We start from the raw sequence: 70,354 nt of genomic DNA on the forward strand, positions 1-70,354 counted from the left end.
GACCTGAACAGAGAAGTTAGTGTGTTTGCTTTTGCCTCTGAGCTGAAATTTGAGGTTTGAAATACACAAGACTTGTGGAATTTTAGAGGTTTTAATTATCATTTTTATTCAGAGGGATTAAGTCTCTTTCTCCAAAATAGATGGTGTAACGTGATTCACTGTAGTATGTGTAGTGTTTATGGGAGAATATAATGGCATCTTTAAAACAGAGAGAGGCTGGCTAGGATCTCCTGTCCTTTTTGTACATGGAGGAAGGGATGCCCCAGAAAGCAAAGGGGATGGTGGTTTCTGTAACATGACTTGGCTGCACTTCTTGTTTCTGACTTCTTCCAGTGGAACTGCGCTATTGGTGGATGTGTACTTTTCACGCTGCGGTCCTGAAGAAGCAGCAGGTCATTTCCTTTGGAATAGGCATTTTGGTAAAATTGAAGAGCTTAAAGCTCTAGAGTGGAACATTACAGGCGTGCCTGAAATTTGCAGTGGGTTGTGTATGAGTTCAGCTCCTAAACTATCTGCTGTCTGTGATCGTCCCCAGTCCAGGCTTTACACCTTATGAGCCCTCTGGGATTCGAGCTTATCCCTTAATCCCTTGCTGTGATTATGGAGACTACTGATATTTTCCCCTCAACTCAGTGTTTGTGTTTTTTCACTCCCAGATCTCATGGAAAGACATCAGACTCCTTATTTGAGGTACAAGCTTTAAAGCAGCCTGGCCTGCAGCTGTTTGCAGGTTGAAGGAGGGGGAGAAGATTAAACAAACTTGTTAGATCTACCTGTTGAAACTGGTTGGGATGGAGAGAAAAAGGGGCTTAGGCATTTCCTCTCTGTAACAGCCAACTTGTTGGAGTAGGACTGTTTACTTAGGAACAAGGAAGCTACGGGAGAACTCTAAGGTTACAAGTGCAGCTACACAACTGATCCAACAGACTCTGTCATTGTGGGGCAGCTCAGCAGAGAACAGTTTCCAACTTGCAGCAAGTCAATATTGGGTTCAGACTTGCTGTCATGCTTTCACAGCCCCTAGGATGATGGTTGTAGAGCTGTTTTAATTCAGCATTTGAGCTGCAGAGCTTGATTGGTATGGGAATAAGCACAGCTGATGTATCTGTACAACATCAGGCTGTCTCACTGCAGGAGATTTCCATCACATGCTTCCAAACATCACATAAATACCCTTGTTTTACAAAGGGGCATACGAGCTGTGCCTGATATGGGTCAGGCAGTAGTTTTGGCATTTCCCTGCTTGCAGGGTTTCATATATTCTTGCTATGCTGCTGCATTGGCTGTAGGCTAGGTTGTCTTCAGGAGAGGATTTAAGCTATAGTTTGTTTGCTTCATGTGTAACAGAATACTACTGGTAGAGGTTTTTTCAGTAGAAGTGTTCAGGAGGAGATGAACCATAACCTACCCCTCGTTTCATGCTCCATATTGAATAGCTCATTGTAGGTGGTGGCCTGTATGGAAAGGATTGAACAACTGGTTTGGTATCCAAAAGCAAGTATTCTCCACTTTGTGCAATTAAAATTAAAGTGCTGGTCACTTGGCATGGGACATGATCTGTGGAACACAGCCTGAACTTGGAGGCTGCTGGACTCTGCTTAAGCAGACATTTGTGTTTCCCAATTAGTTATTCAACATTCCTTTTTTTATCTCTTTGCGTGTACATACTGAATAGATTTTCTAAGAAACAAACGATTACTGTGGAACTGGGTTCATAAGAACATTGTTCCTAATCTATAGATTCTCTTCTATTTTCCCACATCTATTAAAAACAAGGTGCATAGTGTGGTTTTCTCTCAAGAGTAGATCTGGCATTGCTTTGATCTTAATGTTTCAACTCTGTTCCTCTTTTCACACATGATGTTGTGTATATTGGGCCAGTGCCTTTGATGAATTGGGAATGTCACAGGCAAAGGCGAACACGAAGACTGCTTTATTATTTTTTTAGGACTTTTTCTTTACAGACTCTACATCAATATTTTTAGCAACTACCCTGGCTGGTTTTGATGGCTGCTGCATGTCTTTCACCATGTGAACAAGATACTTAATCTCTGGTAAGAGCCTGTGAAGGTAAGGGAAGTAAAAAATTGTTAGTCTTTGGTTAATTAACATGGTTCTAGCACAACAACTGTTGTCCAATTTTTCTCATAGTAGCTACCAAGATAACATTGATATGGATAGCTGATCTAAATAAAATGATGTTCCTTGTGTAGCTGAACTGTATGTTGCCATTCTTGATAACGGGGCCATAAATTTAGATCAGCTCGTGCTATGTGAAGGAACTGAGCAGAATGTTGCTGGGTGAAGAGGAGACTGAGTTGAGATGTCCCAATCCTTTGTTTAATACTTGCCTGTGTGACACAGCATGACTGTCTCAGAGTGACATCTGCATTTGTGTTACAGTGGTACATTCTGCTGAGCAGCCTTTTTGGGAGAAAAGCACTTCCTTATGTGCTGCAGTCTGTTTCAAACACTTGCCTGCTTGCCCAGTTAATGAGATTGGAATAACTAGGACCATGGCATCTTTCTGCTATGTTCTTCTGAAAGGTTGCCTATGGTAGTCCATAGTATGTGCTTCAAAAACCTGCAGTGGCAGGGCAAAAAAAAAAATATTTTAGTACAGGACACATCTAATGAAAGTGGAACATATGGAAACCTGTTCCATAATAAGCAAGCGTGTGGTTTTGTTCTGTTGAAAATTCTTAGTGAGAAAGTAAGTACAAACTGTAAAGTAATGTTTTTAAATTTCTTTCGCTCAGACTGGTTCTCAAGGAACACATGAAGGACAGAAATGTCCTCTTCTCTGGGCTTGAGCAGGTGCAGATCAATTAGTGTGGACTTTTATAAGGAGCATCTTCTTAAATACGTTGTTGGCGCTTGATTGGGAAATGTCTTGAGATCCTCAATCTACTTAATATTTGTACACACAGCCAGCTTTAGGAGACTGAGGTGGAGCAATGTATAGCAGTGTTTGGCAGTCAGCAAGCCTAGACTCTGGCAATGGTTTCTTTGCTAGTGTAGAATCAGAGTTGGCTCCCTGAAAGCTGTTTTTGCTCTGCAGCACAATTACAGAAGCAGTAGGGAGTTTTCAGAAGAATTTTGAGAGGTCCTTGTATGCTTAGGGAGAGGTACCTGAAAACTTCAGGGAATCGAGTGGTTCAGTGCTGCATTTCAGCACCTTTGAGTTACAGCGAATTGCTGGCTTGATGCTGTGGCACCTGAGCCAAAAGTAAAGGTGTGGATTATTTGCCTGCCAAGCATCTTGACCTGCCCTGAGTTACGCTCTGAGGAAAATCAACAACTTGGGAAGTTCAGGCTGAACTTAGGTTGAAATGAGGAAGTAGGAAGAATTTCTGCATGCAGCATGGGTATTACTGTCAGTGCTTCAGCACACCTGTGTAATGCCAGGCCAGAGCAAGATTGCTGGATGCTAAGTCAACCAAAATCTGTAGGTAGGGCCTTAGGCAGAAGTTCAAAGTACGCTGTTCATCAGAAGTCGGAACACTTCTGGGGCTGACTGCCTCCTTAGGAGATCCTGATTCATCAGTGATGGTGCAGCCATTTCTTTGTGATGCCTGATGTGTTGTCCTCCTTTATTCATTCTTCTGTTACTGGGGCAAGCACCAGCTCAGCAGCCACCTCTGTGACCCACTCCTTTCACCTTCTCTGCTCACTGCTCTAGCAAGGAACTGTTTGATTCTGATATAAATACTAAATACAGGAAAAGTTAATAGGGAGTGAACGGTGAAACTCCCTGCCACTAAGCTTGAAAACTAATGAAGAAAGTAAGAGAATTATGTGGAGAAGGTAAGAGGCCCACTGGCTTCCAGGTTTCAGAAACATGGGAGACAGACCAAAGCTGTGCCAGGGTAGTGTGATGAATGTAGCTTACAGTCTTTATTCCAGTATAGCAGAATCAGTACAGGCTGTGAAAATACTTGCTTCTGGCCAATCTCCCTTTCCTGAAGGGTGTACTGCTTTCCTTAGTCATAGACAGGAGCATCAAGAGAAGGTTGTGAGAGAAAGAGTGTCTCAGATTTTATCATTTGTGACAGACACAGGATGAGCCCCAAACCTCCTGCGTTGGTGGAACAAGGAGGAGCTGGAGAGTAGGTCAGAGCGTACTTTGGATTCAGGAGGGTTACTGATGTATAAACAGCTCTCCTAGATGCTGCTGAGTGTTGTACCTGGCTTTTAGGTGCTTTTATTTCCTAAACTACCCTGTCTTTATGTTACAGAGCCTTAAAATGCTTTCAGGTGCTTAACGCAGCTACTAAGGTGTCAGCAGGACAGTTAAGTGTGATGCCTTTGAATTAATGCTGCCTTTCACTTGTCTGGTGTAGCTGTTCAGAGCTGTCTAAGCAGTGAAATAATAGCATGTCTTGTTTTAACAAAGTTTGAGATTAAAATCTGAAAAGATTACCTGCAGTAGCGTCGTCACGTTGAAGAGCTGTGTCTGGATTTTTTTGTTACTTTCCCACTGCTTTTCTGGTGCAACAAATGACATCCAAAGAGGATTTGGCTTTTCACTGTGCCCTCTTACTTTCTGACTAATACCATTAATGAGATGGCTGGAGAAAGTATCCTTTCCATGGACAAACAGCTATCTGATCTTGCACAGAAGAGACCAAGTTCTTCCCCCTTTCAAGATGGGGTAACACAATATCCCCAATTTCAAAACAAAAACAAGCCCCAAAAAAGCAGTGTGCCAAATCTCTATCACTCTCTGTTCCCTCTCTGAAAGTTTTAACATGTCTATTTTGGGTCAGAAACTGTACGGAACCCTTGGGTTTTGGTAGTTGTCCAAGTTGTTAGCCTACAAAAAGTTACTGCCTGCTGTCTGTGGGGGTGTAAATGCAACTGAACCAGCATGTTGCATTTCCCTGAAATGCTGAATTAAAGAAAAAAAGTTGCTGGATTTGAATACACGGGGGTGTTGCTCTCTGACCTAGTGTAATCCAGTACGTATCAGTCACCCCTTTAATAACAGGAAGGAAATAAGATCTGTATCTTGTGGGAACATGCTCCTAAAACCAACTTTCAGTTGCATTCCTCCATCTCCTTTTAGTCCTTTTGATTAGTAAAGATTCACATTCTCACTTCTAGTCAGCAGCCTGGATATTTAGATCACTTGAGGATGTTGTTTTTCTGCCACAGCCTCATTAACATCTTAGCTTGGGTTTTGGTGCTCCTCTCCCATGTTCAGATGCCTAATAAGGATTCTTATCGCCCCAAAACAGTTACTTTGGATCCCAGCCCAGCATGCGTGGGCATTGGCAGCATTTGGATATTTATAGGGTTTTCTACTTCCTTCTTTTCTTTGGGCCACTTTCTTACTACAAGAATTCCTTGTTCCTTCCATGCTCCAATGAATTCGACACTCCCAGGGTGGTGCCTGGGCATTAGATGTTGTGTATGTACCTTCCCAGCTGCTGGAGCCAGTGCAAGCAGGTATAACAGCAGTGGCCTGCAAAGACACATGAAAAAAAAAAAGGGGGGGGGGGAAGGTGAGCACTGCCTTTTTCCATCTTCCCATCTAGTTTGGGGAGATTATTTAGCCTTGTTGATTTATTGTGGCATTGTTAAACTCTTGGTATCTTGACATCTTGAGCATTGTTATGATGTGATTAGAGAGGGTCAGATGCCCTCTGGGGCATTTGAAATTGTCCTCTGGGTCTATACAGGGTGGCAGAAGGGCAGGCAGCACGAATTGCATCTTTAACACAGTACAGTACTGTTTTTGCTTTGATTCATTCTTTGAAAGGTGAATCAGTAAAGTCTGATTCTTACAGAGGTCTTTACCACTTAAACTTTCCTCTCTTACTTTCTAGGTACTCATGGTAGAGAAGGACAGCAGCACTAGTAGTTACTTGACAGCTCCATGTGTGCAGAGTAGCTCGAAGCACTTGCTGGCTGACCAGCAGCTGACAACAGGAATGCAGAGCAGCAGATTCTGCTTTGCTTTCCCTTAGTGGAGGTGCTGCCTGGGTTTTTCTGTTCCACCCAGCTGCCCTTTCCCTCAAACTTGTCGGAATCTGGTGACTTTGAGACTCTGCCTCACTCTGAAATTCAGTTGGAATTGGTTAGTGTGTCTCTGTTGGGACCTCAGCACCAGTAAGTGTGATTTAAAAAACTTTGGTTTGTTCAGAAGCCAGAGCAGTAACGTGAATGTTGTAGCTGAGCTGCTGTATTCAAGACTTGGAAGGACTGTGGGGAACAGAATAACATCTTGAATGCAAAGCTGGAGAAGGATAACCTGCAGGGGACATATTTGGAGCATTTCTTATCAAGAGGCACTAAGAGACTAGATGAGGACTCATTACTTGAAAGAGTCCATAGCATGTTCTACCTCTTATTAACAGATGGTTCTAGGAGGCAACCGTGGAAATGCAAACTCATGCGTGTTTGTGCTTGCTCTGCCTGTGCCTGGTGCCTCCCCTGGCAGCACTTACTGGCATAATCTGTTAGAAATTTAACCTTTTGCTTGAGGTATTGTTACAGAGGCTGGTATACTTCATCCCATTGCCTGTGAAAAATATTTGTTTCCCACCCCCCACCCCGCCCAATGCTCTTCCCAAGAAGAAGGAATTCTGTCAGAATGGTAGGGAAGCACTGGGTGTAGGATCTCACACTTGTGACAGGCAAACTTTCTTCTGTTCTAAGTTTTTCTGTGCTTTCATTGCCGGGATTGTCCACACAATCCTCTACCCCAATTACCCATTGATTAGGGCTTCTCTGGTAATCTGCCAGATGCAGGTTTGTTACCAACAGATGGTAGAAAGCATTTGAGGTAATGAGAGAAAGGATAACGATTGCTGATCTGCATAATAATCAGCTTGTGAACAGGTTTCATGTTTTTTTCTGTTTCCACTGGCTCAAAGATTGCACTGTCGGACAACCAGGCACCTTCTCTTGAGTTAAAGAAATAGTAATGGAGGAACCCATTTCTTCCAGTTACTGTTAAGGTTTCTGAAGATACAGGTACTCTCCACCACTGACAGATTAAGATTTTATCCGGAGAGTCAGAGATTGTGCCCGGAGTGCTGGGAATGAACATTCAATCTTGTGATCAAGACCTCTAAGCAGTGTGGTCAGAAATATTTTCCCTTCTCTTTTTTTCTGAGACAATTTTTCCCAGCTCTATCACAAGGCAGGGGGATCTTTGACCCCCTTGGGACCAGCGTCACCTTTTCACTGTCCAATGCCTAGTGTGAAAAAATTCCACTTTCCAGTGCTACGTGTTTTGGAGTTCTTCAACTCATTTCTCCTGCTTTGCACAATGAGACAACCACGCTGTTGCCATATGCAAGTCTACACCCAAACTGTTCCGGAGCCCTTGCAGGAAGAATCTTCTCTGACATACTCTAGAGCAGTGTTACTGCAGTTACATACCTCATAACTCACTGGTTTCCTATGCTATACAAGACTTGTAATATGGATGTTTACTGTTTGACATCTATATACATCTAGACTGTTCTTATCAGTAATTGTCCCTATATGAAATGAGCCATGTAACACCCAAAAGTCAGCTTGGTGCCATTCACTGTGAATTTTGGTAAAGGATTTGGGTTGAAGAACTTTCTCAAAAAGTAGCCTTACACATATGCAGTAGGTGCTAATGCTGGGCTGTTCTCCATTTATTACCCCAGCGGGGCTGGTAGACACAGTGGACAGATTTCCATCGACCCCTTTTAGTTTGGAATCCCTCTCCTTGTTCGAAATCTAGATGGAGTTTTTTGAAATCTGGACTTGATTCCACGGAATAGTAACTGCAGGTGACTTCCTTGAGGATCCTTTCTTTCTACCGTGGGTGCTGATAATGCAGCAGCCCCCTGCCAGTTCTCTGGAATGTTGTTTATCACAATCTCATCTGTATCATACACAGCCATGCACTTGCAATTTTAGTGTCTGAATCTTACAAGGCAATCTTGTAAGACACTCTACCCCTGTCACTGTGTTGCAGCTGTATAACATGAAGGAAAGGGAGGATTTCTATTTATTGAGCTTACACTCTCAAGCACAAGGCTTTGCTATTAAATCGTGATGCTCTGCTGCAGATACTGATGTTGGTTACAGGATTTTCCTGTCCTGGTTTCTAGGGAAACGACGCCTGGGTGTCTGAGCTCCTGCACATTTGTTATATCCTTTATTCCCCGGCCCCCCATATCAGTGTGTTCCCTCTACGATTTATGAATCTGTTTGCCAGGTGCAATTTTATTGGACACATACATTGTAAAGTAGCTGGCTTCCTGCAAGTTCCCTGAAAACAGGTGATGGGGAGTGACTCTTATTTGTGGCTCCATAGACAACACCCATGGTTTATGCTCCGAGTTTGAGGTACTAGAGAATCCATGTGCAAGAAAAATTGGGAGGCTGTGGCCAGAGGAAGAACTTCCTCTAAACTGGGATTTCCTAGACACATGCAAGTCCAAGTGCTAAATCATGCAACAGCCGCCTTCTCTAATTGACTTCTGCAACTGTGTGTGAGAATTAGTCACTGTAGTACTGCAGGGGAAGAAAACCCAGGTCTTTGTATTTTTTGGAGACTACCTGTGACTGTCCCAGTTTAATGCCACTACATTACAGGCTATCCTTGTAGGTGAGATACTTTATTAATACTTTCTGCTTATTTTCTGGGGAGGGAATGGCTGAACGATTTCCTGTGCTAGAGACCAATGTTTTTAAAGAGAGATGGGAGCTTTTAGCCGTTCTGCTGAACAGGTGACCCCTGATTTGAGTCTTGCCCAGAAGCCTTACAGGGAGGGAGAAAAGCCTGAGGCAGAGATTTCATGTGCATCTGACCTGGTGTTCATTTCTTTTGGCTTGTGGATAACACCAGCGGGCAATAAGACCCAACAAGGAACGTGTAGGGAGGGAAGAGGTGGGAAAAGAGAGAAGGACTGTCATCTCTTGGTGATGGTGAGCTCTTTAGTTTACTGTATCTCAGGCTGCTGAGAGTTTGGATATGTAAAGATAATGTGTATTCCTAAGGCAGGATCTCTCTGGATGGAAACAATAATCATGACAAATGGGAGTTGATTGCGAGAGTGTGTGTATCCTGACAGCAGCATACTGGGTGAAAAACAGACTTCTTGGAACTGCTCAGTGTAAGTAAAAACAAGTGTGTGTGGTGGGGGTGTTTTGGTTTTTTTTTTACGTTTCTCCCAAAGAGCACTGTCTGTTAATACTACTTCTTGCTTTGCTGGTACCCAGAGACCTGCCTGGTGTTAACTGATTCCAGGGCAGTCAGCGGACTTCAAGGTGCAGCATTGCTGCAGGGTTTCCTGCCACGGGAAATCGGGGCACACTGGGGCAGGATGGCTTCTTTGAGTCTGCACGGGTCACTTGGAAGATGGTGGCAGTGCAGGGTGCTGGTAAAGGGCAGAGCTCTTTGTCAGGCAGCAGGGACTGGGGTGAGGTGCCCCTGGTTCTCAGATGCAGCTTCTTTAGCTGGGTTAGGGGTCGGGGGGAAAGGGAGGCTTTCCAGGAGAAGAGCTGGAGTCTGGACGGTGTCCGTCTCCCCCCACCCCGTTAATCTTCCCAAAAGGCAGTTACATTTGTTAGCTGGTAGAGCTGAGTTACTTGACTGCTGGCTGAGGGTGATGCTGCTGAGCTTGGTGCCTCCTGAGGGAGGTTGAGCCTGCTCCTGCCATTGAATTCCCAGGGACCATGTGTGGGTTGCAGCTGTCACGCTAGTTACAATACTTCACAAGATGTACTGGAGCTTCTGCACCAACCTTTTAAATTAGGGAATGGAGAGTGTTTATTTAGGGGACAAATAGAAGTGCCCCTAGAGTACAAAAACAAAAGCAGAGGAGCTTTAATGTTTTTAAGAGCATCTCTCTTTGTAAGTTACCTTGAAAGTGTTCTCAAGGCTGCTCTGCAGTGTAATGTTGCTTCAAGCCCATACAAGAGCAAAAATGCTGCTCTTTAGCAGGTAAAACAGATGCTCCAATGAATGAGGCTGCATTGCTTAAGGCAGCATGTTCAATGAAGCAGTATCCAGAACCTTTCCTGCTGGCAAAAGTGAAGCTAAGCTTAGAAGCCACTGAGCTGCTGTTAATAGCTTATCACGGATATTTTCTCTCTGCTGTTATCCTGGCTTTGGTCCACCTGGTAGTACTGTGCAGCTCCTGTGAACGATGTCCTGTGCAGTCTTTTTATTAGACAGCAGAGCGGTGCAGGGGGTTATGTTCAAAAGCAGTTGTTTTGTTATTGGTTACAGTACATCTAAATGTTTCTCTGACCTTCGTGCCTTGGAAATGACCGTAACCAAAAGGAGAAAAAGGGATTAGAGAACAGGTAACTCATTTCTGTGTGTCTGTGTCTGATCCGTGTTTGCATGTGCTTACCCAGAGTGCTGCTGAGCACTTGGGTTTGCTGCTGCTGAAACTGGTGCTCAGCACTTTTCAGAAATAAATTGTAGGGGGTTTATTCTTTACCCAGTACACCTGCTCCCACTTTCTCCTTTTCCTCCTTCTATGGAAACCCTCAGCAACGCCAGTTCTAAGGCTTCAGAGAGTCAAACTACAGCAGAAGCATTGCCAGTGACTTCACAGAAAATAGTGGCTGGCACATGGCATCTCTTAATTCCTTGTAGTGCTTAACTAGTCTGAGAATGCTGAGCTATTCATTAGCACACATAAAAACAGTACTGTGTGGTACTTCAAAGAGGGAATTTAAACTCCAGCAGTCCTACTGAGGTATTTTATTGCCTTCGGCTTGAGGCCCTTTCTTCCTAGTGAAGATGTCTGGATTCAGAGGTGCAGGTTGCTTTATTTACAGATGGCACATTTTTAATTTATCTTTAAAAGGACTCTTTCATAGCAGCACCAGCTTTAGAGTGAATCTGAGTGTGTTTTGTGTGTGATGCGGTGGGTGATTATGAGATAGGACTGGATACTTGTAGAGGCTAATCTTTCTCTTTAGTAAGGGCTAGGAAGCAACCACAAATGGTTTTCCAAAAAATGGAAAGTTTTTGCATCCCCCACAAAGCATCCGCTCTGTACATGCCGAGTCCTGGACAGGCTGTGGTGAGGCAGGACATTCACAAGCCTCTCTGGCCTCGGAAGCTCTAGATGAGTGTTAAGAGTTGCGGGGTAGGGGTGATGCAACTAGTATACAGCCAGCAGATGAAGCTGAGATAGCTGAACTGATTAGGATCCTCAGCTCTTCTGTCCCTCCCCAAAGCTGTTCCCTTGCAGTGGTGTTGGTCAGGGAGGACCTGAGTAGATGAGAGAAATCAGTGCTTAAACTCTTAGAGAACAACTTTTAATCTCTTCTTGAGCCAGCCTGAACAGCTCTGGAGAGAGGATTTGGTGGTAAGGAGCATCTTGCCTCTTGATACTTTACAAGACATACCGAAAAACACACCATGAAGTTAACTTTGATACATGATGGTGGTAGAGGAGCTGCTGTGCCTCTTTAACAGCTGATCCTGCAATGGGGATGCTGCTCCCCACTTGGAGACATGGTGGATGGTTGCGGGAGGGGGATTGCTTCCTAACTATCACAGTTTAATCTGCCGGCACATACGAGAAACGCCACAATTCTAGTTTCTGTCCAGCAGGGCTTTGTTTCCTGCTCTGTTACCGGGCTGACCAAAGGAAAGGTTGGGAGTCTGTTCTTAACTGAGTATTGATGGATTTTTCCCTCCCCTTCTGTTTTTAGTATAATACAGGTTGAAGGACTCTTCATGCAGTCAATACCTTTTTCTTAAAACTGATGCAAACCAGAACCCAATAAAATAGCCCACGGTAAGTTGTTGTTTGCTTAATGCTTTTGTTCTTTGAAGGTGTAAACAACTCAGTGCATCTTCCTGGTTCTGATACTTGCCTAATGTGTGGCCTTTGAGTCATGTGATGATAAGATAAAATAGGAAGAATGGTACCCGCAGCAGATGGCTGTGTGGCTGTTTCAGACTCGTATAGAAAATGGGAATATAAGACGGGCTTATTTCTGAGTCAGGAAAAGCTCTGTCACCGTGTCTATGAAGGGGATGGGAAGGGGAAGGCTCCCAAAGAAAGTGTGTTGGAGGTTTTCTGTCCTCTGCCTGGATTTCTGCCAGAGCTGGTGATGGAGTGAGCGCTGTGACAGATTAAAATTACACTAATCCAGATCATCCAGAAATGTGAGACCCCCAATCACGCATGGGCAGGCCAGGAACTTGGACTGTTTCTGTTCTACAAAAGAAAATACTTTTCCCTAATGTTCCAGTGGGACTATCTTATTGCAGCCCAGTGACCTCACTGTGAGCACCTAGTAAGTCCCTGGTGGTTTCTTGCTGCTCTTGCTTCACATCTTCATTCCTCAGGAACTGGGAAGTACTTTAAAGGCTGCGATCTAGGGGCAACTCACCTATTCAGTGTTTCATAGATGAATGCTTCTGGTCCCTTAGATGTATGGCATGTTTGCACCTTGATCAAGATGTGCTTAAGTCTTTGAAAATTGTTATTTATAAAAGCAGCACCTGCAGTGATTGTCTGACTGCCCTAAGCCCAGGCTTGGGAGTTCAAGGTGGAGATATTTTGCTTGAGCGTTATCAGACAGTTCCTGTCGTACAGTCTCAGCAGGGCCTGGACCACACAGTGCTTCTGAGGAAGGCAGCGCTTCCATGGGCTGCTTTGGTTCATCATTCAGTGTGTTAGGGTTGAAATAACATGTGTCTGTACTGCACCAACACAGCAGCTGAGCTTTCCTTGCCTGCCCAAAACACGAGCTTGTGGTCATTTTTTTCTGCTTTTCTTTTCAGTTTAGCTTGTGCTTATCCTTTTCTTGGGGTGTTTTCCTGTATTACATCAGGGCATCATCTTGTCTATTCTGAGACATCTCATGACTGCCTTTTTTTGTCTTTTTTTAATCTGTCTAGTAGGACTAATTCTCTCTGGCACATGGAATAGTTTGGGCTTCAGTCTGGCACTACAGGTGAAATGCAGTTGTAGTATGTCAAAATAGAGGGGAGAGGGGTTTCTGCTCTGAGGACTGGGCGTGCTGGAACTGAACAGCTTTGTGCATGTACAGGAACTAGCACTGAGTGCTTCACCTGCAGTCATGCCAGTTCCTCTGTCAGTCTGCTCCTGGTTTCCCTTGTTATAAAAAACAGCAAATGCACTTTCACCAAACATCTATGCACAATTCTTTTACAATGACAGGGTATCACACAGCCCCTTCCCCGCTGACCTTTTTGACTCTTTGGGCACAAAGAACGTCATCATCACTGTGGGCATACCTTACAGATAATTTTTTTTTTCCCCCTGGGTTAAAAAGACAGCCTTCTTAGAGAGGTAGACTATGCATCTCTTGTCAGCTTTCGTAAAATAGGAATAAGAGCAAAAACTGCAGGAAAGCAATGAAAGAACATGGTGTTCCTGTGGTGTTCCTGCACGTGTTTAGATGTTGCAGTTCAGTCGTGAAAGGCAAGGTGCTGAGACAGAAGGTGTCAAGGGCTTTCACACAGTCTTGCTACTCAGAGAGCAGGCCTCTGATGCCATGAGACCAAGAAGTCTTGATACTTCAAAAATTAGGTTCTTTTGCTGCTTTTTTGGGTCTCCAGCATTTGTTACACTTCCCTTTATAGTAGAGAAGGACAGAAGCTAACTTTGAAAATAAAAGTGTTTCATCATGATCTGTTTTCAGGGTTTGGGTTTAAAAAAAAAAAAGAAAAGGTGAAAAGAAAGATGTGAGGGATGGTGACAATGACTGTTCATCTTGCTTTATCAAGCTTTTCTGTACCAATGATCATGTGAGGAAGACGCAGCTGTGATCTAAATGTGGAGCCATACTGCACAGCCACAACTTTGACATGAGCTGTGACTGTATGTGCAACACGCGGTGATGCCACATGGGTCTCGGAGTCCCCCGGGCTTGCCTGGGGGGGCCCCAGCCCCATAACTGCATGCCCCTTTCTGTGTAACTGATACCCTCGGCCTTGTGCAAGAAGAAAAGTTAATGCCATTCCTTGACTAAAGCGGTGCCATTTTTTCCCCCTAACGAGCCCCTGCCAAATGCTGTATCTGAAAAGAATCTTTATTGTGTGCAAATTTTCCTCTGCAGATTACAGGCTGATTTATCCCCTGTGGGTCAAGGGGAGAGTGCCAGGAAAGGGAAGAATTAGTTTCTGCCTTTTCAAGACTAATCCTGAAACGCAAGTGATCGCATGCTAGAAGGTGTTTCTGTACTTTTTTTGAGAATTATTAATATAATCCCATACAGCTGTTGTGCTAGCATGTTCCTTCTCTCTTCTGGCGCCAGATCGGGTCCCTGGATTTTGAAGGCCTGTATAGGAAACCTCTACACCTGGCTGTACAAAATGTTTCTGCTTGCAATGAAACTCAGCAAATCCCAATACCCTGCGTTAGCATTACTGCCTCTGTGCTACAGAGGGTCTTGTTAAAGCTTTGGCCATGTGTAGGGTGCTCAGGTTGGCTTCCCCTGAACCGCAGCAAAGTAGGAGGTATTTAGATAGAGGAGCTTCACCTTTGCTTTGTTGGGGGCACTGGAGCTCCCGAGTCCTCATCTGGCATCAGGATAGCACTAGAATCGAGTGGTGGTCTGTCTGCTGTAGACTTTGTCCTGAACGAGATTGATTTGCAAAAACCAATGAGGGTGGGGGAAGAGAGGGGAGGGAAAAAATAATCTGGTGCAAACACAAATAATCTGTGTGTGCTATTGCACCAGGATGTATTTGCCACATTTCTGTGGGAATTTATTTTTCCTTTCCTAAAAGAGAGGAAAGGGGAGAAATAGCCACCATTTTCCTTTAATTTAGGCATGTTTTTTAAATTGAGAGAGATCTGGAAATTTGAACTGCTTTTGCAACCCCCACTGTAACAATTCAGGCTGCTCACAAAGCTTACAGGCTCCTCTACCTCTCCAGCGCTGTTTTTCCAGTGATGGAGAAATCTATAGTTCTGGCCCTGTGGCATTTTTTAGAGGCGGTAGGGATGTTAATGCCAGAATCTTGGCGACTTTCCAACCAGAGTAATTACATTCTGCCGACCTGAAATTCTTCCTGCTTCTACACAAGGTCACTTTAGGCACTGACAGAGCCAGGGCTACAACCCGATGCCCTGCTTTGCCCTCCCCTCCATCCCCTTGGTGTACCCTCCAGTCACCTTCCCCTCAAAGGAACAGAGGGCTCCTTGCTCGCTCTAAGGTACCCATTGCCCCGTAAAAATTGAGCTGAGGAAGCGGGTCTAAGCAAATCCCCTGAACTGCTGTCATTAGGTTTTGAAGTGTGACCCGATATCCCGCTTCCTTTGATAAGTCAGGGGCTGGTATTTGTAACAGACAGTGGCTCTTTTCTTGTTCTCCCTTCAGCTCTTTTTGGAGCCAGTGTGGCACAGCTAATTTGTGGAGGAAATTACATTTATTACTTTTCCTAGCAAATGCTCCCTCTCTGCAATGCCGTTTCGTGCAGTGTAAGGCAGATGCAAGTCAGCCGGCCCATTTTCCTAATTTCATTTGGAAGGATCAAGAGACACCATGCTGGTCTCGCAGGCTGGGGGCTCAGTCTAGAAAGAAAAGGCGCAGCAGGCTCCTGCATTGATGGAATCTATGGCATCGCCCCAAATGTTGGTTGTCCAAAAAAAAAAAAAAAAAAAAAAATATCTCAAGGACAAAGTATATCCTTCCAAAAACAGAACAAACTGCCCCAACAAAACCAAACCAGCCTTTGTGGCAGCCCTGACTGAGAGAAAGGGATCTGGTGTAGGGGCAGTAACTCGGCCGTTGTTCCAGTGTAGATCTGCTTTTGCTGCCTTTGCCTTCCTGTTCTGCAAGGTAGAGCTGGCAAAACCCTTGACCAGGGAACTCTGATATTCAAGGCAAATCTTTTTGCATGCCATGTCTGCACTGTCTCCTCTGTGACTGTGTGCAGACCTAATTCTCCAGCCACTAATCCCACAGGTCTTTGTGTATTAATTCTTTACAGTGCCTCTGTGCTTGCTTTCCTCCTATGCCTCGCCTCTCTTTGATGTCCCATGCTTGCAGGTTTTTAAAATGACACAACCTAAGAAGATTTGGGAGGGGGTAAAACATGTGGGAGAGACATGCGGGCCGGCTTGGGTACTGTTTTTGTTGTAAGAATGCTCTTACTTGAAATTGCAGAGTTATCCTCATCTACGCTCTCTGTTTTCCTCTTACCTCCCTTTGCCTCTCACTTTTGTCCGATTGTTTCTCGTAGGGAGGAGGTGCTAGAAAGAGGCACGCTAATCATACCTGCTATATTTATACAGGGGTGGTTTGGACAGGCAGACGTCGGGATAGTCTTTCAAGCTTTGTGAGTTCAGCAGTGCTGTTAAAGAAAATGTTACAGGACTTGGACTCAAATTTGTCATTCTTGTTAGAAAGTGGTAAAAAGTGAACAGCCATTCAGAACAAACACCCGCACCACCTCCACCCCAGACTGAATTTAACATTTGTGTGGGTTTAAAAAAGTTATGTGAAGAGTCAGGAAGAAGTAATTGCTTTTCTACTTTAATCAGACCTAAGCCGGTCCTCTGTGAAGGCTTAATTTGCAGTGGATGAGGCTAGATTTGATGCTGTCTTTTGAAACACCTAAGACAGAAGTGCTGGGACAAAGTCAGGGCTGCAAATAATGTGAAATCGCATGAATAGCATGCAGCTAACTAGCAGAACTAAAGGTGTAAAAGACTCATCTAATAGGGAAAGCAGATGACAACCTAATATTAAAGCTGGTTTTGAAAACATATTAACCCAATTTTTAACCTTGCAGTCAGTTGCCTCAAAATACCACTGACTTTGGCTTAGAGCCAAAGCATTGCTATCCTACACGGAATTACAATAACCTATAAATAGACAAACTTAGAAAACAAAAGAAAAATAGAAATCAGCACATTTGACACCCTTGTTTTGTGATCTCTTGCATTTGTGTTCGTATCATCAGCATGCAGCGCAGTCCGCAAGCCGAGGCGCATGGTGTGTGCTGGGGGTGCGTGGTTGTGGGGCCTTCAGGTGTGCCCAGTGGTGCCACTGGGGTGTCACTTGGAGGCGGGACGTGGACGGGCTTTGGCACGTCGTGCTGTCTAGTCAATGCAACGTTTGGTCCTTCCAGGTCTTCTTCCCCTGCTGGCGCCAGGCTTCGGCAGAGAATCTGCTTGATTAAAAAGCACCCGTTTAGGAAGTGGTGGGGAGGCTGCAAGACTGACTAGGTGAAGAGAGGGCATGTTTGCTGGCAGGCAAGAACGCAAGGCAAGGGAAAGGGTGAAGTCTGCAGATGGGAGAATTAGTGCCTGCTGTTTGTGGGGCAAGGGCAGAAGGAGCTGCCTGCCAGAAATCTGGTGCTGGCAGAGGGACACGTACGCACATGCGTGCACACGGAAGGAAGTGTGTGCGTATTCATGGGTGCATATGGCTAAGCCCATGTGCTTAGACATGTGGCATGTTTATGCAGATTCACTATATGTATAACAACATATCCGGAAGAGGTCTGCCTTTTCAGGAGTGATTCACAGTTTGGGGTAAGCTAACACGTTGCTTCCATGCGGCTTGCTTTGTCAGGAAGGCTTGGGTTCCTTCTGCCCTGCAATTGAACCCTCTGAGGAGCAAACAGCAGTTACCTTGGAAAAATGTTTGGTCTGATGGCCCCGCGTATGGGAGCAGGGCGCGCAGGCAGCAGCCCGGCTCAGCGCGTGGGGGGGAAGCCAGGTTCCTGAGACATGCGATGCTAACGCTGACACTGTCACTGCATCCACGCTGAATTTTAAGAGCAGCCTCAAGGCTGGGCCTGAGGCCAAATTTGCTGACTGTCCACACACGGGACCGGGTTGAGGGTGAACCAACGAGCGTATTCAGGGAAAGCGCCTTGAATGAGCTCTGTGTATTTACTTGCCGCACAGGCAGGTCCCTGTGTGCCGTGCCTGCCCCATCTGCTCTTGTGGCGATGGCACATGACTGACAAGCACACAAAATACCCCAGGCTCTGCCTCACTTGTCACCTGCCACCGGGCAGCTGGGATTATAGCTCCGCTGCAGCTCAGGACTAGGCCAGCTTCAGTCCGCTCCCTGCTCTGCTCCGCTCAGGTGCATGTTTTTGCAGCCGTGTCGTGTCAGGAAAGGCCTTTGCCCCTTTTGTAGTTCACTTGCCTCTCCTGAGCCACGTTCCTGCTAACTGCCCGCCCCAGCCAGGACCACTGAGGTTCCCAGGTTGAGGACCCGCCTGGGACACAGCCTTGTGGCTGGTACCGTTGTACCGAGCTGTATCCAGACATGTGTGATGCAGTACTTGAAAGGCAGCATGCACTGTGTGTACAGAAAATCATTGTTCAGACATGGTATAAAGTTTTTCAGTGACCCAGCAGAAAAGTTTCTTGTATTGAACTAAGCATAGAAGCATAAATAAAAGATAATTTACCCATAAGATGCATGAACTGGAAAATCTGCATGTCAGCCAACTCTCCTCTGGCATAAGCTTGATGTACTGCATCAGCAAATTGTGAAATGAGGGGTTTTTTCCTCTAAAATTCAGTTTACTTTGAAGAAATAGGCAACATACATCTGGCTACAATTACGTTATTAAGGAAGCAACAAAACAGAGACTTGGATTTTTTGTTTTAGCTTAGGCTCAGGCATGATTACTCATTTAGGTTCCCCACTTCCCCCCTCTAATCTTTGAAGCTCGAAATGCCGTGGAAGCAGGCAGAACCCACGTGGCTATCAGTGTTCGTATTAAACTGGCACAGCGCGGTGCTGCGCTGGACAAGGATCTATCCAGAAGCAGTTTACTGTACTGGGATTTATGGCCCCACTTCAACGCAAGCACTGGAAGTACTTTGGTGAACTGGGGCTGAGTTCAGTTTCAAGCCCTTGTCCTACAGATGTCTCCAGGCTTTTCTTGTTGACGGATTTGCCATGAGAAAGGGGAAACCTTGGAGCTAAACGCAGAACACTGGCAGTGAGGGCAGGTTAGAAACAGACCTGAGCAGCAGGGAGCTTCAAAGAACTACGCCGGTGGTTGAGCACCTGTAAGGCACATAGCGATAGGCAAGGGTGGTGTAAGAGTTCCTGAAGTGTCCCTTTCCAGCCCTGGGATCCACCCTCATCCTTTTCTCATGCCTAACCTGAAGTTTTGTGGCTTGTCAAGGAACCGAGGAATTTCTGCCGGCTGCAGATGGCTGTCTTGACCCAGCACCAGGACAGCGTGCAGCTTTCCTCTTGCTGCTGCGTAGACCTCAGATCTGAGTGCTCATTTAAAACCACCGCCGCTGGAGTTCGTCGGCCCTGGGGTTTGTGAGCAGGGCTTGAGACCGCGGACTCTGCTTGCCTGTCGACATGGAGAACGCAGCAGCGTTGTCCTGGGGCTGAAGGGGTGCTGGATGAGCTGGGCAGCCCTGAGCTGCCTTAGCACGCACGTTGGGCGGTTGCTGGCTGGGGATATCCCATTCCTAAAGAGTGACCCAACAGCCAGCTGACACTAGTGAAGGGCTTGTCAGCTAGTGAGTGTAGGATCTGGTACTGCCTGACACACGCAATGCAGAAGGATCATCCTTCGGCTTTTCCTCTTATGCACGTTGCGTAAGCCTGTGCTCCCCAGCATCTGAGAAGACAGTGGCCCCATCTTCCTCTGAGAAGAAAAGCCACAGAGGGTCACAGGCTGGGGGAGCAGCACCAGGCTGTTCCTGTGGTGTTAGAAAGGCTCAAGGAATTCTGTCTGTCCTTGTTTTGGGGAGAACCCGCTTTGTTGCATGAGTCTTGGTTAGAAATTAATGCAGCTGGTTTTGGTATGAATGGGTTCAGCCACAGCAGGACTTGGCCGTATTTGTTGTTCTGGGCACAGATTTTCTGAAAGACTGCAAATGAGGGGGTGCAACAGAAAGAATTAAAGGTGTTGGAATACATCCATCTCCTTTAACCCTATGTGAAGTCTATAGTGTCACTTGAAAATCTAGAATTAAGGCCCTTGTGTTTTCTGTGCCAAACCTCGGTTAAATTTACCAGCAAGACCCTCTGCTTTCTGAATCACTCTGGTGCAAAGGACTAGTGATGTTAAAGCAGCGTCAGAGTGATTTGCAGCATCATCTGGGTGATACAGCAGACTTGGAGGAAATTCTGCAGAATTGGGAACTGGAAATACTGTAGAAACTGAAGGGAATATACCACCCACCAGAGAGTGCATGGGGCGCGGTTGCTGTGTTCCTGGAACCTGGCAAACGTGACAGATGCTCTTTGGACAAGCCAGGTCCTTCTCTCCAAACTTTTCTCAGGCTGCCTGCAGACTCCAGCAGAGAGCTCTGCAGACTCGGTGCGTTTCTTGGCAGGCCTGCTCCCCAGCAAAGAACAGGTTAGGTGATCAGGGGTCAGGAGGTGCACCAAACAGTGCCACTGCGGCTTGGGCACCTTCTTCCCTTGAATACAGCGGCATTAAAACCAGATCTGTGCTAAGAAGTGGGGAGGGTGGAAGGACAGGAGAAATCTTAGCAAACTGTTACAAAACAACAACCAGAAAAACATCTTGCCTGTATTTAAACAGGGAGAAGAGGCCAGACGCTAGCCTGGCAGAGGAAGATGCCACACGTGCAGGAAGCAGTGGGAGGCTCAGCAAACCGAAAGGGCCGGTGGGCTGGAGACAGCGGCGAGCTGAGGGGCTCCTGCCAGCTTCCCCGGGGGAAAGGGGCTTTCAGAGGGCAGCACAGCCTTCCCTGCGAGGGTACCACAGGCTGAATTCAGGAGAGAGGGAGCAGAGTGGAACGTGGTGGCATTGTTTGATCCTGCCTTTGAGCATGTCAGAGGAAAGCCATCTGCATCAGTCCCCTGCTCACTGATCACCTTCAGGTCCGGGCTGCAGCAAGGTGCTTTGGCACCCACGGTGTGTGTCACATTCATTCTCCCGTCAGTTCTCCCTCCTCTTTTGCTCGGCTCTTTCCAGCTGCTGCCACTTACTTCTAGTCCCCCTGTGCAAATCTACTCCGGGCCCAGCAGGTACGCCGAGAGCAGCAGATGCGTTCGAGCGTGTGTGCTCGCCGGCAGTCCTGGCTTGAACTGGCCCCAGTGGAGGGTGGGATGCAGAGCTGAGAACTTCCACATCAGCAAAAAATTAGACGCTTCCATTCCGTGTAATTCACCTTATGCCAAACCACAGGAATGAAGGGAAATTTTAACACGTATGCCAAACACAGTAAATCCTGAAGTCCCTGCATGACACCCTCCCTCCTGCCACAACATACATGCGAACTGTTTCTAGATTGCAAATACAGCTGTGTCACTGTATTCATCATTTCTTTGGCTCAAGTAAAGAGTTAGGTGTCTGAACAGGGAGTTAACAGAATTCAGGAAGCTGAGTTCGCGTTGCGAACCCAGAAATTCCCACTTTCCTCTCCCACTTAGCTGAAATCTACTGCCTTCCCCTGCCTTTAAAAAGAAGGCCGTGCCCAGAAAAAGCTGTTTGTTTGTGCTGAACAATTTAGTGCCTGCCTCACCCAGAGCTCACCTAACCCACTCCCAGGTAAAATCCTGGAGAAGAAACACAGGGTGCTGGGGGGTAGTTTTGATGGCTCCTGTTCACTGTGTGGGAAAGAACCCGGTACCCGCTGAGCCGGAAGATGAGCGCAGGAAGGATCTTGACTCCATGTCCCCTTGGGAACCAAGACCACCTGCTCTGCTGAGCTGCCTTCCTTGGTGGGAAGGGCACGCTCCCCCTCTCACCAGTCCGGGGGATCTCGTTTATGTCTGCAAGGTGGAGCAGCCTTGAGAGGAGACTCAGTGCCTCCCCAGCCCATGGTCTGGGCTCCCTTCTGGATGCAGGTCATCAGGGCGTCAGATGTGGTGGTGCTGCAGAGCCCCTTAGCCCCATTCACGCCTGGTGCTGAGTATACCCTGGTAGCATCTCAGCTCTGTTTTCAATAGCACACAGGTAATAATGCAGTCCAAATATTCCCTAGTCCATCTTTTCCTAAACTCCTGGTACACGGGACCCCTCACTTTTCTTTTGTCTTTGTCAGCTTTTCTGCTCCCTCTCTAATCAAACCCTTCTCCCCTTTGCAGCCCCTTGTAATGAGAGTTACTTGGCTCTCCCAAACTCTTTCCTCAGAGTCTTGCAAGAGTATTGCCAGTGTTTGTAGGTACTTTCTCATTTTGGGATGCCTCTTGCTGGAGCCACCAGGCCCCTCTCCTATCCCAAAGTAGTCTAGCCCTCAATATTTCATCTCGTCTTAAATGAGGTATCCAACTCCATCAGATGAAATTGTACGTTATAAATGTAAGTTCGTGGCATTTGCCCATTGTGGAGCCAAGCAGGGGCAGCTCAGCCACTGGCCACATCTGGAGCAGGCTGAATCTGCCCCAGAGTGCTGTGCTGCAAGGAGAGCCCAGGTCCAGCTTTTCACTTTCCCCAGGGGAATCTGCCTCATCTTGTCCCTCGTGTCCAGAGTCATTTTGCTGGAGCCTTGTTTTATGCTTACCTGGTCTATAGTGTGCCGGTGTGGGGCACAGCAGCATGGCTGTGTGCACAGCTGGGGGGTCTGGGGCTGCCACTGCGTTTGAGCGTGCAGACCAGCATTTCAGAGCAATGGGAGCTCATCAGGACCACTCTGGCTAAAGTGATGCAGGCTTCCAGAGCGAGGCTCCAGAGACTGGTGCTGCTGGCTTTCATGGGAACCAGTGTGTCCAAATGCAGAAAAACACTGAGGAGAAAAATATATGGATGATCCTAAGGCCAGAAGGATGTAGCTCAATCCAAGGTAAAACCTGGAGAAGGAAATACAGTACTGGTGGAATACGAGAAGTGATTTTAAATTCTTGCAAACAAAGGTACTTTTTGTGACCATGGCCCTTCCTTCTGCTATATCAGCACTTTGGCGGTAACAGCTTGGGAGTCTGAAATCAGTTTCTAAACCCTTGACCTCTTAGTGTGAAAAAGCAGCAGCAGGAGGAGGTGGATTTGCTGGGGATAAAGCTCTTATCCACAAACTGTTTATCATTTAATATCAATCTAGGGACAAAGATAGCCATAAATCCATGGGAAGCACCTACATTCCGTGTCCATTCTAATACCGAATGGGATGAGTGCCAGGCAAGTGCACCGTGGAGTGGCTGCGCTCTTACTCTGTGAAAAGAAGTTTGCCAGAAAATTGGGTAAATTACAATTAGGCAAAAATTAGATTATTCAAGCAGGTGCTATTACATCTGTGTTTATCTGGATCAACACTGCTCCTTCCTAAATCTAAAATATTTCATTAGTTGTTTTAAATTATATTCTTTTGTCCAAAATTGGTACAGAAAAGCAGAGAAAGCATAAAGTTAAATTAAGTATTTCGATAGATGTGATTTTTCCTGCCTTTATTCCTACTTTCCTCCCTCTGTCTGAGATGTCCTATTTGCAGCTATGGTTAGGATAGACTTTCTGAGTTTGAAAGGACAGCGTCCAGAGCTGAATAATTGCTTGCTTAAGAGTTTCCCCTGGTCCATGTGGCATCCTAAACGGTGTCCCAAGGCAGGCATCTGGCTCATTTTTCCTTATGGGCTGCCCACAGAAACTGTTCTGGGGGGTGCAAATCTTCTCAAAAATCCTGATCCCCCTCTTTCTTGGAGATCAACAGCTGACTGCACAATATCCACCTCTACCCTTCAAAGGCTGTTCTTTCTCTTGGAAGACCTGTGTATCTCATGTTTCTGGTAGTTTTTCTAGCAGTATCAACTACTGCACAGTTCTGAGTCCTGTAACAAGGAAGCCTGGAGAAGTGGTCAGCCTCACGCCTGTGCTTGATGGGGAGAGAGCTGGGACTGCGCTCCTGGTGTGGAGGTGATGTGTTACGGCATTGCAACATGAATGTACTGCTGCTCTGAGGCTCTGCTTTCCCTGAGGGACTTGGAGACTCAAAAGAAGGGGACTAAATGTTTTTAAATGTCAGTAGCTGACAGCTGACCATAGCCAGGGCTCCAGGAACCACCTTCGTCAGTGCACAATAGCAACAAGTTCAGTGGCAGTCTCTAGCCTGTTCCACGTCCAAAGCTCTATGACAGTGATCACCCTGGGTTTGGTGGCAAGACGTGTGAGTCTCAGATGCTCCTTGAAGCCTGGTCTTGCCTTCCCCAGTCATCTTTTTTCCATTTCTTTTCTCCCTAGAGTATTTCAGTGCGTTACAGGGGAAATCTGCTGAGCAAAGTGGGTATCGGTGATCTTCCGTGCCAGGGCAGGGTCATTACTGCCTCATGACTTTGGTGCTGGGCAGAATGATGCCGTGGCAGCATGGATGTCTGCTCTGACCTAGTGTCTCCTGACACTTGTTCTGGGGCATTTCAGAGACAAAATGCTGCTCTTACAGTGCCCCGTCCCTGAAAAACTGCCCTGAATCATGGATAAGGACGAGTTGTCCATCTGAGGAGAGGCTGTGTCTTCCTCCTCCCGCTGCCTGCCACCTCGAGTGACAAAAGCCCCCCAACTCTTCCATGACACTGCAGCAGCACCGTCACCTGCCAACTTGCCTGCGACCCATGCTGCAGTGCCCTGATGGCATTTCACCAGCCGTCCGTGGCCTGCTACCAAATGTGCCCCTTCGCCAAATACGCCACGAGAGCTGTGATCTGCCTAGGGCTGTGTGTACCTCGCTTTCCATGGGGCTTTTGTCTCGCTTTGGCTTCTCCAAGCAGCAGCAGGGGTTCTTCGATCTTGGATTGCCCCAGCTGTTGCTCTTTCTTGTCCCAGACTCACCCCTTCCCTCCAGGACTTCACATGCCCCCAAACATCTGGAGCGTCTGGCGTAGCCATGTCAGCAAGAGAGGACAGTCCTGGGCTCTCCAGGGTGGAGCGTGTTCCTGACTTCTTGCTGCTTAGGAAGCACGGGGCTGGGCTGCCGAGTGGCTCATCGTCTGCAATGCAGGCAGCATCTCCCCCTCCCCACCCTCAGACAGACCCAGATGCCAGGGTCGGCAAGCGAGGGCACCACGAGGGGACCTGCCAGCTCTGCCACTGCAGCTGCTCCCTCTGTTGCTGGCAGCTGGGCTTGAATATTCATGGCAACAAAAGATTAGCACTGTGTGTGCTTGGCACTGGAGACAGATAAACTTTCTTGAGGTGCCGGTGGCTCTGTTCTCATCCCATTCAAAGAGCTCGCTCCCTCTCCCCCGCTCCACTTGTCTGCTTCATCGACCAGCTGATTCTCTTGCTGCATAAATGGCCTCTGTTGGGAGAGGGAGGCCAGCAGCTTGATTAAGCATTCAGCAAAGTGGTTCGGAGTCCAGACAAACCAGCGTGGATCTTGCCAACACTTACACTGGGTTGGCACTGAGGAAAGCCAGGAAAAAAGCTCATTTATAAACGGATGAAATTTTGCAAGGCATCGGAGTGGACTTATGAGCTGCTATCCCTTGATCAAGTGATTTAGACATTTAAGACCATCGTTCTTTCTGACTTCTACTGAGATTTAGGGGTTTGAGTGTCTAAAGAACATTCAAGAATGAGACTTAGGCCTTTCAGTTACTTAGAAACTTTTCAGTTTCACCTCACATTGTCACTGATGGGTTTAAAATACTGTCTGCCACTTCTCCCTCTGCTCTGAACTGGCCTGGAAATGGAAAAAAAAAAAAAAAAAAAAAGAGAAAAGCAAAAAAATCCTATAAAGGTTTGTTATCAAATTATTGATGCTGGTCAGAAGTGAGAGAGGAGAACTCTGTTGCTCTCCTATTTTTGCCAGTAGGTTATTATTTGTGAAAGGAGCCCGCAGCTGTGGCAAGGCTGTAACGCTGGTGAAGGTGACGGTACAGGACAGCTGGCAGCTTTGAAAACTGCCGCAGGTAAGGGGTGACCAACCTGGGCAGACAGAAAATGTGAGCTGCGAGTGCGATGTGAAGTGCTGCTGTGACAATCTAGGAGACGCCCTTACAACCTTGTATTTCTCAGCACAAATTTTTGGTCCTCCCTGGGCTGGCAGGGCTCTTCACATTTAGCCCAGAGCCGGTGAGTTGCTCATGCTTGGAAGGGAAACCTGCAAGGGGAAACAGGCAAACAGTGGCTGGAGGTGGAAGAAGGATTGGGTACAAATGACCAAGGGAAGCCATCGGCACGACGGCGGTAGCTTTGCAAAAGCATTCAGCAGCAGGCAGAAGTGGCTGGGCTATTGGGCTGCCTTGCTCTCTCACCCGGTGCATCTTCCTTTTCCCACCTGGGCAGGGCTGGTCGGTGGCAGCTGGTGGCAGGGTGGGAATTGTGACCAGCTGAGCCACTTTGTTGCTTCAGTGGCCCTGCTCAGGCTCTGGTGCTGCAGCTTTCCCTTGGGAAGCATGTTGCTCTCTCCGTGTGCCGTGCCAGGGGTCAAGGTGCCCGACCCAGGCTTCTCAGCTTCCCTCAGGGCTCTGCATTAACTTTTAGACTTCATGGCCCCCAGATGAGTGCATTGTCAGGGTTAGTCCTTGGTAGACAGAGCAAACTTTACCCCCTCAAATTTAAGAGATTTCTTTTCGGTCAGCGGAGAGAAAGCAAATCCGCTGAGCTGTGTCAGCTCTCTGCTTTAGGTTGAGGTGAACCGTACCGTAGCAATGCTTGCATCTCTTCAGTTGTTAGAAGAGAGTCTAGACAACCAGATCAAATGTAGACACCTGTGCTGTAGGTAGATAAAGTGGCTGCACTGATCTCCCCCAGAGCAGCCCAGGGATAGCAGCACCCCAGGGAACATCAGCATCTCCAAAACTGTCTGAAGCCAGAGGAATGAACCATGTTCATGCTGGGAAGAACCGCGAGAGTCATGGCCCTGCACCATGTAACACAGTCTTGTGCTGACAGTGGAGAGAGAGAGAGGAGCTTTCTAGATCTTACCCAGGACATCATATAATGAGGGTTTTGGGGGCCCAGCAGTCGGCAAATGCCACAAAAGTCGACATGATGGGTCTGCTCAGAGTAGCCAAATAATTATCCTGCCTTGGCAAACCACACGGGTCTTCAAGTCAGGATAATATTAATAGTTTATTATTTGCTGCTGTGTGGGAAATGGGAATAATTTTGAGTTTTCAATGATTTTCTAGGAAATTAACTTCTGATGCCAAAAGGCAGGCTGCTGCGTTGCTAACCATTCTCCAAGGATGACAGTGGGGGAAGAAAAGAGCTTGGGGGCACGGCTACCTACTCGTTCTCCATCTGACACTGCTGTAGTCACAGCCTGCCCAGATTTGGCTTGACAGGTCTCTTGTGAGGACAACTGAAACAACCTCATTAGAAAAGAAGAATAAAACTTCAGAAATGAAAGGTAAAATTTGCTTCTGCCGGTTTCATGAGTCTATTGGGAAACATGATCCTCGCTGTGTGTGAAGTCACGTTGTACAGCCAGTGCTGTCTAGGAGTCCACAAGCCTTTTCCAACATCCTTAGCTGGACAGGTCTTTTTGAAGCTAATGTTTTCCTCTCATGCTGTCACAAATGAATTCCCCGTAACGACGATCACCCCTTGGGCTGTTAGGTGGCTTCTCAGCAATGTACTGCTCTCTTGCTTTGAGGAGATGCAACACAACATTGTGCTGGTTCATTCCCAAGCAGCAGGAGGACTTTTCTTACCTCTTCAATATTATTCTTTTTTTTTTTTTTTCTCTCAAGCCACAGTTAGGATCTCAAGAGTTTTGCTTCAGCAGATTGTAATTTTCTTCTCCCTTCACTGATTTTCACAGAGCTCTCCATCCTCCGTTTGCAGCCAGGGAGCATTTACCACCCTGTGCATTAGCTGGTGCCTTCCCTAGCCTGTGTTGCCACACAGTGCAGCATTTGTCACAGCCGTATTCTGGCCTGTGGAAATGCTGCTCACCTTCTCATCCGTGCTGTGTGTCACGGGCAGCCCTGACTCCTCCAGTCCCCTCACAGAGGGAAAGGAAAGCCATCACTCAGCACAATTTTTATCGGATCCAGCCACATGGAGACACAAGCTGGAATTAACACTTTCTCACGCAAACATGGAGCAGGCTGCCACTTCTTCAGGTCTTTCAGCCTCTCTTGAGCTGCCTGTCTCTTTGGGGCCATTGTAGTGACACGTGTAGGCAACGCTGCTGCTGCCGATACCAAAGCCACGAGCGTGCCCAGGCTGTTCATTGCAGCGCCTCGGGTAATAAGCTGTCACATCTGGCCATGCACTGCAGCTTATTTGCTGCCAGTTTCACTGGGAGATAAGAAAGCACCTTCCCCGTGGGCACTGGGACGCTGCAGCCTCTCCGCAGCAAGCAGCCCCTGGGGCAGCCCCTACCCCATTCCTAGAGGTAACCACAACAGCAGGCGAGTGATTCATGTGCAGAGCAAAGCCAGCTCGGCCTGACTCACCTTGCATGAAGAACTGGCTCCGGATATTAGGCCTTTGTATTTTAATGTTCTTATTTTATTCTTATTTTAAATATAAACCCAAGCAAATAGCAGAGAAATCCTTTCTTAATACAGACCAAGTGTCTGGGAGGGTCCTTAATTATTTGTCAGCACGAGGAGTGTCCATCCATGCACCCAGGTGTAACCCCTCATCTTAAAGTGTGAGATCTGAAAGAAATATCTGATGGCCTCAGAGAAATGGGCAGAGGGCAGAGCAGAGATTCAGGACTCCCTGCTCTGAACTCCACTCCGGGATGCCCCTTCCTAAGAGGGTGCTCCAAGATACTGAAGCTTAATAGCTATTGCAATCAGTGGGACATCTTGGAGGCCCCAAACCTGGGTGTTCTTGGAGCTACTGCCAGCTTCTCTTCAAATTTAGCATTTGGATTTTGAGCCAGGGAGCTCCTGCCGTTGCTCAGGGTGACTTTTCCTGGCTAAAAGTTGTACCGGCAGCTGCAGGCAGTGCTCTTACCCCACTGCTGGCAGCTGGCTGGGCTGCCACTGCAGAAGTACCAGCATACCCTTGCGACATAAGGATGCTGGGACCTCAGGACAGACACAGCAGCTATCTTTATCCAGACCCAGAGCACAACTCAGTAAGAAGGGTGTATTGTACAACTGCATTTTTAAAAGCTTCTCTTTCATACAGCTTGTATGCAAAGATGCGCAAGTGCAGAGGTAAGGAGACACTGGAAATTAAGGAGGCTTTGGGAAACAAGGCCTTTTTTTTACATTAACTTTGAATGTTGATGGACTTTAAGTGAAGCTGAGAAATGCAATGTGGCTCTTGCAGTTGAGACGAGCTACAAGAACATGAGGCTTTTATTTCCTGAAGCACGAGTATGATTTAGAGGGCCAGAGATGAGAGCGGTGCTAGAAAATCAAAAGACAAAAGGAACCAAAGAATAGTGGAGAGACAGACTTGCCGATTCCTAGGCATCTCTCTGGGGGATTCTAAAGAACTTCTTAAAGGACTTTGAAACAAGGCAACCTGGCAGCATTCATTTTGTAGAAATTACAGAGGCAAATGTGAATTTGGAACCTGCAAACGAAACAAATTACTTAATGAATTTTCCGAGAAAGTGCACCACCTCAGTCAGCAACTGAAAGACTGCTTAGTCCGTAGAAATGGCCGGGGTTGTAAAAAAACAAACAAACAAAAAATCCCCTTGCAGTTTGCATGAAGATTGCAGAGATAAGGCTCTCAGAGTACAACAGGAAGCTCGGAGCTGGCAGCAAACCTGCTCCTATAAGGAATCTTGGAAGAGGTTTAAAGAGGCAGAGTGTTGGGACAGGGAGGGGAAATGAGTAACAAACAGGAACCCTGCACAAAAACAACTGACTTCTGCAGCCTGTGACGCTGGCCTTTCTCATGCGGCGCAGGGAGGCAGGGATGCTTCATTCTTAAACTTTCACCCTTGACAACAGCAGGCCAAGCAGCAGTGTTACGTAGCAAAGCGTTGCGTTTTACAGCACTTCTCTCCTGTTACCCTTCCTGTTGCTTTTCCATGAATCAATTATTATCAATGAATTGATCTTATTGGGAAAGAGCTGATGGTTTTACTAGTAGGTGTATGTGCACGTGTGTGCATGTACACACATATTTGCAGATTAGATGACTCCGTTTTCTTTGGGGTAAGCACAGAGCTTTCCTGGTGACACCAGCAGGCACAAGTACTTATGTCCCCTGAGGACAGAGACCCCCAAGGAGCAGCTATTAGGTGTGCAGTGGCAATGTGACATTGAGTTTAGATGTTGTCTTGACAATTGCAGTGTGATTGGTTGGGCTGCAGAAAAAATACCTGCTTACCTGGTGAGGGTAGTAAATTGCACGTATGAGCAGAGATGGGATACACTGCGTAGTCACATGGATCAGCACTGGTTAGCCACAGGTTTCTCATTTAATAATGGAATGCCTTGATTAAAAATGTGACCGTCTGTTGGAACGAGGCATTGTAGAGGGCTAGGGACATACACCAGGAGTTTTGTCCTGTGCTGCTTTTTGTAGACAACGCGATTTCCATCACAAAGCACGTCCGTCCTTGTGAGCTGGCTGCCCGGCACTGGGCAAGCTGCTGTAGCAGCCTCTGTGGCACTGCTCAGATTTCAGCTGGAGGATGCAAGTTCTGCAGGACTGAGGAAATTAATTGGGTCCAAAAAATTACACTCTGTCTTTCACAATAATAATGGGAAAATGTCTTCCAGGCTGTCACCTTGATTGTATAGTTAGTTACTCACGTTCTGAGGGGAGAACTATAATGAACAGCGGATAAGGTATGGATGGAAACCAAAGAATGAGCAGCTTCACCTGCCTGGTATCCTGCCATAAAGTGCTTTGCTACTGGCACTCCTCATGCTTTAGCAGAGAGGATAAACGACACCGTTCTGCACAGCTACCAACTGCTGATGCAAAGGTTTGACAGACACGCTTACAACCTGTAGCTGCCTGCCCTGCTCCTGTGCCAGCGGTGACCATCCCCACCCCGTCACGCGTACCCGCTTCCCCAGCAGGGTACGTGGCACCTTAGCTTAACCCAGCCACCCACAGCCTGGGGAGCTGGGGAGGGGTTGTGGTGCCACATAAAGTACTGGGGTCTGCAGCAGAGGAACAGGGAGTGAGGACATGGACAGCTAAATCTTCCCTCGGCTGTAACTCCATGCCATGCACCAGGCCCAGTCATAAACCCAATGTTTATTCCTGAAGCTGAAGCTTAAGGAGAGGAAAATCCAGATGTAGCTAGTCTTTCCTGGCTTTCTAATGGCAACAGTAATGATTAAGCCTGAAAGAATGTCTAAACATATATAGAAGTAATGAGTTTACATGGTGCAGTTTAGTGCTGTGCTTGCTTTTGGATGAAAACTGGGAAAAAACCCCAGGTGTTGCTGTCTGTCTCATCCCTACCTGTTTTCAGCAGCTTGACTTGAAGGCTCTCAGGGATGGAGCCATGGAGCACAGGCAGCAGACCTTGCACAGGAAGACAGGGGGGTCCACTCAACAGAAGCTCCCTGTTTTTTCCAGGCTAACACTTTTAAAAAATACTTACACAAACCACCCAACTCTTCCCAGTGAAAGAAAACAACAGTTTTACCAGGCAGTTTCACTCATGGCCAGTATAAATCAGCATCTTTCACTGACCGCAGTGAGGGGCAATACTTTTCGGCAGCCAGTCACTTTGGTTGGTTGGTGTGGGGCCATGAATTGTCATCTTCTTAGCACTGATGGATGTTCTTAACAGGAGCATTTCCGAGTTAACTAAGTGACTAAAGACTGAATGAATGGAAACAGTTTGGGTCAAATGAATTCTTCATTCGTATCTCAGAGGAGAGCATGTCATTTTAGGACCTCAGAGGAGCAGAATGTGGGATGTATGTGTACACAGCTCGGCAAACTGTCAGCGCAGAACACTAACAAATTCATAAGAGCTGCCCTTAAATGCACTGTTAGGAGGCCAAGTGATTAATAGGTTGATCTGTCGAAACTGTTAGTTTCCTAAAAGCATAACCGAGTGTACTCATTGCTTACGGTACAAGGAGCTGTTATTAACATTCCAATAGCTGTTTTTCGTTAAAGACATCTGTGACTTAGAACTGTGAAAGCCTGTTTGGTTTTGCATTTGTGTGTTAAATAAACGAAACACTGCGTTTGTGTACCCAGCACATGTTTCCTTTAAGGGGTTTGCTTTCAAAGCAGTCAAAGCAAAATACATTGCCTTGTGGCAGAGGCAGCTCATGGGGCACCACTTTGCAGCTCGTGGGTTTTCATCTCATGTGAGGACAGTGTGACCTCGGAAGACTTGAGTTCCTTCATGCAATGTTTGTTTTCCATACCAAGATGCTCCTCTGCTCTTACACAACATGTGGACCCCAGGCATCTGGGAACTTGCTTTTTGGCAGCCATATTTCTAACATACAAATATTGCAGAAGAATTTCTCCCTCCCCACCCGCAATGCCACATATGTGCCTCATGCCTGTACCTCTTTCTCCAGTTGCTGGAGAAGGCAAAGCAGAACTGTAATTGCCAGTAAATTCTGCCTCAACAACTGTCAGCAGCCTAGGAAAGATTATGAAATCACAGATGGGGCAAGGAGACAGGATATTAGGGACATGGTGTAAGGTGGGCTTGGGAGTCCTGGGTTAACGGTTGGATTTGATGATCTTAAAGGTCTTTTCCAGCCTAAGTGATTATATGATAGTGCAGTGGTTAAAGACCTGTTTACCCCGGGCAGCCCGAGCCTGGCAGGCTGGTGAGTGGTCATCTGGGCTTGGGTCCACAAAAGGACTTCCTCAAGGCTGAATCGTGTGCTACTGAAACCCTGCTGAGCCGATGTCGTAGCCATGTCACTGATGTTCTGTGGGCAATGTGTGTTCTGATGGATTTGTAACATATGCACTTGTCATACAAGGAGCAGGAACTGCTCAAGTATCAGAGTCTGAAACCGTCCATCCCTCTTCCCACCCAAGAGCAGTAACCTCTGGACTGCAGCCGAGGGTCCCTGTCGCCTGCTCTCTCTGGTGCTTAGTGATCTGGTCAGCAGGACCAGCTGGCGGAGGTTCTGCCTCCTGAACCTGCACCTCCCAGGCAAACGCCTCACCTCCTGTATGATAGGGTCTGGAGAGAAAGGGTGCCCTTAAACTGTTAGTCTGAAGCTGTTCCCGTCATGGGACTGGCGAGGGATAGTGATGAATAGGAGCATCACACAATGATTTATGTCCTCCTTCTTCAGAGGAATGGGGCTGCTGAACCCTCTTCTCCCAGGAATCTGCAGTCTTAGCTGGAAACATACATGTGACAGAGCAAGAAACAACCCAGAACAGCAGCAACAGCACAACCTGGAACTCCACCAAAGGGGAAAGCCTCAGGGCTTCATGCTGCGGTCACGAGAGCTGGGAGATCCTCGCAGAGGTCTCTGGATGGGAGAGCTGCTCCTGCTTGGGCTGGGGGAGCAGAGCCCACTCAGCGTGCCAGCGGAGGAGTCCTCACAGCCTACTTCTGAGGGGGGAAGCAGGAGAGGTTTAGGGGGGACTATTTGTGGTTGAGAAAGGACTGGCACTTTACAAGAAATCGAGTCACCCTCCCCTGTGTTCAGGGAAACTCTTGTTTAGGGTGGGAGGCTGGGACCCTCCAGGCTTTGTTGCATCAGGGGCTCTATGGACACACTGAGCATACACAGGCTGCACAGAAGAAGGCTGATCCATCGCTCGGGTCAAAAGGGGAAGAGCAGCAGCAGCCTGAATAAATTTCTTGCAACGCTGGGGCAGGACATGGATGGGAAGCTGTTCTAGTATGGGAAGATGTTTTTACTGAAATAGATGAGACTGCCTTTAATTTTCGATTACCAGCAAACTGGATGATTTCCTCAGCAGATGGGATGTCTCACTTCGTACTCATTCTCGTTACATCAATATTCAGACTCCACTGAGTGCTCTTCTGGTGAATCATGTTTGTAAACTGTACGGTGCAGCTACTCAGGTATTGGGCAAGGTCCTGTCAGTTTCTGGATGCTGGAAGCCTGGAAGCTATTAAAACAATTGGAAATGTCCAAGAAGAGACAATTTTATAACCTGCCCTCATTCCTACTTCCTTGGGGGCAGTCTTAGATCGTGGACTAAGATGTTACCAGTGACCAGCACAGACTGGGAGGTAGTACATGTGCTAGCTAGAAGATGCTGCAGCATGTTTACATGCTGTTATTCTGAGTCAGGAGATGACTATGCAGCTCTCTCCAAACACACGTGAGCTGTATGCCTCCATGCTTTTGGCTGACTGAAAGTTGTGTAAATGTGACGAGCTGCTCAGCATCAGGGCTGCCTGAGAGGAGGAGAGCCTTAGCTCGGGTTTGCAATCCTATCCCACTCTCCTCACTGCACTGGCCAGATTCCCGCTCTCAACAAGCAATAAAGAGTCTGCGGCTGCTCACAAAGGACCAGATCATGATGCTCTCATCTGACATCCTTCCCATGGATCAGCTTTGGCCCAGAGGCTAGTGATGAAGCACGCACTCCACAAACTAAGCAGCCACTGTTTAAAGTACAAGGGCCTGACTCTTTTCTTACTTGCAGCAGATGGAGAAGAAAACACACCAGTCAAGGACTCAGTGTAAATGGAGCTGGCAGTGCTTTCCTGAGTCGGCAGACAGCTTGAAACAATGGCTCAGAGAAGTGCGTCCTGCCTTCATTCATCGCACGAGGAGACTTGTCACCGAGTCCCACGGAAACAATGTGAACGGCCATATTCAGGGTTTCACTGCTGATTATTTTAGCAGACAGGATGGGGACAGGGTAGGAATGAGACCCATATGGGAAGTGGGAATTGCATGGTAGGAAGTGGGGAGACAACACAGAAAAAAAATCAGGGAAGGGGGAAAGAAACAAAGACAGGAGGGGGTGAAAGAATGAACCCTCAAGGGCAGACATGATGGTGATAATAAGGTACTTGCTCTTTATCTCCGAGTGACATTGGACACAGCATGGCAGGAACAGAGCTAACAGGATGAAGATAACTGGGCCATTTCTTCCTCATTGCATGTTTCACTTGTCTGCTGTGTCCGTATCATTTGGGGAGAATTGTTCTCCAGCCGGAGGACGCAAGCCGCCCTTTCGGCATATCCCAGCCCATCAGCTGTGAGAAAGCATCTCCCTTCAGCCCGGCTGAGATTAGGCATGTGGCGTGGGCCAGGTCACCTGGGCTCTGCCAGAGGTCGGCACTGCCAGAGGGGGTTTATTGGTTGTCAGTGTCTTAGGACCAGAGGAACCATCTCCTGGAGGTGTCTGTCCTTCTCCACCCCTCTGCAAGGAGCCAGACTCTCAGCTGTTCTCCAGGGAGGTGAAACCCACCCCGCGGGTGGGTAGGAAGGAGTGTGTGTGCCCCATGCTGGATGTGCCTGCACTCCTCTGTGGTGTGTCGGAGCCCCTGCTCTGCTAAACGCAATGGTGAGCCACCTGCCTTCCAGGTGTCAGATGCTTAGGACAGGGAACAAGTCTGTTTTTCTTTCTTCCAAGACGCAGCAAATTACTGCTCTGGAGAAGCCATACGGCACATCTGTACCAGTAAATTAAATGAACCCAGGGCTTTTCGCAGGCACCGAGGCCAGCTAGCATTGAACCACTCATGTTCATACTGGTTGAGCTAATTGCCGTAGCATGCCTGGAGCTGTGTGCTGGCCGGCTCAGGACAGAGCTGTGCAAGAGACACTTTTATTTGATAAGGGAGGCAATGTATCCAGTGCCTGGCAATATTCAATTTACTAGTATAGAGGAACCTAGATCCTAGATTACCCTGAAGACATCACTTTCTTACAGGAGCCTCATATAGAATCACAGAATTGTTTGCATACTGCTCTGTCCTACCATTCCCAAAGCACCTCTGGCTGCTGCCCCAGCTACTGATCTTGGAGCAAAGCACAGAGTGGAAACGTCTCAGCACCACCCAAGGGGATTCAGCACCATTTCTTCACCCAGCCCTCACTGGGGTCTCATGAGCCCTGAAAGCAGAAGGAATTGCTAAGCTTTGCAGGGTGAGTAATTCTGGTTGTTCCTGCCGAAAGAAAGGAGAACTTCAGGTCTGTCAGAAGTGGTTGGGTTTGACAGCTGCCCGCTATCGCACAGTGGGGAAGCATCCTTGGCACTGTGAGCAGGCAGGATGTTTACTACCGGGGATTCAACAGAAACTACCAGAAAGGATTGTGATAAGTGGATCTGATACATTTTACAACCCTTGAGGGCCTTTTCCTAATTTGCCATGTGACTTATCAACCTGTTATTGTCCTCTAGTGCTTTCCACATATTGATGGCACTGCCCTTGAAAAGCCCATGGCCTAATATGTTGAATGATATTATTGTGTGTGGAAAGACAATAGAATTGTAGGTCACAGACTGGAGGGGGACATGTGAATGTGGAAACTGAGCAAGCTGGAGACTTATTTCCAAGTGCCAGTTTCTGCAGGCCGAGTTCTCAGAGGATTCATGAAGCAATACCCACACCCTGGCACTGCCATCATCACAAGCCAAGAGAAGCAACTGATTCACCTTCTTTTCTGAGCCATGCAAGGCTGAGCTGCTGCTGCCAAATCCTGCAGCGCAATGCAAGCTGTGTCTAGTTAGGTCACACTGGGGTCTTGCAGAACATGGTATTAGTGGCCCTGTTTTACAGAGAGGGAAATGGGAAAGATGCTTAATAAAGCTCTGTAAGATTAAAGAGCATCCAATGGCAGAAGGAAACACACCAGTCCCCCAAGCCCCTGCTCCTGCCATTTTAGATGGGGTTCTCCAAACTGGGAGATTTGAGAGAGGGTCCCACTGTACCCAAGGCATTGCCCTGGGATCATCTCCCTCCTTATGGAGTCCCTCAATGGTTTTCATTATCACCATTGCCATAAACATTGACCCAGGAGGTCACTTCCCCTCCGACTCGCTGTCAATGCCACTGACACTATTTCTTTATACGGGAGAATTTGGCTTGAAAGTGTTTAATGCGCCAATCCAGCTGCAGCTGCTGGGTGAAATGCAAGCAAAGGTCAGGTCAGCAGGCAGCTCTCCATGTACTTCCAACAGGACATCCAGTTTACGTATCCTTCAAATTAAGGCTAAATATGGACTGGGTTTATCAAATCCAGAAGCTGCTAGGTAGAGAGAAATTCGCCCTGGGCTCCTGCAACTAGAAAAGTCCCCTTCAGGACTGGGTCAGCAACTGATTTATATTGCCTCGGCATGGGGGATGTTGAACCTGAAATTCCTAGCAGGTCAGGAATTAAAATAAGACTCAGCTCTGGTCTTTGCTCCAGACAAAGTGCAAAGCAAACCCTGCCCCAATCCCAGTTTCAGACAAGTCCAGTTCCAGCACAGCTGCACAGACCTGTTTTCTCCCTGTCATTACAGGGGCTCCAGGCTGACTGCGCCAGAGGGGGTCCCTGGCTGTGCTTCTGATCTGTTTTCAACCACAGAACAAGTGGCAGGGGAGAAGATGTCTTTTTCTTGCTCCTTGGTTCAAGGTCTGTTGGACAAGCAAACAGTAATGAGAGTCAAGAGGTGGTAAATGAGTGTTAGTGTGGAGACTGACCCGGGAACCAGCCTTGCACAGGGAGATGCATTCTCCGTGGTGGAAAGAGTAGCAGCAGCTCCAGCAGCACGGCTCCTGCGAGCCCCTCCTGACAGCCCGCAGTGGCCGAGGGGAAGGGGATGGATGGCACTTCCCAGCCTGGAGACTTCAGAGGCCGGCCCGCACGGGAGGGCAGGTGAAACAAACAGGGCTGGGGCAGCCTCAGCACCAGGAGGCACCGGGAGAGCCAGCGGTTGTCCTGCTGGCAGGTGCTCCAGCACCCGAGGGGCTTTGCAGGGGGACAGTGCCTGCGGGGTGCCAGGGCGGGGGTGTGCGGCCATTGCCACGTGCTTTGGTGACAGCAGGGTCCTGGTGCGGCTGGGCAGGCCCCTGGCAGCCGAACACAGCCCTGGCCCGGCTGGGGGTCCCGCGGCGAGGACCTGAGGTCCCCTCACCCCGGCAGCAGGGCAGGGCCGCGATGGGGGCAGGCCCCTCCAGGCCGGCGCAGCGGAACCCTGCAGCAGTGCAGAGCCTGTGCGCTGAGCCCAGCCTGCCCCCGGGCTGGGTACTGCCCTGGGGGGCCGGGTACTGCCCCGGGCTCCTAGCCGGCGCCTCCCGAGGGGTTTGTCCCACCCCCGGCGGCTCGGTGCCTCGGCAGGGGCCCTGTGACAGGCGTCCCCCGCTGGGGCCGGGCCACCCCCTTCCACTTGTCCTCAGCGCAAGCCACTAGTGCCCGTCCCCCCGGGCCCCTGCGGCCCGCTGGGCGCTGCCTCTGCCCCCGGGGCGCGGCGGGTGGCGGAGAGCGAGGCCCGGCCCCGGCGCGGCCCCGAGGGCGGCCGGGCGGCCGCTAGGGGGGTGCCGAGGGCCGGGCGGGCCGGTGGGCCCTGCCGCGCTGCCGCTCCCAGAAAAGGCCGCGGCTGCGGCGGGCTGTGGGGGGTGAGGGTTTGCGCTGCGCCGCTGCTCCTCGGCTGCCGGCCTCCGTGGCCCTTGCGCAAGGCCCCGGCTGAGGAGCGGGGCCGTGGGGCCGTGGGGCCCGTGGGCAGTGAGGGCCATGGAGCCCATGGAGCCCATGGAGCCCATGTGGCCGTGGGGCCTGTGAGGCAGTGAGGCCCATGGAGCGGTGAGGCCTGTGAGGCCCATGGAGCGGTGAGGCCTGTGAGGCCGTGGGGGCCCATGGAGCAGTGAGGCTGTGGGGCCCACGAGGTAGTGAGGTGGTGAGGCCCATGGGGCAGTGAGGCCGTGGGGCCCATGAGGCAGTCAGACCTGTGGGATGGTGAGGCCTGTGGGGCAGTGAGGCCCGTGGGGTGGTGAGGCCATGGGGCAGTGAGGTTGTGGGGCCCACAGGTGTTTCTCGGGGCCCTGGTCACAGCCAGAGGCATCAGGTGTCCTGGTGCTGAGGAAGTGGGACCAAGCAGGGCTGAGTGATGCCATCAGCCATCATTTCCTCAGGAAACGGTGGGAACCTGTGAGCAGCCTGCAGCCAAAGCCGCCTTAAGATTTAAGCCTTTCCCTAGGAAACAGAGCCTGGGATTCCCTGGTACCTCCTTAGGGAGTGTGCTTTTGGGACTAATTTGGGCAGCCGGTGGGTGGTGGTGCTTCTCCACGCCAGGCTGGCAGAGAGGCCTGGGAGTGGGGAAGCCGCTGAGGGCAGGTGCGAGGCCCTCAGACCCAGGGCAGGATTTGGCGTCTCGCTGCTTCTCCCCTTGCTTTTTGCACTGCTGTGAACTCAGCAGCTGCACAATGGTTCCCCTCAGGATGTGCAAAAGGGTGAAAACACCTGAGAAGAGCAGGTTTGTCTGGAAGTCCCCAGCAGCTGGAGCAGGAGTGCTCCTGTTGATTCCCTCCTTTAAAACAGTCCTCCAGGTACTTCTGACTGATGTTTGGGGAGCACAGAACAGAATTGCTCCTGTCATGAAAACATATGGGACGTCATCGGAAACCAGTGTGTAGTCAGTGCTTTCTTGCAAAACTTTAACCACTGAAATGCTCTCCCACCAAAGACATCAAAGCTGATAAATCAGGAAGTTTTCAGTTTGGCACAGTCAGCTTTGCTGAAGCCGTGTATAACCTGATACTCCAGATCTGCTCTGTGGCCAGCACATGTGTTGTGCAGCATCCAGATGTACACACTTGCTAGGGGTTGGCTTAAGGCAAGGGAACCAGAACCCAGGCGGAATCCACATGCATACCTTTCTGAAAGGTTTAGTGCCAGCATGATGGCCCTGAGCTTTCTTTACATGGAGACATGCTAATCCCACCTCTGTTAGGGAGGCCACAAGATTCCAGAAATCAATCTGAAGTAGCAGTCCCCAAAGTAAAAGGTCTATTTTTACAGTGGTGATGTGTTGATGGTGATGCTGCTTTTTCTGGCAATGCTGGAGAAATTCCTCTTGCTGGCATTGTGCACCTGTGCACGACAATAATAGCTGGTGACTCAGGATGACGGGCTTTGCGACACTTCCATCTCTCTCACAGTTGAGTCACCAGCCGGGATGGGATGGGCCCAGCTGGGAAAGCAATGTGCAGGATGTGTCTCAAGTACACAGCCAAAGCAGACAGGTCCTTTTCATACGCCTGCCTGCAGGACTGTAGGCAAATAAGGATGGTTGATGCAAGCCAGAGCAACTTCAAGGCCTAAGAGGGGCTGCGTTTTGTCCCTCCGTCCCCTGAACGCCTGGCTGTGGGGAGTTGCAGCAGCACTTTCTGGCTGCTTGGAGAGAAGGAGTGTAAACCAAGGCATGGGGCAGAGCTGCAGGGGACGGCGTCTCCCCATCCTCCAGCCATGCGCACAGAGGGCAGAGGTATGGCACCTGCTGCACAGGCAGTGGATGATGCACTCGGGAGCACATTTACTAGTGCGAGGAAGGGTGATCGTGTTTGCCAACACCTTCAGCATCCCACTGCCCTCCACCAGCTCTGGGAATAGCTGTAGTTAGAATAATTGGAGTGCTTGTGATTCATACTTACCTGAAACTCATTTTTCAGGGGAAGTCCTAGAGTAAACTTTTATTTTTTCACTTCTTCTGCAATCTTCTCTGTTCAGGCATTCTTTTGGGGCAGCATTAAGGGTGTATACGTGTCCTAAGGGTACGTTTCTTTATCATAATGCATTTGGAGTTCTTTTATGTTTTGCGGGTTTTTAACTTCAAAATTTTGGGATTTCTACTGTGTTATGAGGGTATTTTCTGCAGTTCTTTCTTTCCATTCATTTCTCTTTGCTCTTCTATTGTGAAACTTCACGCTAACCTTGCTTGTTCATCTAGAAATTACACAGTGGAAAAAATGCACTTCAGCATCATGTTACGCCAGTGTAACTATTAATTCAAACATTCCCTCTGTGAAGAAAAACAAATTCTTCTAAGCATGTAGAAACTGAAGGCTCACGTCTGCTTTTACTTACCCTGACATTAGGCAGGAGCAACACCAACAAGTTTCATCCGGGTGGAGTCAGTGGTGGAGAAGAAGTCCTGGATTTTCACATGCGTAAGTGTGCATTTTTCCAAGTATTGATCCTTCAGAATACATCCTCAGATAACGCAGGCTCTAGGATAACGCTCCCGAGGTCAGCAGTGGGGGCAATGAAGAGCTGGGAGAGGGAGGGTAGTGGAAGAAACTCCCCTGGTACTGTAACCCCATGGCGAGATGAGTATCTAGGAGTGGTTGCACACTGGAGCAACCCCGGTGGTGCCACCATGCGATGCAGACCTGCTGGCGGTGGTGGTGGGCTGGCTTGGTTGGTGGTAGAAGGCAAGTGGGAGCAACGTGGGCCTCAGCATGAGCTAAGCTCCCATGGGCTTTTCCAGCTTTTGAGCCGGCTCTTTCAGCCCACACCGAGCCCCACGCTGTTGCAGCATGCTTGCTCTGGATACCCACACTCTTACAACTAACCGAAGCCGAGCTGTTGCCCTCGTGGCTGCAGCCTTGTCACAGCCATACCTATAGGCAGCCTCATGCAAGCCAAAGCAGCCCCCAGCCCATGCCAAATTATACTGACATGGGAAGGATATGACATCCTGGGAAGGATTTCGGCTAGGTAAAGCTTCTCCGACTGTTCCCTCACACTGAGGGACTTAAGGTTCGAATTAATGCCCAGCAACAGGAAGAGATGTGACAGCTAAGCCAAGGGCAGCACGTATGAGTGGTCAGCATGAAGCCCCCTCTGTCTTGCTCTGCAGGGAGTAAAAACCATATCAACTTTTTAGATACAGGAAATGATGGGGAACCTCTTACGGTTCCTCAAGCAAATACGTGATTTTTCTGACTTTTTTTGTCCTTTGTTTATGTGAATATACTTTTAACAAATGGTTTCTATTCTGGTTTAATTCACATTTTAGGCTGCATTTTGAGATTTTTTTTTATTATTTTATTTGGATCTGACACAAATCTCTGATTCCAAGTACCCTTGGGGTTAACAACATCAGGCAGCTCTCATTTTATCTGAATGAATTGGGCTGAACTGAAATGTGAACTTTGGACAGGCCAGCTTACTTCCCAGATGTTTCTGTCCGTGGTTTTTCAGATGGTCCCACTTCCCAAAAGCAACTGGGGGATGGTCTCAGTGTGGCAATGTGGCCAGGAATTTTGATGTAATTTCTTGCATATGAAAAGGCAGGAGATGCCCTTCCAGCATTTTTTATTAACCATAACCCAGTCTCTGTGCAGTATCTATCCTAATTGCTCATAACTAGATACTGCAAGCGCAGATCAACTCTTTGCTTATAGGATCAATGTGTTTATCTTTCTGTTCATGGCTGTGGCAGGCAAAGCTGGCTGCCTACGCTACAACATTTCCGATCTCCACGCTGTCAAATAGCTGCCTGCACTTCTCAGATCAATCCAAGGAAAAAGCCCCTTTTTTTTTCAGTTTCTCCCAGAATTTTCCTTCACAAGAAAAAGGACATATTTTGGGTTGTTCTCCTGGTAGAGCTGTGCTTCAGCAATGTGGGCTCCCAAGTAACAGTTAGAGGCAAGCTTTAAAATGTCTTTTCTAAAGCAAATTTCTTGTTTCTTTCCCACTGCTGTAGCTCCAGGTATGGGCAGTCTTGGAGATGCTTGTGCCCAGGGCCAGCTCAGCCCTCCACACTCTTTCCAGGAGCAAATTACAGCCCGTGTCTCTGTGAGTGGGGAGGGACTCACAGAACTAGCGAGCAGAATACAACCCACAACTGTGAACAGAAGATGGGTTTAGGGAGGGAAGTTTTCCTGCCTCATTACTACAGACAGAATAAAGGTTACACCTTAGATGACAAGCTGAAAGTACTTCCAGGGACCTGTTTTGCTGGAGTCATCTCTGGCTGACAGAGGAGACCTGGCGCCAGGAGTGAGAGCCTGCTGAGAGCTTTTCCCAGCTCCATCACCAACCTGTGATGGGGCTCTGGGCATGTCTCGTGGCCTTTTTGGTTTGTGTCTCCCAAAATAAAGAGCAAGGGAGATGACAATTCCCTTCTCCCCACCACTGTCTCTCTCATTTATTCACAGAGCAGAGAGACCAAAGGCTGTGGGTGTGGGATACCAGGGCCAGCAGGGCATGTGATGCCTCTGTAACACATTTTTACTGGGGGAGTCACAGAAGGCATTGGAAAACTGGGGCTTCTTTCCCAGAGCTAAGGAAATGTTTCTGTTACAGTGTAAGGAGCATTTTCCAGGCCCTAGGGATACTCCTCCTGCTCAACCTGTTGCCTGCTCCACCCAGCTCCACTGAGCCCACCACAGTACTGGTACAGCCCCTCCACAATATGTTGCACTTTCTTTCTGCTTGCTTCTCGGGGGGCCCTCCTGGCTGGGGGCAGGGGGGTATAGAGGAGGGGATAACAAATGTTCATCTTTTATCGGCAGGGCAACTGAGAAACAATAGGAATGAGTGACTTGTGCAGGTCTAGAAGGTTGCCACCTGCGACCCTAAGCCCTGTGTCATGGTGGCCAGGATGGCTGTCCCTGCAGGATGCATCCCCAGGGCACCCTCCCACTGCAGCCTGGGAGCCACGAGGTCTCAGAGAGCTGGAGCCTGGAACTGGCTTGGCTGCAGGAGCTGGCAAGATCTCCGCAAGTCTCACTGCTCTCCTGCAGGACAAGGACAGGCTGCCTGGGCTACAATGGCAAATTGGTCACCATGTTTCAGATGCAGGGTTGGGCTTAGTGCCAGCCCAGCCCTGTGATGTGTCCCCAGCAAAGGAGCTGGGAGTCACCACTCCTCAACCAGAGTGAGCTCAGGAGCTGCTGGCATACGTGTGTAGGTGAGGGTGGGGGCCGGTCAGGACACGAAGGGCAGGTTCGCATCCAAACCCCATCTATTTTGCGTTACTTGGGTGAGGACAAGCAGCTGTCAAACATTGGCACCGCTTCTGCAGCCGCTTCACATCACAGGCAAGCCAGAGCTTAAGGCTTTGGCTGCAAAAGCAAAAGCGTTGCTATGAGGTGTGTTTTCATGCCTGAACCTTGCTTTCTCCAACTAAACAAAGCATGTCTTTACCTCAAACTTGGATTTTCTTATCTTTGAGCTTCAGTTTACCCACGTCATTCAGTGTCCTGCTTGCTCTTTGAGCCAAAAGGTGGGAGCAGAATCATCTGAAGGGGAGCTACTTAAATATTTCCAGCCTGATGAGGAAGAAAGAAGTATCAGACATCTTGCAGAGAATTTGTGATATTACCAGGTTATTTTCAAATCGGTGTGGTTCAGAGAAGTTACCCTGAGCATTTCAAACAAACAGCAAGCAAACTTGGTGTCTTTCCTTTGCGAAGCTGCAGTTTGGCTGGCCTCCAGGAAGGGCTGAGCAGGAGTCTGGGCAGGGTCAGGAAGATTCAGGTGTTGCAAGCAGAGACAAAGGTCACAAACCCAAAGCAAAGGTTGGGAGGGTTGTGCGTCTTTGAAACCTCAGCATAACATCGGTTGATTACATGATGTTGATCACAAAGGTCACCAGCCTGCGGGGCACCGCAAAATGTGCTACTTTTTGGAGGATGACACAGCTCCTGCCCTTTCCCACTGACAATCATACCTGAGGCTAAAGTACAGTGGTGAGATGCAGGCAGCAGAGGTACAACCTCCATGGGCTGACCCTCCTTACAGGAAACGAGTGTTTTTCTTTCAGATGTTCAGGCCATTTGGTTTCCCTTCCTTTCTTACAGGAATGGTGTTAAAGTGCAGTTGTCCTCTGCGAAGTGCTTTTACATAAACAGGTCCTGCCCCACCTGATCCCCGTGTGCATTTGGTCAGATCTACTGACTTGAGTAGCCAAGACAGTCAAACTGTTTTCTTACTCCTCTGATCCGTGTACAAATAACCAAGTGAAGCGTGGGCTCTCTTTTTTCCCCCCAGGCATTGTCAACAGACTCGGGCATGACATGACCTTGATGGATGTCATCTAACACAAAAACTGGCCAGTCCCTGCCTTCCTCAAGCCAATTTGCTCAAGCTCTCTAAGCATAGTAATGGGTTGGACTCTGTCTGGATCCCAGCTCTGCCGGGATGATGCTTGGCAAACCGATGGTGAGCACCCTTCAAATTGTCAGCTACTCAGACTGGGGAGCCAATTATTCAAAACTGGGGAGTGGGAAGAGAAGAGGAAAGGGGATATTTGTGCTGCCGGCCTCAGGCCATAATGCAGGTGCTGAATTTAGGGGCATGGTCTCCTGTACTTCTCCCCGGGCTCAGCCGTGGAGTGCGTATGTATAGCATGGGACCCAGAGGTGCTGCCCGTGTGGACAGGCATGTTTGTGTTTGTCACCTCCATGTCAGGATGAGCTGGAGGCATGCTCCGCTCTCCTCCCCCTCCGCTTGTATCCTGTTTTCCCTGCGAAGGAAATCTGGGCAAGCGGGGCGGAAAAGCACCGGGGGGTCCCGGCAACCACGGCAGGGCTGGGGCAGCAGAGGCAGGGCATGCTGCTGCACACCTGCCCCATGAGGCAGGTGCCAGCCGGGGGGCTGCCCACTGCCCACACCCCTGCCACCACAGAGCAGGATCCCCCGCCACGGTACATCTGCTGTCAGATGGCCCCATCCCGAGGGGAGCAGCGTTCAGGGGACCGTGGGCACCCCAGTGAGGGCTGCAGGGCACGGGGGGTGACACAGGCAGAAAACCACCCAAAGAACCATAGTATCATTGAGGTTGGCAAAGACCTTTATCATCAAGTCCAACCACTAACCCAGCTGTGCCAAGGCCACTGTGAAACCATGTCCCTAAGCACCACAGCTGTGCAGTTTTTGAACACCTCCAGGGATGGTGATGCCACTGCGTCCCTGGGCAGCCTGTCAGTGCCTGACCACCCTGTCCATGAAGGAATTGTTCCCGATACCCCACCTGAACCTCCCCTGGGGCAGCTGGAGGCCATGTCCCCTTGTCCTGTCGCTTGTTCCCTGGGAGCAGAGACCGACCCCCCCTGCCCACAGCCCCTGTCAGGCAGCTGCAGGGAGCGACCAGGCCCCCCCAGCCCCCTCCTCTCCAGGCTGAGCCCCCCCAGCCCCCGCCCGGCTCTGGACACGCTCCAGCCCCTCAGTGTCCCTCTGGCCGTGAGGGGCCCAGAGCTGAGCCCAGGGCTCGAGGGGCGGCCTCACCCGTGCCGAGCGCAGGGGGACGGGCACTGCCCCGGCCCCGCTGGCCACGCCGCGTGGGACACAAGACGCTGCTGGCCTCCTGGGCCACCCGGGCACACTGCTGGCTCAAAGCAGGCACTGCCCCAGCCAGGTGGACTTTCCTCGACCACAGTACCTTGCCTTCCAACTAGCTAATCTCTTCCCAACACTGCGTGGCCATAAAAGCGATAAATGCTGGTGCAGTGAGGTTGCCAGCTCCCTGTACAGCAACAAGAATTTGCAGAAAAGAACATTGATGTCAAGAGGGAAAAGGTAGCAGATTAATCATAGTGTCATCACTCAGGCTGGGAAGGTGACCTTGTGGTGTGCAAAGCAAGGGACAGAGGTGGCATTGCCTGCCAGAGGAGGGAGCAGAATTCCCAGAAGAAAGCAAATCAGCCTTCCAGTGATCCTTCCCAGTTCCTAGTGTCCCCAGCAGTCATGCTCACCTCTGATGTGGCTCCTCTCCAGCCCCAGTACTCACTTGTGCAGCATGATGTTGAGCTCCTTACAAGGTGCCCAGGGGCTGGGGCAGCACTGCTGCAGTTTCTTGCCACAGTGCAAGGACTCAAGAGTTTACAAACACTTTTTTACAGAAGTTCCCAGCTGAGAGACAAAAATACCCTGCATATGATACCTCTGGGTTTAGATGACTGCACTCTTTTAATCAGATACTATGGGGGAAAAATTTTCTGGCTTGTCCATATATGTGGGGGATGTTCTGGGGTAATTTGCAAAACCATCCTTTTGTTTTGTTGGTTAGAAAGTTAGCAGAGACTGACACAAGAGAGAGATTTAAGGAAGTCAGGTGCTAGCACCCCCTCCTCCATGGATCCATCCCTTTGTGGAGGGACACAGCAGTTTCTTATGGCACGTGGCAATAATCCTGCACTTGACCAGGACTGTGATGGAAATGCCCAGAGAAGAAAGCAATAGATAAGCACAGAACAGGTAATGTGAAATCTGCTGTGGGCAGATCAGGGGGAAGCATGATCTGAGTGATAAACATGAGGTGAGGTGGCAGAACATGTCAGCTGGGTGGTGACCTGGGGAAGACCTTATAGCAGCCTTAGAGTACCTAAAGGGGCCGGCAAGAAAGCCGGGGAGGGACTTTTTACAAGGCCTGTAATGGCAGGACAAGGGGGAATGGGTTTAAACTGAAAGAGGGTAGAATCGGACTAGATATTAGGAAGAAATTCTTTCCTGTGAGGGCGGCGAGGCACTGGCACGGCTGCCCAGAGCAGCTGTGGGTGTCCCGTCCCTGGCAGTGTCCCAGGCCAGGCTGGACGGGGCTGGGGGCAACCTGGGCTGGTGGGAGGTGTCCCTGCCCGTGGCGGGGGGTGGGAGCTAGGTGATGTTTGAGGTCCCTTCCAACCCAAACTATGCCGTGAATTCTGTGACAGCAAATGCTTCCAACATGGAACAATGCAAGCAGGACCCATCCAAGAGGGAAAGCAAAGTGGAAGATGCAAGCCTGTGAGAAGCTGTTACAGACACCGAGCTGCACAGGCATCAAAGGTCTTGGAAAGAGGCAAAACAGAGGTGATGAAACTATGGGGCAAAGGTGGCACAGGGGCTGGTCCCTTTCATAAGCCTGTTATTGAAGAAGGCTGATGATCCCTGAAGTCTGGCAGGGTCTGGGGATGCTGCTGGGAGTCAGGCAGAGTGAGGGATCTAGCCCTTTCACCGTCAAGTTCTTGATGTTTGTGAGAAGAGAGGCCACCTGAGGGGAGAGTGGATTAACCCATCCAGCCCTGAAGAAGATGTCGGCCAGGTCCTTTCAGAAGGAGTTACAGGAAGACCCCTAGTAAGGGATATAAATAGAAACATCCAGCTCACCGCCTTGTGAGACCTGATTTTTTTTAAGATTTATCAATTCATGTACACAGCTCAGGTCCTTAGTTGCTGTGAATGTGTCAGCCATGAGCCACAGTCAAATCCCAAGAGCCGGATACACTGTCTATAAGTTAGCTAAATAAGTCCACGGCAATGAGACACCGGCTCCGGAAATCCACAGATAGCTTTAGCCTTAAGCCAAAGAAATAAAGCCCTTGATTTCAAAAGGATGACATCTTGATCACAGTTTGAGGTTGCTCGGGGTTGTGTTTGATTTCTAGAGGTGGTACAACAAAAACATTAATTTATTTAGTACTTCACCCCAGTGAGATATCCGTAATAGCTGTACCCCCACCCCCAGCAGCACTGCCCGTGTCCGCATAGGAACAGGTCCGGGATGCTGTACTCAGATGTGTGTGTGCAGGAAGAAGGCTCTTCCACACAGGAAGGGTATTTTTATAAACAGGAAGTGTATTCTCCTTCCAGATTTACTTCTGTGTCCAGTCCTGGTGTAGGTGGAACTGTCTGATCAAGAAGAAAACAAGAAGCTCATTCACAGGATGGCAGAGCAAGTTAGCACATGATAGAAAAACACACAGCAGCCTGTTGCTATTCTCAGTTCTGATTTGAGAGGGGGAGTTGTGCCACCGAGTTTAGTGAATTGACTTGAGCTGCATTTGGTAATAAAAAATCAGAAGGATGCTACATGCTACAGTTTTTAAAAGAAACAGAGTGATAGTAGTGGCAACATACCACTTTGTTGACTTCCACGAGTCCATCCTAGGTGAGTGGTGCTATGTATCTGCATGAGTTTGCAGGATTGAGGCCAGAAGAGGTAACAACCGATGCATGAGTGTGTCCACCCCTGGCCATGATGCCACCTCCTCCTCTCCCACTCTCTTGTCCCCTTCTGCCTTACTCCATTGGTGGGCTGTGGCTTAACCTGATTTTTTTTTTCCACTTTTTTTTTGGACAGTATGCTTTTTGGATGCAATGGAAGTAAGGATCTAAACCAGAGATAATTCAGCCTCTGATTTGTTGTGCAACGCATCAGCCAGTTCCATACAAATGGCTCTAAAGTGGCACACAATGGTGGCAGCAGCCGCAGTCGCAGGCTGTGCCCGTGCATATAGTCTCCTCTGTTAAACTCGGGGTGCGCGCTCCCACAGCAGCCCTCCCTGCTGGCCAGCAGCCCTTGCTTCTGTGCAAAGTGTCAGCTCTCGTGATGGCCCTGCTGTGCTCCGTATGCACATGGCAAAGCCTGGCCAGCCCAAGACCCTGTAAGAGCAGGACCAAGGGAGCGGCACGGGGAGGAAGTAAGGTATGTGGAAGGAAGTGTGGGGGGCTGAGTTTATGAGGACGATGTGTGGAAAGATGGTGCAGGAACAGGGAAGATAGGGATGCTTTTTTGGAGACCTGGAGATGAGGCAAGGAGGGTTGGAGAGGACCAGAGGGCTGAGCCATCCATGAGAGCACAGCAGAGAAGTGTGCAGGGTGGAGTCCAGAGGAGTACACTTGCTGTTCTCCTGGGCTTTTATCGCTGTTTCAAAGCTTTGAGCTGTGTGAGAAGGGACAGGAGTTGCAGCCACACCGTCCTCAGCATGTCTGTAGCCTGGCACACAAGAGGGGCTCTGCTGCAGATGAAGCATCACTTTGTATTGCAAACAAGCCTTGCAAGGAGCCCTGCAGCGATTCTGAGGTGTGCCTGCATACACCCACCCTCTCCCACTGCATGGGCCAGATATAAAAGTGTGAAGTATCAACTCCAGGGACAATTTACTCAGGTGAAAAACTCAGGAGAAGATGCTACAGCTGTAAGTTGGTGGCCGCTGGGCATGGATAAACATCTCAGGACATGTCCACCCAGCTGGTGCTGCTTTAAACTGGCCTTCCCAGGTGCTGCCAGCAGTGGGACAGGAGCTCGATCCAAATGTCCTCGAGCACGAAGGAAGCTCCTGGACCCTGATCTAAAATCACTCAAGCCTTTTCCTGTAAACTAGACCAAAACAGATGAGCAAACCTAAATCCTGCTCTTCCCTTTGGCTTCAGAGGTGACAAGGGGTCAATCTGGATTTGTCACTCTGTCCTCGTCTTTCAGCCTAAACAAGCCTGATTTATATAATGATACAGGAATGTGCAGGAGGATAACATGTTTGTTGGCACACGTGTCCCTGTATGCACACAGGAATCGTAATGCACGGCTTTACTGCCTGGTGATGTCAGAAGTGCACCGTAAATATTTTTTTCTAAATAGAAATCCCTCGGAAAGGTTGGTCGTTTCGCCACTTGCCTTTCCAGTGAAACAACAAGTGAAATCCAAATGTGACAGAGCTCTAACTCCTGCCATGATGGTGGTTTCCCCCTCGAGCTGCTTCTCGGGGCTGCTGGTGCCCTCTTGCTTGGCCTCTGTGCCCAGCCACCTCCGGCCCTGCCAGAAACACGCGTGCTCCGTGGCCACCGGCCCTGCCAAGGATGCCCAGGCTGCTCTTCCAAAACGGTTGCAAGTTCCAGCCTGCTTTGTCAGGCCATTTTCTTTTTATCTGTTTATGTCTAGACCAGTTTATGACTAGATGAGTTTAGTGGGAGGAACTACAGATTTCTTACATAGTTCTGATTTCTCAGAATGTGAAGCTATTTTCCAGAGACCTAAAGACATTAGAAAGCAAAGCATATCTGCTCCATTCAGATTGAAACAGCAAATTATTTTCTTCAGCTTAGACACCCTGCTTAAATCCTGGCTAGTTTGTCAGCGTGTTTCCAAGCCGTTAAGACAGAATTCCTTGTGTGGTTGGGCTGTGTCGTCAGGCGTCTCCAGATGAGCGTGGTCCATGGGGCCGTGCCGGGTTGCCCTTCCAGAGGCGCAGAGGCTTTAACTCGCCTCAGTCAGCGGAGCTGCAGCAGTCTGAGACCTTGGGATTTGGGGATTTTGAAGAGCGACGAAATACCTCAAAAAACAAAGCAGAAAGATTACTCACTGAGATTTCATTCATATATTTACATGCTTATCTCCACCAAAGATTAAGAAAAAGCACATAAATTCATTCTGGGGTAGCTTCTGCCCTTATCAGTACCTGGCGGTCCGATGGCTGGCTGCTGAAGTGGACCACACAACGGGTGCTGATCTGGGGCGCAGCAGAGTGCAGCGAGAGTTGTTCTGGTTTTATACCAATGCGACAGAGCTGAGCATGGCTCCTTAGGACTCCCGGTGCTGCTGGAGTAATACACACAACGCCTGAGGGAGCTCTCTGGAGGAACAGACAGTCCTAGGTGGGTTTAGGGAGGAGCACTCAGTGCAGCGCTGCCACTGCCTGCCTCCGACTCCAGGGTGTTCTGATTTAGCACATACGTGCTACGCGCGTGCCGTGCCGGACCAGACATTTGGGTACCAGCTCTCCTTCTTACTACAGCCAAGGTGTCTTGCTTGTGCCAAACATCAAACCCAAGGTCCCAACATCAAAGGCAGATGATGCCACCCAGCACCATAACACAATTAAGAAATTGGGGGAGCAGCTGAGAACACTGTTTATCAAGGGTGGCCAGAGAGCTCTTTCTTCTTCAGTACACAATGTGCGACCCTAGAACTGAAGGTGCTGAGAGCCAGGCTGACAGACAGAGGCCCAGAAGCTTGGGGAGCAACAGCCTGATGACGTAGTCTACTCTGGCCAAGCCATGGTTTCCCCAAGCCAGATGTTACAGAAAACAAACCAGCTCCCTCCAGCACTTGGACTTTCTCTGTTGCATATTTGTGTCATAACAGTGTTCAGTGGCTCCCAGCGCCGTGCCTGGGGCAGAAACCAGCAGCACCAGCTGTGTCTCCCTCTTCTTTCTCTTTCCCATTGCTAGCCGTGCCCACTCCTTCCCTTGCCATACCAGCACCAGTCTGCGTGGAGCTTGATATCCCAGGCTCGCACAAGTGGACCTGGGGAGACATAACTGGAGGTGCACATGCCCAGGATACACCTCAGGTACCAGCTGTTTTGGTGAAGACAGATTAGGTTTAAAGGTACGATCCCTCTCCTCGTATGCAGCATGCATAATGCATAGCTCAGCCCACATCAGCCGGCACCAGGGGGTGACACAGGGCACTTGCAGCTCTGCTGCTGCTGCAAAATGCTCTTCTGCAGGGGTGTTTCCCATGTCTGAGGCTTTTACCTCTCCAGTCCTTGAAACATAGCGGACTGCCGGTCTAAATGCTGAAATCTTATCTGTAAAAGTTGATGGTCATGGTAATCCAACCTCCTCTTGTTTAGCTGGCATTTGTCATTAAATAAATAGTGTTCTTCCTCTTTCTCCCAATTAGATAGGTGCAATCAAGAGCAATTCCGGTTCAGTGTCAGCTTAAAACAGAAACCGAAGGCCTGGAATAATTTGTGTTTGTAAGAAGTTATTCATGGAGGAGCAAGTGCCAGATCAGCAGCCCAGGGGACCGCGAGGCTTACTGAGAAATGGCCTGATTCCCTGCAAAGTCCCTGTGCCTGGTGTTTCCTGTTGAATGGCCCTGCATCTCCCAAAGGCTCTCTGCCAGTAGGAAACGCTGATCTCCTGCGAGCAGGTAGGATTTCAGGCAGGAGTGGTGCTGCAAAGTGTTCCAGAGCAAGTGCACGGGGAGCTCAGCACTCAGGAAACCCACCGCCTTGACTAGGGGAGGGACCAGGGCACCCAAGCCCACCAGGTACCCGCGCTCCCCACCGGTGCCACAGCCACCCCTCCGACAGAGCCTGGACCAAAGTCACCCAGTACCTTCCACAACTCTCCCAGAAAAGGAACATGAAAAGAGAAAATAATAACAACAAAGGATGTAGCTGGTTCTCTGCGCTTATTATTAGCGGAGGAAGGGCTGGGATTAATCACTCCCGCAGAAGCAGCTGTGAAGGATGGAAGTAGTTGATCAAAGTGGACTTTGTTATTCCTGCTGTATCATTCTGCTGAGCAATGAGAACTGGTGTGAGGCACAAGAGCTTCAAAAGGACTTTAATGACTCCAAGGCTTGAACCAAGGACACTGCTGGAACTAATCGAGAAGGAAATCCAGGGCAAGGTGGAAATGATGGAAATGAGTACTTTGGTCCAAGGAATTTTTCCACATCTTTCATTTCCTAATTCCATACCTTTGAGGTAATAAAATTTACAGTGATGGAAAAAAAAATAGTGGGACAATGGGAAATGTTCCTCTGTGGGATGGGGCTACGTGTGGCCTGGCTACACCTGATTGCTGTACTGCTGTGTGAGGGGAACAGAGGGCACAAGGATCCACTCCATTGCACCCCCCGCAAGGTCCCTCAGCCTCCTCCTGTCCCAGAATAACCCCTCCTACTGCTGGGCAGTCAAAGAGCTCTGCTGAGACCCGGGCACGCTCCCTTTCCTCCTCGCTGGCCACACAGATGCACAACAAGCACCTTCTGCATCCTTGGAGTGTGTAGCCTTGGCATGGCCCCGCTCTTAGCTGTGGGGACAATGAGCCACCCTGTGCTGCTGCTGGGGACCGCGGCAGTGAGCCACGAGCAGGCACAGAGAAGCTCTGAAGAGCGGCTGGGGGTGAGCTGTGGGGAGCAGGGCTCGTCCACACTGAAACTGCGCTGACTTGGAGCTCTGCCGTGCGTGAGCGTAGCCCCGTCTGCAAGGCAGCTCTCCCCCTAAGGTGGAAAAACCCCACAGGCTGTAAGGGATGGCTTTGTTAATGAGATACCCACCATGTCCCTCGCTTCTCTCTTTCCTTCCTTCCTCTCTTCCTTCCTTGTTTCTGTTTATAGACCAAATGGATCCAAAAGAGCATTTCCTACTGAGCAGTACTACCTTCTCTGAGACAGTCAAGGACACATTGTCCACAAGCAGCCTTTTCTCCTGCTAACAAAGTACTGGTTTTCTCTTGAAAGAAAGTCCATGAGGATTTTCATGTCCACACAGACTCTGAGTCTATCAGAGCTTGTCTCAAGGCCCTCACCGGGTAAAGGACTTGGTGCTTTCCATAAACCTCAACTGCCATGGAGACAGGATGGCATCTCTGGGCAGCTCAGATGCAAAGGTTCGCCTGTAGACACAAGCCCCTCTCAAAGCTCTGCACTGTCAGCCCTGCAGAGCTACTACCATTTGCTCCACCACTATTCAGGCATGATGTGGTCCATTTGCCTTCAAATAGCATATCGCTTTCCTGAGTAAGGAAAGAGTAAAACCTGTGTCAGACTTCTCATAAGCAGAATGGTGGGTGTCACTGAATGTCACCTGGTGGGGTGGGTCCTTCTTCTGGCAAAGACCACACAGCATGAGGCAGGCACCTCTCCCACCCAGAGATTCGGGCATATACTGGGTATAGTGGAGAGCACCAGAACAGTCGAAGTAGCACCCTTCTTGAGCGGCAGCAGGGATTGGAGACATCAGACCTGATGCTGAGCTCTCTCCTGTTGGCTTTCCACCAACTTGGTCTTGTAGTGAAAAGCTCAGCTTTTCCAAGGCATGGTGGTGGGCAGCCTGAGCAACAGCCAAGAAGATGGGTGAAAAGCAGGAGGCCTAAGGGTTCAGAATGCTTCGGCCCACTTCCAAGTCTCCTGCTGAGCCCAGCGTGTGGACGCAGCTGTACCCCCGTGCTCAGCTGAGAGGAGGTCAGCAGCACCTTCCCTGCCGAAGCCACTGCCTTCCCTCGCTGCTGCTACCAGAAAACACCAGAGAGGCACAAGCATCAGGGAGTGTCTTCTCTGCCATTTTCTCCCCCTGCTCCCTGCAAAGACCTGTGGCTCTGTTTCTTGTCACTTTTGTCAGGAAGAATCCAGTGTGCATTTTGTGGTTAAAAGTCAAAACTGAAAGCAATTCCCTCCCTTCCCCTTCCCCAAATCCAGCAGCTGTTGTTGGCTGTTTTGCTTTCTCAGCCTAAACATGCAGCGGCACATTCTGGTGAGGGGCAAAACAAACAAGCCTCTGGAGAAGGCTTGACAGGATGAGAAATGGAGAACCAGGACCACGTGCCTCCAGAGGGAATGCAACACCCCGCCTGCTGGCCCGGGGGGTGAGCATCTTGGCTCTGTCGCAGCATGCTCAGCGCTGCGTGGACTCAGGGACGCGGTGGGCTTTGCTAAGTCACGTTGTGCTGGGTGTGTTACATGCAGGGCAGGAGCTGCTTGGCAGAGAGGAGTGCATTTTTGGTGGAAGGAGAAGGACTTCTGGGAAATACTGCACTGGGCTCGATGCAGATGGGACCCCCTGAGCTACCGCCTCCGAAGTAGCTGGGCTTGCTTTCAGCTTTCCTGAAGGGATGGAGCCTTGTCCTGCTTGCGACCCAGAGCCCCCTGCAGCAGCAATGCACTGTGACTCGGTCGGTGTGTGCAGGCTCCCGCTTCCTCCCTCCCAGCCTGCTTTTGCACTCTACAATGGGCAAGGTGGACCTGGCCTGCCTGCAGCTGTCTGCATCCCCAGGGACGTGACATTAGCTAGGGCAGGGAACTGCCACGGCTGCATCCCCTTCCTCCTGCTGTGGCGATACTCCCTGGGGGAGCATCAGGACATGCTGAGCTTCTCCTCTGCTCCTGTGTCCTGCAAAGGGCTAAGGAGGGCAGGTGCCTCCAGCCCCTGAGAGTGAAGAAACCTAGTGCCTCCCGCTCCCTTTTCCTGACAGCAGGAAGGCTGCAGAGAAGGAGGATCCCACTCAGTCCCACCCTAGGAGCCCTTCTCTTGCAGTCCCAGCCAGCAGGCTTTTTAGCAGCCCCCAGAATGCAGCCTTCCCCTGCAGGAGGGGCAGTGTGGCGGGGTGAGCTTCACGTTTGCCACCGGCAAGGTCTGGCAGAAAGCAGCCCGCGCCGGTGGGCAGCGCTTCCCTGCAAAGCCCCTTGGAATGCCCCATATCCCTTGTAGTCAGCGGGCAGAGGGGGAAAGCTGGGGCTCCAGGGATGGCTCGGAGGAAGCAGAGCCCCACAGCCTCAGCGAGCGCGGCTGAGTGGGTGGAGTGTGGCATGCTGAGAGGGAATTGCCTTTGTTATTTCAACACATATTAATTCAGAAATTCAGTTTCTGGTGATGTCCTGAACTCTGCCCCCAGTGTCACCAGCATCCCAACTCTGCCAAAACAAACACAGACGCCTGGACAAAGAAACAAAACCGCAGCCCTCCCCAGCCCTTCCCCGACCTCCCCTGGCTCATGCCCAGCTTCACACCAGCACCCTTCTCCTTCAGACCCTGCTGCCCAGGTACCTGGTCTGTTTGGCCGAGCAACTGGGGTGAACAGTTCCAGTGCAGAGCAGCCAGCCACCGCCATCACACACAGAGCCCCAGACCCCCAGCTTTCCCCCCACCAGCAGCCCCTCAGAGGCCGGCAAAACCAGAGGCAATGCAGTGCAGACGGCATTGCCCGGCACTCAGCAAGGCTGGCATTCCTTCCCAAGCAAACCCCTGGACATTTAAAATATGCATCTTGCTTGGAAGCTGCATCAAGGGAGGCAGGAGCATCTCTCTCCCTCAGAGGTGGGGTGCTGAGGGGCATCCCGAGGGCAGCAGCTTTCACACAAGCCTAAGGATGCACTGCCTGGACTCCTACACATTTGGAAGATGCGTAGAGCTGATAGGACTGATTTCTTCCCAAAATTACTCTATGAGCAGTGGAGCTGCATGACAAGAGACGTTTGCTTGGATTTTGGAAACATCTTCCTATGAGGTCTTATTTTCTCTTTCTTTCCCTTTTTTTTTTTTTTATTCCCTTCACAGGTGTGAGGGCACAGCACAAGCCACATGAAAAAGCCAGTGGATCCCAGACAGAGGCTGGTGGGAAGGGGCAGAATGTGCAGTGAAGTGGGTTTTATAGAGCAAATATATTTGATATATATATAGATATATAGATATATACGTAGGAAGGAGAAGCAAATATGGCCAAGTAAGTTAATGCTGGTGAGAAATGAAGGCAAGACCAGATGGATCAGCTTGGCTGTGTGTCCTAGGCTGACAGCAATGGGAAATACTAATCTCGGATCAGTCTGGCAAAGGCCAGGCCTTATGCAAGCCCCTCTGTACAGAGGAGACTGCGGCCCTTCCCAGCCCCTTCCCAGTGCCTACTCGCAGCCTTGAACCCAGCTACAAGCTTTAAAACCATAGCTGGTCCACCCAGCAGGGCAGCATCCCCGGCACGCTGCTAGCGAGGCACAAAGGGCCCCTTCCCGGGAGAGCCCCCAGGCTCCCGGCACAGCGCAGGCACCCAGGACCGGGCAAAGCTTGGCTGGATTTGACTGGGCTGAGGAGAGCCACCCGGCGCTGCTTGGGAAGCCGTGGTGCAGCACGGTGAGCAGGGCTGCACAGCAGCCCCGAGCGGTGACAAGTCTGGGGGTCTGTGCTCCTGGCTGGGGTCTGTGGGCTCTCCTGTGCCTGCCCTATAGACACCCGGTGTCCATCCCAGCTGAGACCAGGCAGAGTCAATAGGGACAGTGTTAATTTTCTTCTTAGTAGCCGCTGCGGTGCTGTGCTTTGGGTTTGCCGTGAGAATAATGCTGCTGGCACACTGATGGTTTCGGTTGTTGCTGAGTGATGTTTATACTAAGTCAGGGACTTCTCACTTTCTCAGGCCCTGCCAGCGAGGGGCGGGGGGGCACAAGGACCTGGGAGGGGACATGACCAGGACAGCTGGCCCGGACTAGCCAAAGGGACATTCTATACCAGAGAATGTCATGCCCAGTATATAAACTGGCTGCTGCTCGGGGACCAGCTGGGCATCACTCAGTGGGGGTGAGCAACTGTAGTGTGCATCACTTGGTTTTTTTCCCTCCTTCCCTTTGGGTTTTATTCCTCTCCCCTTCTCTCTCATTACTGTTACTATTACTATTATTATTATTACTACTATTACTATTATTATTACTACTATTACTATTGTTATTTCAATTATTATACTGTTCTTATCTCAGCTCTTGAGTTTTACCTTTTTCCCGATTCCCCTCCCCATCCCTCGGGATGGTGGATGGGAGTGAGCGGGTGGCTGCGTGGCACCAAGTCTCCGGCTGGGGTTAAACCACAAAAGCCCCCGCTGCCCTTTTTCAAGATGCAGACTGAGGAAGGTTGACATGCATGATGGCAGAGAAGGAAAAATGGCTGCAGAGACAGCACGTGGGTGTTCCTCTCTCTCCCCAGAGAGGGATGCTCGGGGTGTGGGGCTCAGAGGGAGCACAGCTGCTTGGAGCGCAGCTGCAGATGAAGCCAGCGGGATGGGATCCAGGTGTGCCCTCAGGGCTGGGTTTGCATCCACCTTTCCCACCAGCTGCCTCTCAGGGTTGCCAGGACAGGAGCAAGGGGGCTGGACGTGGCCCCTTGGTGCCCGCAGTTGCACAAACGCCCGGTGAGCCATGGCACTGCACGCTCTCTTCTCTGGGCCAGCAGCACGGGGGCTCCTCCGAGGCCCCCAGCGCAGCCCACCACCTCCGAACTTGACCTTCGCTCTGGCCTGCCCCGAGCCGCCGGCAGGACTGGCCGATGCAGTGACCCTGCCGCCTCTCCAGCCGTACGCAGCGAGGTTAATATTCGCCTCCCACGGGGCAGCTGCTGAGTGATTTCCACAATGTGCCGTGTGATGAAAGCCCAGGTCAGGGCAGCTCTGACCCTGCCACCGGCCACCCAGGGCTCAGCCGGCAAAGACCAAGTGTCCCATGACCGTGCTGGTGACAGACCCTGAGCCTCCTGCACTGGGGACCAAGATGCTGCAGCACCGTATGGGCACCTCCAAGACCTGTAAGACTGTGTCCATGCTGGCCCTTGAGTGGTCTCTTCTTTGCCCCAAGAGAACAAGACCAATGCCGCTGTCTGCCTAAACGCCACCTCAGCAGAGCAAAGGGGACTCGGGCTGTCAGCCCTCATGTGAGCTCCCCCGGCCCAGGATGCTGGGGCACAGAGCCCCCCCGACCACCAGGCTGCTGCCGAAGGAGGCGTCCCAGAGGTGCCCGGGCACAACGCGGGGGCTCAGGGTGCTGCTGCTCAGCCGGGGGGGCACAGAGGTAGCCTGCTGCCGCAGCAGGCATGGCAGCGCGGCTGGGGCAGGGTCTTGCTGGAGAGAGGGAGAGGGAGAGGGTCACCTGCCAGATTGTATTTCAGCCTTGCACGCTGGTTTAGGCTCTTATCCCTCGCTTGGCGGCACACCCCCAGCACAAAGGATTTGACACCAGGTGATTATCTGAAACTGGAGACACACGATGTTGGTGCATCTCGCGTTACAGATATTATATCCGAGCCTTTGCTCTTACTGATCATCAGCGTGTTGCCCCACGGTTTGTTTTTTTGTTTGCTTACATAATTAATGCAATGAAATGAAAATACTGTCCACATAACTGTGAGGATGTCTGATGCTCAAGCATAACTATTATTCCATTTTAAGGTGACAGTTGCATGAGGTAGTCTTCACTTTTAATTATTTATGTCTTAAACACGGCATAGTTGCACACATCTGCTCAGAGCTTCTCCATTTATCAGCTATTGCCCATTTCTAGATCTCAGGCTTCCCTGAGGTCGGAGCAGAAATACTCACCCACTGCCTGAACTACACAGATGTTGCACATCTGTTTGACAGTGTTTACTATTCGCAAGGCTGTTTTAAATAAATAACACTTTCATTCTGAACGTTTGTCATCTTGGTCAAGATGGCTTCCCCGAGCTCTGCTCCCCTGGCAGGAGCAGAAGGGAAGAAGTGAAAAAGAAGAGAGGAGGAGAGAAGCAAGCAGGCAGGAAAGAAGAGGGATGGAGATGGGGAGCTAAACTGAGCTGCATGCTATCCTGCAGTTTATTAACATTTGATTAGCATTATGAATATTCAGCCCCATTATTATCTTCTTGTTCCTCTTGGCATAGTATGTTAAGTATGAAAAGTTTCTTCTGTGGGTTTTCTCATTGCAAATTTTGCCCCTGGAGAAATGATTTCTCCTTATCAAAAGAGTATAAGACCAGGGGGTGGGTGTGTGTGAGAGAGAAAAAAAGGGAGAAGGAAAATGTGTTGCAAGACTGTTCCTTGCGTGTCTCATAAAATCCAAAGCCAAACAATTTCCACCATACATCTGTAACTTACAGGGGACTGTTGACCACGGTACGGTTTTCAAATACGTGCGTGCTCTGTGTCTGTTGTTATCTTGGTATGGCAGTAGCGCTACATTTCAGTGCGCCAGTATCTAACCCACTGGTTAAATTTGTTTTGAAGATTATTTAAGAGGTGGCTGTCAAACTGAAACAGAACGTCTTGGAGCCAGGCCAGCTTCTGCGGCTGAAATGCAGATCAGCAGAACACCTCTCAGCCTCAGGTTTGCCCCTGAGGCAGAGCTGGAAGGAGATGCAGGGAATTGCTCCTGAAAGCTGCTGGCTCCCGGGATGCTGGCAGGACACGGCAGGGCACCTGGGCACAGCTGGGTGGGCTCTCCCCCGGTGCTGCCCGGGGCAGGCCCCCGGCACGGGCACGGCGGCACCGCAAGCGTTGGCTTATCTTGTTAAAGCCCTGGCACTGCGGCTCGGGGTGGCCACGGCCCAGCAGTCTTTGGTCTGGGAAGGCTGTGCCACGCTCCCATCGCCCAGCCGCCCACTGCTGCACGGGGGTCCTCATGCAACTGCTCTTTCAGGGGGGCCAGGGACCCACGTCGCATGATGGTGGCCGAGCACGTGTGCAGCTTTACCATGGGATGGAGGAGGTGCATCTCACACCCCTCACCCCCGCTGCCCACTGTCATCCCAGGGCAGGGAAACGGGGGCTGAAGCCGGGCACTGGGAAGGTCCCTGGGCAGGTTTCTCTTCAGATCAATGGATGCACTCAGGAGGAAAAAAAAAAATTTAAAAAAGGAGCAGCTGGGGGGGGCTGTGGGGGCCAGCCGCCAAGGCAAACAAGGAAGCCACCTGATGTGACTGGGGTCAGATAAGAGCCGTCACTGCAGGAGCAGGTGCTTCCTGCGCCATGCACCCAGCCCGCTGCCCGCTGCCCGCCGCAGGCAGGCCCCCGTGTTCACCCCCGCATCTCCCCCGGGGCCTGGGGGTCTCACAGGGATGGATGGGACGGGATGGGATGGGATGGGATGGGATGGGATGGGATGGGATGGGATGGGATGGGATGGGATGGGATGGGGTGGGGTGGGGTGGGGTGGCATGGCTGCACACCACCCACATCTCTTCTAGTGATGGGTGAAGGAGGGTCACTGTGGTGGGGGTGCTGGTCCTCCTGGCCTCACCCGGGATGGGGGGCATGAAAGGGGTTGCTGGAGGCACCCCAGAGAAAGAAATGGAGGGTTTGAAGGGTGTCTGGGGTGTGTCTCTACCCTAAACATAAAATTAACATTTCAAGATGCTTTGTAAGGGCTGGGAGAGCCTGGGGATGGTTTTTGTGCCTGCAGGGTCCATATGAAACCAACCAAGGATTTGAAGAGCTGGTTTCCCTCTTTTATACAGCTGAAGCCCAGATGCCAGCACAGGGGAGGACCTTGCCTGGAGAGACCCCGGTGGGTGCGGGGGGTCCGAGGGCACCCAGGGCCAGTCCCCCCAGCCTGGACCAGCCCATGGCATCCCCTGCCCAAGGGCATGGCAGGGGTCTGGCTGCCAGGGTCCCGCAGCCGGCGGGAGGACCCGCAGTGGGTTACGTGTGTACCGGTTCCGGCAGCAGCCTCCTCCGTGTGCAGCTATATCGATCACATTAGTGAGGAAGGACGAGGTCAGCATTTCTTTTGGGGTCTGTGTGTCAGTAATTCTGCTCTTCGTTTACTGCCCTCTCTCTTTTTTTCCCTCCTGGTAAAGCCATATTTGCCGAAGAGCGAGTTTCCCCCATCCCTTTAAATGTACCAAGGTGTTTCCAGACCTGTCTGAAGATGAAAGGAAGGATTTAAATAGGAAACCCAGAGGGTGGTTTTCCCTTCCCTGTGCCCAGCCAAGCTGGGAACACCAGCGTACTGGTGTTCTGGAACACTGCCTAGGAAGCTGGGGCCAAGCCCGGCTGGGACGGTTGTGCAGCTGTGGTCACCCCGTGCCACAGGCTGTAGGAGACGCCACAGTGAGGACACAGCTGCTGGGGACTGCGGCCACCGCTCTCACCGCCTGCCCCAGCACCAGGCCCTCACTCGCCCCTCGAGGGAATCCACATAGAAAAATACATGGGGAGAGAGGAATGTGTTTGGGATCATACACAGCTCCCCCAGGATGTAGGTATGTGATTTCCTCGGAGATGTGGAAGAGAAGCAGGCCACATAGAACAGCAGGCAGCATCTGCTAATGAGTTGTTCTTCTTAACTGGGCACAAAGTGACTGATGACAGCCTTTTGTTTAACAAGTTAGCTTTTTACCATGCCACTTTTCTAGACCCATAGTCTCCTAGAAATGGGCAGGAGGGCCCTCAGGAGATAAACCTGGTCCTACCTACATGACTAAGGTGGGCTCCAGCCCGTCGAGGTTATGCTTGAGTTTGTACGAAAAGCTGAGAAAGCAGTTTCATGAAGAACGCTTGCCCATGGCTCCAGGAGAGCTCAAGGTTTGAGCACCACATCTCGTCCCCATCTCTGTCATGACATGCTTCGTAAATTTGGATGAATCAGCTTTGTGAAAAGAAGGGGGGGAAATTAATTGCTGCCTACCGTAACGTGGTGGTGCTCTGGCAGATAACACTGCGACTCGTTGTGAATGAGGAAGTTTTTCAGAGGTGAATGGGTTAACACTACAGAGCTCTCCCAGAGCCCTGGGTGATTAATTAGCAGGAGATAAGTAGCAGCACAGGGCAGAGCCAGAGGAGATTTGTACCTGAGGGCTCTCTGCTGGCTGATGAGCAAGCAGATCAGAAAGGCCAGATGTAACCATTACAAATACGATTGTGCTTAGAATGTCAGAAATTTCCAAAACAGGCAGAAAGGCCATTGTATTCCAAATAGTGCTCAAATGCCACGTCACTCGGGAAGCCCTGCATGTATCCCTCTGATCGCGCAGGCACATCAATGGCATCTCTGCTGGATCATGTTTCCTAAGGGGTCTACTTCAGCTCTAGAGCACGCTGTTTGCCTCGAGAGCCTTGGGGGGTCAGCAGTTTGCTCTATCAACCCATCAGCAATATGCACTGGATGCATCTCTTCCTCGGGGTGGGCTAGCTGGTGCTGCCCCGGAATGTACTTTTTGGTATCAAGTTCTGCTTGAAAGGCTTTCCCTCTAAAGGCTTGCAAGTTCGGTGTCCTCTCCGCAGCCAGCTTGAGGAGCGTGATGGCACACGCTGCACTGAAGAAACATCCGGGGGCTGCAGCGTGTAGCCTAGCACAGGGCAGCGGCACCTGAGCAAGCGCCAGGTACATAAACGTGGGCCAAAATGCGGCCCAAGGGAAAGAGCTTGGGGCTGGTTCTGGGCAAATGGACTGACCCAAGATGGAAGGCCCAGCTTGCTCGCCCTAGGTCTAAGGAGAGCCCCAGCCCTCTCCAGCCCAGCTTTCCATGCCTGCCCCTCGCTCTAAACCTCCGCTGCTTTGGTACCTGATATCCCTGGCTGTGCTATCTTCCCCTCACAGTCTCTCCTTTAAAGAGTTGCTCCTGTGTATTATCTGTGGTCGCTTCCTTTTTGCTCCGTTCCCAAACACCAGGTCTATTCTTGGAACGTCCGGCTAGAGCGCTTGTATTGACGTCAAAATTACTCAACAGTTATTGTCAGGAAGGACTTGATTTGCATTTGAATAGGGTGGTTTTTTAATGTCTCAGAAATAAGATGCTGTTGGGGACAATGTCTGGAAAGATTCCCCAAGGTAAATGTAAGGGGGCGAATTGCATGCATGTCTCTTCCTCTAAGGACTTCTCTGGTGGAGTAAGGATGGGGAAAAAAACCCCACCTGCGTGGAGTGGGAGAGCATGGCTGCTTTCTCCAGAAGCCGCCCTGCTGCCCTCCCCTCCTCCCCTCTTGGAAATACTGGGGCAAATGTGAACCCGTCGCTCATGGATGTTCCCGAGGAGAAGGGGAAATGGAGGTTTAATGGGAATTTTCCTGTTAAATAAGTGACCAGCGTTGTTCTCCCTGTTGCCGTGAAGAGCCTGGGTTTGGAGGTACCGCCGTCAGTCTGTCCCCCAGAATGGTCCCCCAGGCAAAGGGTGGGATGGGGACCTGGAGGGCTCGGCAATAGGATCACTGTATCGGCGCTCAGATCTCGGCCTGTCTTCACATCCATACAGCGATCCTGTCTCCTCAGCCTCCCACATGCCCAACGAGTCGGTGTTATGTCCCTTGCTGTTTGCTGTGTGGCTGATGCCTCAGATGAAACCTTAACACCACCATATTCCCTGTGCCTGAGTGTTAAGACAGTCAATTATCAACACGTTTGGTGAATCTAATAAATGCAAATCGTAACTTAAAGCTTGCTAGCTAAAAGAAATCGCTGCAGGGAAAACACTAACTCAGCCCACAGGACAGGATTCTAAGCCGTCTCTGACACGGGGGTTATCACACTCATGCCTAGGTTTTACCTCATTCATACAGCTGGGTGTCCAGCGCTTCTGTCTGTGCGCATGACTGTAACTAGACAGTTTCTCACCAGCTGTAAACTGGAACGCCCCTTCTCCACCCGCAGCAGGGAACTGGGTGCTGTTCTGCTGCCACCAGTTCCCTGTGATGCAGGTCATCCTTTAATGCAGAGGCGCCCACAGGACTATGTGAATTAATCCACCCTAACCGATGCCCTGGGCTTTAGTCTCCCTGGTATTAGAAGTCTCCCATGTGCAGAGCTCAAATGGACGAGGCTGCTCTTCTGCAGGGGAAGGGACGCCCTGGGGCTCACCCAGACAGCTCTGGCTCATGGTGTGCTCGGGTTTACGCAGCTGTGCCACTAAGGGTTGGGCCTTTGGCTCTTGCATGATCGCTTGACCTTGCTGTGCCTCACGCCCGCACCTGTGAGATGGGGACAACGTTTCTGCCTGACTTCAAGAGCAGAGAGGCATCTATGAGGATTCTTGGATGCAAGAGTAATAAGTGCCTTGTGGGTGCCTATGCAAACAGAAAGCTGCTTCAGGTAGTACCTGTGTGCAGCCTGAGATGTTACAGGAGCTTTTTTCCAGAAAGCAAGCTGTGACCAGTGTGCTGAGCTGCTCTTCAGAGCTGTTCTCGGGCTCTGCAACCTCCCCAGTTGCCCAGCTCCAGGGTGTCCCTTGCTAGGACTGCCCAGATCACATTATCGGGGTAACCAGCCTTGAAAATCAAAGCTTAACTTTTCTGTTCCAGCTCTTCCCTGCTCCTCACCCAGCCCCCTTCAGCAATGTACTCAGGGCAACAAGCCAAGGCCTTATTTTCTATCACGCTGTTACCCAGAAGTACGTGAAGCTTCCCGAGCTGGGGCTGATTGCATGTTTGTGCTGAACGGTGCCACTGTTTACGGATAAACAGCCGACGGCCCCATCCGTGTGCTGAGCGCGGAGTGGCGTGGGCTGGGCTGACCTCCTACTGCACCTCCCGGCTCTTCCGCTCGCCCTCCTTTCCACCGCTGGAGGTATCACTACGTCTCTTTTCCCTTCCGAGGGTCCCCTGGGAGGTGAACTTTTAAATCCTACCTAAATTGTGCAGGACTTGCTGGCAGAGACACCGCCTTGGCCCACTGAGCAGCCAGACCTGCTGAGCCACGTCCCCAGTCAGCACTGCCCGTGCGGACACTGGGAGCGTGTCCTTGGCAGGGGCAGGACTGGTGCACACACAGGCTTGTGGAACTTCCAACTGCAGGTGCCACGAGGGACACCAGCATCAATGCCACCATTCAGTTAACAGGCAAGAGTCAACCAGCTGCTCCTCTGGAAGCCCCCCTGGGCTAGACAGTGGCAGGCAGTGCCTGCACCGTCCAAGAAGGGACACTGCCTCTGGTGCCAGGAGGCAGCTAATAGCTTGTACGTGACTGAGGCCACTGCTGTGCTCAGGGGTGGGGTGTCTCCAGCACACCGAGTCACTCCAGTGCCTTTGCCAGCCTTCCCTGCCATCCCTAGTCAAGCAGTAGTCAACCTACTTGACTAGATGCCTTCAAGGCAGCTTGATGAAGAAAATCCCCCTGGTAGGCGATTAACAGTATGTTCCTGACTAAAAGCTCCGTGTGCAGCCCAGCTTGAAGGAGAAGGATCTCAAAGTGCTCATGGAGAACACGTCTGACTGGTGAGACTCGGCGCCTACTTGCAGTATCCCTTGCACCATGCTGTGGAAAAGGCACACAGCTCGCTGACTGGTCCCATCCTTAGCGTCTGCTGCTGATCCGCGCTGTGTCAGCAGCTGCGGCACTGGGCAAGGAGACATGGCACGGCCTCGGGTATGCTGTGTAGCTGGGAAGCATTTACTGCTTGCTAAATCAGAGCCTCTTGTTTTATTGCAGGCCGGAGAGCTTTTCATCCCTAAGCTCTTCCTGTACTTTTCCTGGGTAGCTGTGCGTCATGCACCCCCAGCGCAGTGCTGTCAGGCTAACCGCGTGCGGTGTGTCAGGAGGAGGTTTCATTTCTATTTATCCTCTTTAACAGCAAGGCACAGCTCTGGCTTGGTTTTAGATGTAGGAAGCGAGCGCACCCCATACCAGAGGCCGAACAAGGCGCGCTGCGCCCCGGCGCCACGGTCGGTCAGCAGCAGCTGGGTGGTGTGAGCGCCCTGGCTCCGGGCCTGAGGCCGGCGATGGGAACCAAGCCTGAATGCGGGTTTGGCTTACTCAGCGGGGCCCGGCACGGCTGGCACGGCACTGCTGCCAGGAAGCTGGTGCCACCGGGGTCTGCGCAGGCTGGAGGGAAGGTCACATTTCTGGGTCCCCAGCAAGGTCCGGAGGAGCATTGCTGGGAGAAGTGCGGCCTGTGCTGACACCGGCACCGGCACCGGTGGGGAAGCCCAGGCAGCAAGTTCCCACTGCCATGGGCAGTGCCTGGTGTGCTGGGACAGCCGAGGGGCCCGATGGGGTGAAAGCCCGCAGGATGCTGCTGGGGCAGGGGAAGGCAGCAGAAGTGAGCATCCAAGGAGGACTGCGCGTGGGCAGGGGATGTTCACTAACATTTTAGATGCCTGGGGAGAAACCAGGAGATGCCCCAATTCTGCTGCAGCTGACGATGCCCTGTACATTTCCCAAACCTTCCCAACTGGTATTGCAAATATGAGTTTGGGGTTTCAAGGGTTTAATGTAACGTGCCAGAGCAAGCAAACTCAGATCCCAGAAAATAGTATGTTGTACCTTTTGCTTAGGAATGTGAAACTAGCACCCAGGGGAGAGTTCCAAACACTGCGAGAAATTTTTTGACTGTGATTTGAGAGCTCAGGTTGGCCAGATCACTTGCTTATCAAAAGCCTGAGGCTATTGGCAAGTCAGCAAAACTGTGTGTATTAATCCACTTAAGATCTTGCTCAGTGAAAGCCAGGATCTCAAAGCCTAGTTATTTTCTTACTGACTGCTACTATAAATCAGTTAGTCTGAGCTCACTTGAGTGGCATGGAGAACGACTGGATGAAAGACATGAAGGAGAAGAGGAGTCATCTACTGGCCGTGCCTTTTTATACCAGCTGAACACCACACTCCTAACTCTGGAAATGAAGGATAAACACTCTGCGGAGCCATTAGTTTATGTAACTGTGGATAGTAGTTTGTAGACTTTCCAGTATCTTCTGGGCACGTCACCAAAAGCACTCCCTGAACACTGGACTCTTCAAATGTTGCCGAGGTCTGCGGCAGGCCCCAGGGGTCTCCCACCACTCAGTCCTGTCAAGCCCCAGGCCGTTGCTTTGCCTTCTCCAGCACCTCTTGGGGTGGGGATTCCCTCAGCTGGTCCTTTTGGCTAACTGGTGTCTCAGATGATGCTAGTATCTTAACTTCCCAAATCTGTGAAGAAGGATAGCAAACGATTTCTGAGGAGCAACAACAATGAGCGACTTCCTCTATCCTGTGCTCTCTTTGATGAATGGTTTTTAAAGGTGGCCTGGCAGCCCAGAATTCAGCCTGCTTTTCCTTTAACTTTGCCCCAATCACTCCTTTGCCACCCACAAGAAGCAAACTCTGCAAAACTCCTGAAGGCAGCTGGACGCACGTCGCATTCAGCCTCTCTCGGTAGTGCTGACTCCAGCAGCATTCTCCTGGGGTTCCTGAGCTTTTCTCCAAGTGCACTGAAAGGCACTTTTTAACTTTTTTTTTTTGGTGGATTTGCTGGCAAATCCACCGTCGTACACTTTTAAGCAGGCCTCCAACTCAGGCATTTAATTTTTTGACTTGCATCTCCCGCTTCCTTGCTTACAATGCCAGCTATTTTGCACGCACTAGTCCTTTCACATTTGTACGCTTAGTGTTTCTTGTGCATGCTCTCCCTACCTCTTTTTCTGACCTTATGGCATTATTAGCATCTCTCATTGTTCATTAGTAGTAAGGCGCTGGAAACATTCCTGCTAGAACCAAAACCGGCTGGAAATAGTCTGAAAATGGTTCTTTTTCGTGTGTGTGCAAAAATGATTCATTAAAAATCAAGATCTGCAAGAGCTATTTGAGTTCCTGGACATTCTATAGGGTAGATTTCTCAAGTCTGATGAAAACTGGCTATAAACCCGACATCTCTTTTACCTAACTGGGAGGGACTTTTCAAGTTCCTGGGTCCATGCAGCCCAGGTGCCCCGGACTGCGCCGCCCTGCTCCCCCTCCGTGCTCTGCTTTGGTGGGACAGAGGAGCCAGGCTGTGCCCAGCTCTGCTTCTGGTTGCTGCCTGCGGCTGTGGGATGAGGAGCCCAGGGCACGCTTTGACCCACTCGAGCCCTTCGGTCTTTCCAGTTGCATCTTTCCCCAGGTTAGTAACTGGGCTGTTGGTGGGGAGGGCGGTGCGCTCGCCGGACATCACCTCATGCAGGGACGTGAACCCAAGCCGCAGTCCCGCGTATGTAGCTGTTCCCATTTTTGTGATGAGGTGAGAGAAAAGAAAGAAGGAATTGGATTCTTTCTCATATGTTTTTCCAAAGGTCTCAGCTTTCTGCTGACACAGATAGGAAGAGCAGTATTTTTTGAAATCTCAAATATTTTCACAGGAATGTGGAAAACCCTGATTTCAACTGCCTTCAGTTGACTCCTTTCGGTGGGAAAATTGCGTTACTATCAGCTTCCTCAGCAGAGAATTGAATTTCTGTCATGGCATTATCTGTGAGGGTCTCTTGTCACCTCTCACACTGGCAATGCTTTACTCTCATCTTTGGACAGAGATTTTTCTACTTCTTGTTCCTGAGCGCTCCTCCTAGGGCTTGCTCTTTGATTTCTTTCCTCACTTTCACGGAGTGCCCTGTATTTCAAGTCATCTCTGCTTTATCTTTGCTTCTTGGGAAGCCACCTAGACTTTACCAAGCTGTCGCTGATACTGTCATGCAGGAGGGAGTGTGACACGTGTTGACTTCTTGAAGGGGCTTTAGTGGCTGAAAATTGTCATTCAGGCCGATTTGAAATCATTGCCCCAGCGGCCTGTCTACTAACCTCTTGCTGGCCGTTTTCCTGGAGATTCAAAGTGTCTTGTTCCACTGAAATTCCATCTCCAGTTTTACCACACATAAACTGCAGCCACTTCTGAGCCCACCTGACTGTGAGCTCTGATAACCTGGAGAGCTGATGAAGATCTACTTCAGTACACGAATGACCGATCTGGGTCCTGCCCGCTCCGGCTGGAGCACTCCAGCATAACCCCACCTTGGGGGTACACTGGGGGAAAACAGTGCCTGGCAAGTTGTGATGCTCCTCCCAGGCATGCCTGTTCCCCAAGCCCTGTGTGCCAGGTTGCCCTGAACATCCTCAGCTCTGTAAGCTGTGTCCCTGTTACCGAGCAGATGTCCTGCTTAGGAACGTGGTGCACCAGGTGGTAGGGTTAGCTGCTGAGCGTGTTCTCGGGGCAGAGAATGGCTGCCAGTTGCCACCTTCAAAATGGCCATTTTTCTTGAAACCTTTAGGAAATCCAGCTCAGAGTAACCAGATACAAGTTAGCTCCCCATCCTTGGTCAGCTTGGTGCCTTAGAAGCCCAAGTGAATCCTGAGCCTTAGGCACTATCTTAACTCCCGATAAATGATATTCGTGTGTCCGTCCGTCCCCCCCCCCCCTTTTTTTTTATCACATTGGCATTAATTGTGTGATACCAAGATCTGATGCTTTCACTTCTGACTGCTGAATGACCAAGGTCTGAATGGGAATGGAGACACACACCTGCCCCAAGCCCCCTCCATCCCTAGAGGAGACTGTTGCAGGCGGGGGCTGAGCCCTGCACTGAGGGTCTCGTTCCCCAGGAGGTAACACTGCCAGAGGTCCTGTGAGGGCACAGCATGCCCAAAAACACTTGTGGGAAGAGACAGCCCGCTCGTGGTGCCGCAAGCGCCACGCTTTGGAGAATTCAGCACCTCACGCATAGTTCACAGCACAGCCCCCTGGTGCCTTCCAAGTATGGCTAATCACTTGCAACCCTCCCCAGCCCTTCTGCCACTGATGTGGCCATTCTCTTTATAGCTCCACTAGAGCGTGTTCAAGTTTCTGTCAGAACCAGAAACATGCCACACGCTGCTTTAATCTCTTTAGCAGTGCACAGACCCAAGCAGCTCTCCAATAAAAGGGTGAGTGCCACCCCTGAACTCCTCTAATTCGTCACAGTCAACAGGATTTCTCTCCCTCTCTTTCACGGCACAGCAGTAACTTAACAAGCCTTTGATGCGCCGGCTGGTCCCTGTCGCATCTACAGGCTGGTGAAAGTGCTGAGG

General features: G+C 50.1%; 1 protein-coding gene and 3 long non-coding RNA genes across 4 annotated transcripts in view; 2 read left to right on the forward strand and 2 right to left on the reverse strand.

The window, feature by feature from the left end:
• Positions 1-5,510: 5,510 nt before the first annotated feature.
• Positions 5,511-16,862, forward strand: LOC129736523 (uncharacterized). The gene is made up of 2 exons (XR_008733257.1): positions 5,511-10,302; positions 11,671-16,862. It is a non-coding gene; the product is annotated as an uncharacterized LOC129736523 (long non-coding RNA).
• A 21,183-nt stretch (positions 16,863-38,045) lies between these two features.
• Positions 38,046-38,399, reverse strand: LOC129736541 (proline-rich proteoglycan 2-like). The gene has a single exon (XM_055717032.1). It carries the CDS (start codon positions 38,397-38,399, stop codon positions 38,046-38,048), a length of 354 nt encoding a protein of 117 aa, XP_055573007.1.
• A 1,893-nt stretch (positions 38,400-40,292) lies between these two features.
• LOC129736563 (uncharacterized) lies at positions 40,293-54,417 on the forward strand. Its single transcript, XR_008733344.1, has 3 exons — positions 40,293-40,802; positions 44,635-44,805; positions 47,292-54,417. It is a non-coding gene; the product is annotated as an uncharacterized LOC129736563 (long non-coding RNA).
• Positions 54,418-66,698: 12,281 nt separating this feature from the next.
• The window catches only part of LOC129736576 (uncharacterized), a 14,450-nt gene continuing 10,794 nt past the window's right edge, over positions 66,699-70,354 (reverse strand). The window contains exon 5 of the long non-coding RNA XR_008733371.1: positions 66,699-67,471. This is a non-coding gene — a long non-coding RNA (uncharacterized LOC129736576). The remainder of the gene's footprint in view (positions 67,472-70,354) is intronic.

Source organism: Falco cherrug, chromosome 7, assembly GCF_023634085.1.
Source record: "Falco cherrug isolate bFalChe1 chromosome 7, bFalChe1.pri, whole genome shotgun sequence".
NCBI classification, from domain to species: Eukaryota; Metazoa; Chordata; class Aves; order Falconiformes; family Falconidae; genus Falco; species Falco cherrug.

Coding starts and splice junctions, on each gene's coding strand:
- LOC129736541 (XM_055717032.1), bottom strand. CDS start 38,399: ATGGGCTCCATGGGCTCCATGGGCTCCATGGCCCTCACTGCCCACGGG.